We start from the raw sequence: 68489 nt of genomic DNA, 5'->3' as shown, positions 1-68489 counted from the left end.
CGGGGTGGTTTATATACAGAATAACAGATACCCGGGAATGAGTTACAGACTGGAATCTAATCGAGGGGTTCAGGATGGTTTATATATAGAAAAGCAGATACCCGGGAGTGAGTTACAGACAGGAATCTAATCGAGGGGTTCGGGGTGGTTTATATATAGAATAACAGATACCCGGGAGTGAGTTACAGACTGGAATCTAATCGAGGGGTTCGGGGTGGTTTATATATAGAATAACAGATACCCGGGAGTGAGTTACAGACTGGAATCTAATCGAGGGGTTCGGGGTGGTTTCTATATAGAATAACAGATACCCGGGAGTGAGTTACAGACTGGAATCTAATCGAGTGGCTCGGGGTGGTTTATATATAGAATAACAGATACCCGGGAGTGAATTACAGACTGGAATCTAATCGAGGGGTTTGGGGTGGTTTATATATAGAATAACAGACACCCGGGAGTGAGTTACAGACTGGAATCTAATCGAGGGGTTCAGGGTGGTTTATATATAGAATAACAGATACCCGGGAGTGAGTTACAGACTGGAATCTAATCGAGGGGTTCGGAGTGGTTTATATATAGAATAACAGATACCCGGGAGTGAGTTACAGACTGGAATCTAATCGAGGGGTTTGGGGTGGTTTATATATAGAATAACAGATACCCGGGAGTGAGTTACAGACTGGAATCTAATCGAGGGGTTCGGGGTGGTTTATATATAGAATAACAGATACCCGGGAGTGAGTTACAGACTGGAATCTAATCGAGGGGTTCAGGGTGGTTTATATATAGAATAACAGATACCCAGGAGTGAGTTACAGACTGGAATCTAATCGAGGGGTTCGGGGTGGTTTATATATAGAATAACAGATACCCGGGAGTGAGTTACAGACTGGAATCTAATCGAGGGGTTCGGGGTGGTTTATATACAGAATAACAGATACCTGGGAGTGAGTTACAGACTGGAATCTAATCGAGGGGTTCGGGGTGGTTTATATATAGAATAACAGATATCCCAGGAGTGAGTTATGGACGGGGATATGAGTAAAATTGTTAAAATGATACTTTTTTTGTACAGAGGAATACTTTACTCCCGTCTGCTGCTTCCTGCTGTTTAATATGATGGACTGGGCTGGCCGGAGTGTGACTGCTTTCTGTATGAGGGTGAGTTGTGAGTGTTTTTGTGCTGTCTCCCTGTGTTTTTCCCCTTCCCAGACTCTGTCCTCTGGGCAGTCTAACCGAGGCAGAGTGATGGACATCAGCCTGCGGCCTCGACTCCCAGTCCAGCCTGAGCCCAGGAAGCGAGCGTGGTTCAAATGTGACAGTGTGATAGTCACTCCGTTCACTGGACTCTGTGCTCACCCGCACTACCTCCCTGCGATAGACAGGGGGAGGTTATCAAACAGTACTGAAGGCAACACTTCCATTGTCAAATTCACCTCCTCCAGTTCCATCCCTCCTCACCCCCCCTCCCAATCTCTTACCACCAGCCCTACATCCCCTCCCTATCTCCGTAACCTCCTCCAGCCCCTAAACCCCCCTCCCTATCTCTGTAACCTCCTCCAGCCCCTACATCCCCTCCCTATCTCCGTAACCTCCTCCAGCCCCTAAACCCCCTCCCTATCTCTGTAATCTCCTCCAGCCCCCTACATCCCCTCCCTATCTCCGTAACCTCCTCCAGCCCCTACATCCCCTCCCTATCTCCGTAACCTCCTCCAACCCCTAAACCCCCCTCCCTATCTCTGTAATCTCCTCCAGCCCCCTACATCCCCTCCCTATCTCTGTAACCTCCTCCAGCCCCTACACCCCCTCCCTATCTCTGTAATCTCCTCCAGCCCCCTACACCCCCTCCCTATCTCTGTAACCTCCTCCAGCCCCTACACCCCCTCCCTATCTCTGTAACCTCCTCCAGCCCCCTACACCCCCTCCCTATCTCTGTAACTTCCTCCAGCCCCTACACCCCCTCCCTATCTCTGTAATCTCCTCCAGCCCCCTACACCCCCTCCCTATCTCTGTAATCTCCTCCAGTCCCTACACCCCTCTGAGATCTCTGTGCACCTCCAATCCCGGCCTCTCACATCCCCCGATTCCCATCGCTCTGCCATTGGCGGCCGTGCCTTCAGCTGCCTGGGGGGGCCCTAAACTCTGGAATTCCCTCCCTAAACTGCTCCACCTTTCTGTCTCTCTCACTGTTTGTCTATCTCTTTCTCCCTCCCTCTCTGTGTCTCCCTCTCTGTCCCTCCCTCTCTCTCTCCCCCTCTCTCTCTGCCTCGCTGTCCCCCTGTCTCTTTCTCTCTCTCTCTCTCTTTCTCTCTCTCTCTCACTGTCTTGTTCGACTGAGGTGTTGAGTCCCTGTCTCTGAAGGTGTGTTGATGTTTAATTCGATCTGATGAATCCGGAGTGAAGTTTATTTATCTGTTAGTGTTTGGGTGCTGTGTCTGTGTCTCTGTTACAGTGCTGTTGTAATGTGTCTGTGTCTCTGTTACAGTGCTGTTGTAATGTGTCTGTGTCTCTGTTACAGTGCTGTTGTAATGTGTCTGTGTCTCTGTTACAGTGCTGTTGTAATGTGTCTGTGTCTCTGTTACAGTGCTGTTGTAATGTGTCTGTGTCTCTGTTACAGTGCTGTTGTAATGTGTCTGTGTCTCTGTTACAGTGCTGTTGTAATGTGTCTGTGTCTCTGTTACAGTGCTGTTGTAATGTGTCTGTGTCTCTGTTACAGTGCTGTTGTAATGTGTGTCTCTGTTACAGTGCTGTTGTAATGTGTCTGTGTCTCTGTTACAGTGCTGTTGTAATGTGTCTGTGTCTCTGTTACAGTGCTGTTGTAATGTGTCTGTGTCTCTCCGCAGCCTCGGAAGGATAATGTCCTCCTGATCGCTGTCCTTGTGCGCCTGGTCTTCATCCCCATCTTCATGCTGTGCAATGTGAAGGATCGATATTCCTCCCGATTGTTTTCTCCCACGACGGATGGTTCATCCTCTTCATGTTTCTCTTTGCGTTCTCTAATGGTTACCTGGTGACGCTCTGCATGTGTTACGCACCCAAGTAAGTCTGTCGTACTGAGTATTGGCGCCTCTGCGTCAGCTGATAGGATGGGGGTGGAGCAGAGTTTATGGTTAAATGCCTCATGCACCCCCTGGCCCCCGCGTCACCCCCTGGGCCCCCGCATCACCCCCTGGGCCCCCGCGTCACTCTCTGTGGACCCGCGTCACTCTCTGTGGGCCCGCGTCACTCTCTGTGGGCCCGCGTCACCCTCTGCGGACCCGCGTCACTCTCTGCGGACCCGCGTCACTCTCTGCGGACCCGCGTCACCCTCTGCGGACCCGCGTCACTCTCTGCGCACCCGCGTCACCCTCTGCGGACCCGCGTCGCTCTCTGCGGACCCGCGTCGCTCTCTGCGGACCCGCGTCGCCCTCTGCGGACCCGTGTCGCCCTCTGCGGACCCGCGTCGCCCTCTGCGGACCCGCGTCGCCCTCTGCGGACCCGCGTCGCCCTCTGCGCACCCACGCCACTGTTGGCGCGTGCGCCTCTCTTGTCTGTGTCCTGTCCCCCCCGCCTCCTGCTGTGTGTGGGCCCCTGTCGATATGCAAATGCCCTTGGGTCCTTTTGCCTCTGTGACTGTGTGTGCACGTCCCCCTGTGGCTATGCGCTCTCCCCCCCATGGCTGTGTGCGCTCCTCCCCCACCCCTCCCTGTGGCTCTGCGCGCACTCCCCTGTCCCGTGGATTTAGTAACTCCCTCACCCCTGTAGAATCTGAACCCAGGTTCGAGTTCGGGTTGTTTTTCTCCTGTCTCCGTTTTTAGTTACTCCCAGCTCGGGCTAAACTCCTGCATTACTTGTTATTTTCCCCCAGGAAAGTGTCCCCGAGAGACGCAGAGACAGCTGGGGCTGTGATGGCCTTCTTCCTGGCCCTGGGCCTCGCTCTGGGAGCTTCCGTTTCCTTCCCCATCCGACTGATGTTGTGAGAGGGTGGCTGCCTGGCGGAAAAGGAGCCGGCATTCCGGGAGAGGAGTCCCTATTATATCCGGAATGTCGGAGCGGTTTAAGAGATTGTTCACACTGCCATTTCTCCTGTACTTTCAACTCTCTGTGTCCGTCCCTCTGTGTCCGTCCCCCTCTGTGTCTCTCTCTCTCTCTCTCTCTCTGTCCCCCTCTTCCTCAGGATTATAAATACTGTATTGGAAGCCGGGGTGACCCCTGTATCCCTCCCAGGACTGATCTTTGTATCCATCCCATCGGGGCAGACCCCTGTTACACCGCCCCCCTGAGACTGTTCCCTGTGTTTACCCCCGGGGGCAGACCCCTGTTCCTGCCCCCCCACCCCCGAGACGAACCCCTGTATTCTCCCCCCTCCCCCTTGGGGCAAACCCCTGTTCCCCACTTGCCCCTCCCCATAACTGACCCCTGTATCCTCCTCCCATCCCCCCTCCCCAGACTGACCCCTGTATCCTTCTCCCATCCCCCTCCCCAGACTGACCCCTGTATCCTTCTCCCATCCCCCCTCCCCAGACTGACCCCTGTATCCTTCTCCCATCCCCCTCCCCAGACTGACCCCTGTATCCTTCTCCCATCCCCCCTCCCCAGACTGACCCCTGTATCCTTCTCCCATCCCCCTCCCCAGACTGACCCCTGTATCCTTCTCCCATCCCCCCTCCCCAGACTGACCCCTGTATCCTTCTCCCATCCCCCTCCCCAGACTGACCCCTGTATCCTCCTCCCATCCCCCCTCCCCAGACTGACCCCTGTATCCTTCTCCCATCCCCCCTCCCCATAACTGACCCCTGTATCCTCCTCCCACCCCCCCTCCCCCTCCCCAGACTGACCCCTGTGTCCTCTTCCCCCATCAGAGAGTGACCTCTGTATCTTCCTCCTCTCCCCACTTCCCCCCCTCCTCCCCCAAACCTGGGTTGACCACTGTACACCCCACCCCCCCCCCCCCCCGGGTCTGACCCCTCTATCCACCCCTCCCTCTCGGGACTCATCCTTTCCCAGTTCTGAATCTGGAGAGTGCAGACGTTACGACCTCTCTCTCAGACCGCAAAGGTCCAGGGACTTTTAAACCGACTTTTAAATCTTTCCCGCCTCCATTTTAATATATATATTTAAAGTATATTGGCTGTTTTTCTGATACACTGGAAGTTTGTGCCTTGTCATTGTTAGCAGTGGGACTGACTGCTCACTTTGGACAGGCATGAGCAGGAGATTCTGGTCCACCCATCGCAACTGATCCTTGTTACTAACTGATATTTATGTTATTTGACAACGAGGCAGTTAAAGTGGCTCTTCACAGCGGGGCAGGGGCTCAGAACCGCACAGACACAGCGTTCTGAGATGTTTAAGTTATTCCAGCTGATACGTACACCCCCTGTTCTGACACCTGTTCCTTGGGCAAGGTACTGAAAATACACAGCAGGGCCAGGCAGCATCTGTGGACAGAAACAGAGACATGAGTTTCAAGTTACTTGTGAGTCAGAACCAGCTGCCAGAGCTGGGATAGCCCCTCTCTCAGTAACTGCCGCTCTCTGCATTCTCAGGTGTGGCTTGGGTTATTCTCTGTGTAAAGGTAAAGCTTTTATAAAATAAATTTTTTTTCTAACAAACAACAAGTTCGCTGTGTAGCTTCATTCTGTCCACATTGGATTGTTACAGATAAATGTGGAATATACCACAAGAAACAGATATTGGATCAACTGGAATCTAACCAAGGGTTTTGGGGTGGTTTATATATAGAATAACAGATACCCAGGAGTGAGTTACAGACTGGAATCTAATCGAGGGTTTCGGGGTGGTTTATATATAGAATAACAGATACCCGGGAGTGAGTTACAGACTGGAATCTAATCGAGGGTTTCGGGGTGGTTTATATATAGAATAACAGATACCCAGGAGTGAGTTACAGACCGGAATCTAATCGAGGGGTTCGGGCTGGTTTATACATAGAATAAAATACCCAGGAGTGAGTTACAGACTGGAATCTAATCAAGGGTTTTGGGGTGGTTTATATATAGAATAACAGATACCCGGGAGTGAGTTACAGACTGGAATCTAATTGAGGGGTTCAGGGTGGTTTATATATAGAATAACAGATACCCAGGAGTGAGTTACAGACTGGAATCTAATTGGGGTGGTTTATATATAGAATAACAGATACCTGGGAGTGAGTTACAGACTGGAATCTAATCGAGGGGTTCGGGGTGGTTTATATTTAGAATAACATACCTGGGAGTGAGTTACAGACTGGAATCTAATTGAGGGATTCGGGGTGGTTTATATATAGAATAACAGATACCCCGGAGTGAGTTACAGACTGGAATCTAATCGAGGGGTTCGGGGTGGTTTATATATAGAATAACAGATACCCGGGAGTGAGTTACAGACTGGAATCTAATCGAGGGGTTCGGGGTGGTTTATATATAGAATAACAGATACCTGGGAGTGAGTTACAGACTGGAATCTAATCGAGGGGTTCGGGGTGGTTTATATACAGAATAACAGATACCTGGGAGTGAGTTACAGACCGGAATCTAATCGAGGGACTTGGGGTGGTTTATATATAGAATAACAGATACCCAGGAGTGAGTTACAGACTGGGTTACCATGAATAACTCAGCAAAGTAAATTGGGGATGGTTTAAGTTAGATAAATGTCAAGAGCTGTTGGGGGTACAGAATGATCCAGACATCAGTGGGAGAGAGCATGGAGGGTCTGTAGTGATAGCCGGGAAGTTTGAGATGTCAATCATTGGAGATCCCTGCACGTGGTGGGGGACATTGGATGATGGGATCTGGGTGACAGGGGACACTGAGTGATGACGGGAATCTGGGTGATGGGGGACACTGGGGGGACTCTGGATGATGGTGGACTCAGGGCAGACACTGGGTAATGGGGGACACTGGGTGGATTCTGGGTGATGGGGGACACAGGGCGGACATTGGAGAATGGTGGACACTAGGTGACGGGGGACACTGGGTGATGAGGAACAGGATTCAAGTTGGGGCAGGTAGCAGAGTTGTGCTTTGCGGGGTGTAGACTGTGACCTGCCAGGAGGGAATTGGGGGTCACAGAGATGAGGGATTCCTCCGGGTGCTCCGGTTTCCTCCCACAGTCCAAAGATGTGTGGGTTAGATGATTGGCCATGCTAAATTGCCCCTCAGGCAAGTAAGAGGGACTAGCTAGGGCAAATATGTGGGGTTAGGTCCTGGGTGGTGTAGACTCGATGGGCTGAATGACCCTCTTCTGCACCATAGGGGTCCAATAATTCAAACTTAATACAAATGTAAATATGGGTGGCACAGTTGGTTAGCACTGCTGCCTCACAGCGCCAGGGACCCGGGTTCGATTCCCAGCTTGGGTCACTGTCTGTGCAGAGTCTGCACATTCTCCCCGTGTCTGCGTGGGTTTCCTCCCACAGTCCAAAAGATGTGTGGGTTAGCTGGATTGGCTGTGCCAGATTGCCCCTGAGTGTCAGGGGTATTTTGCAGGGTAAATAGGTGGGGTTACAGGAATAGGGCCTGAGTAGGATGGTGGTCGGTGCAGCCTTGATGGGCTGAATGGCCTCGTTCTGCACTGTGGGGATTCTATGAAATCCCAAAGGGATACAGAAGGTTATCCCCAACATGGACGTTTCAATGGTGCAGTTAGCCACACCGCCCACTAGGCAGTGATGTCCAGCTGTGGGATCTTTCTATGCTTTGCCATGTGGCTGAAAGGGAAAGCACAGTAAGAGGTCTCACCACACCAGGTTAAAGCCCAACAGGTTTATTTGGCAGCACGAGCTTTCGGAGTGCTGCTTCTTCATCAGGTGAGTGGGGAGTTCTGTTCACAAACAGGGCATAGAAAGACACAAACTCAATTACAAAATAATGGTTGGAATGCGAGTCTTTACAGTAATCAAGTCTTAAAGGTACAGGACAGTTGTGAGTGGAGAGAGGGTTAAGCACAGGTTAAAGAGATGTGTATTGTCTCCAGACAGGACAGTTAGTGAGATTTTACAAGCCAGGGTTACAGATAGTGCGACATGAACCCAAGATCCCGGTTGAGGCCGTCCTCATGTGTGCGGAACCTGGCTATCAGTCTCTGCTCAGCGACTCTGTGCTGACGTGCGTTGTGAAGGCCCGCCTTGGAGAACGCTTACCCGAAGATCAGAGGCTGAATAAGATGAAGGAGCAGTGCTCCAAAAGCTCGTGATTCCAAATAAACCTGTTGGGCTTTAACCTGGTGTTGTGAGACTTCTTACTGCGCCCCACCCCAGTCCAACGCCGGCATCTCCACACATGGCTGAAAGGGAAACAGAGTGAGCCTGACCCTGGGGAGAGGGGGGGAGGGGGGTGTAGATGGTTGAGAGAAACTCTGCTTGTTTGTGGGGGGAGGGTGGGGCTAGGACTAGGAGGCTTCATCTGAAATATATTCAGGTGAGAAGTAAAACCAGCCTCCCATCCATTGACTCTGTCTACACTTCCTGCTGCCTCAGGAAAAGCAGCCGGCATAATTAAGGACCCCACGCACCCCAGACATTCTCGCTTCCATCAGGAAAAAGATACAAAAGTCTGAGGTCACATACCAACCGACTCAAGAACAGCTTCTTCCCTGCTGCTGTCAGACTTTTGAATGGACCTACCTCGCATTGAGTTGATCTTTCTCTACACCCTAGCCATGACTGTAACTCTGCACTCTCCTTTCCTTCTCTATGAACAGTAATGCTTTGTGTGTACAGCGCGCAAGAAACAACACTTTTCACGGTATTCCAATACATGTGACAATAATAAATCAAATCATATCAATCAAAATTAAGATTGAGGAAAGGTGGTAGAGGTTTGGAACCCCCCCCTTCAGCAAGGGCAGCTGTTCATTTTAAATCTGATGTAAACAAAATATATTGGGGGGTTGTGGTATCGGGGGTGGGGGGAGAGGAGGAATTATTCAGCAACTCACTGACACTCCCACAGTGTCCCCATCACTAGGTGTCCTCCCCTCACTGTAGAATAGGGAGTGGGCATGGTGGTACAGGGCTAGCACTGCTACCTCACAGTGCTAGGGACCTGGGCTCAATTCCCGGCTTGGGTCACTGTCTGTGTGGAGTCTGCACGTTCTCCCCGTGTTGCCTGCGTGGGTCTCCTCCGTGTGCTCCGGTTCCCCCCCACAGCCTGAAAGATGCGCTGGTTAGGGTATATTGACCTGAACAGGTGCCAGAGTGTGGGCAACTAGGGGAATTTCACAGTAACTTCATTGCAGTGTTAATGTAAACCTTACTTGTGACCTTAATAAATAAACTTTTAAATAGCCTTTTGTCCCTTAGTCTGTGAATCCAATATATCTGGATTCTCTTAAAAAAGAAGTTAATCTACAACTGGTGCAGAAATATTCATCCCCACCCCGCCACCACTCCCTCCCCCCCCACCCCTGCCTCCCCCTTGCCTCAATCATAAACTGATTTGGAGGAAAACTTAAAAAGAATTGTGAACTTCATTGAATCCAAGAAACTTCCAGGGCAACTTTTCCAATGGCGATTACACTCCTTTGAAATACCAGTACAGGCCAGAAGGGCCGAATAGCCTGTTGTTGGTTGGCTGGGTGGGGCGGAGAAAGGGGGCTGAAATGACACGCAATTCACCCATCCCCCAAAAAAAGTCTCTCCTCTGTCAGATATAGTCACAATTGCAATAATCACAGCCCTCTGAAGGAGGCCATTCGGCCCCTCCTCTCTGTGCCAGCCCTCAGCGAGTGTCTGCCCTCTCCCCCCACACACACACACCCACCCCCTCCCTTGCCTATCCCCTCCCACCACCCCCCACCCACACACACACACACACACACACACACAAATCAATAACTTAATTCCCCCAATATCACCTCCAGTTTAAAATGTAGTAAAAAGGAGACATTTAAGTTTCATTTTAAATCTCTTTTATTTTGCAGGAAATAAGCACATCTTTTTAAAAAATGGATAAGGGAGAGACTAAAAGAAAAGGGGTACCGACGAGGATGGGATTCGAACCCACGCGTGCAGAGCACAATGGATTAGCAGTCCATCGCCTTAACCACTCGGCCACCTCGTCCGCCACGGAAAGACGCGGCCTCGGCTCGACATGAGTGCGGCGCCTGGTTACATTGTTGCCAAGGCGTCGGCTTGGATACAATTGTTGCTGCGTTCCCAATCCTTTGTCTCGACGTTCCATTCAAATGTGTCAACGTTCGATTCAATGTATCAATGTTTCGATTCAATGTGTCAACGTTCGATTCATGTATCAAGGTTCCATTCAATGTCTCCGCGTTCCATCTGCACTCACACACACGCAAAACTTATCTCCCCCCTCCGCCCCACACTCAGTCACACAGAAAGGTTCTGGATATTTAATCACTGACCCTTCCCGGATTTATTCAGGATTGATTCCCCCCTCTATTTTTACAGAATTATCTCCCTCCCCCCCCCCCCCCACTTCTCTCTCCTCTCCTGAGTTCTGTTGATGTGCTTTGATAGTTACAGCTAAAGAAAATGGGGGCGGGGAGGGAGGGGGGAGTTTGGGCGGCTATTCAGCCCTCTCCAGCTCCCCTCTCCCCTTCACAGAATTAACGTTTCTTTCATTAGGGTCACATGTAAGGCTCACATTGACATTGCAATGAAGTGGCTGTGAAAATCCCCCACACTTACAGTGTTGTTACTGTGTAGCAGAGGCCATTCGGCCCATCGAGTCTGTACCAGCTCTCCGAACCAGAATTCAGTGCTTCCTTGCCTTCTCCCCTCCCCCTCCCCAAACACACTGTTTCTCTTCAACTAGAAACAGGAGTAGCCATTCGGCCCTTCAGACCTGCTCCCCCATTCATTTTGTTCGAGGCTTTTTATTTATTAGTGTCACAAGTAAGGCTTACATTAACACCGCAATGAAGTTACTGTGAAAATTCCCTAGTCGCCATACTCCGGCGCCTGTTCGGGAGCATTTAACACGGCCAATACATCAGTACATCTTGGGAACCCCGATGCATTTTACCCTAGCTAGTCTCCCTGAAACTAAGGGGCAATTTACCATGGCCAATCCACCTAAGCTGCACATCTCACTAACCAGCCTCCCATCCACTGACTCTGTCTACACTTCCCGCTGCCTCGGGAAAAGCAGCCGGCATAATCAAGGACCCCCTCACGCACCCCGGACATTCTCTCTTCCGTCGGGAAAAAGATACAAAAGTCTGAGGTCCCGTACCGACCGACTCAAGAACAGCTTCTTCCCTGCTGCTGTCAGACTTTTGAATGGACCTACCTCGCATTAAGTTGATCTTTCTCTGCACCCTGGCTGTGACTGTAACACGACATTCTGCACTCTCTCCTTTCCTTCTCTATGAATGGTATGCTTTGTCTGTATAGCGCGCAAGAAACAATAATAAATCAAATTCAAATCTTTGGACTGTGGGGGGAAACCCACACAGACACGCAGAAAATGTGTAAATTCCACGCAGACAGTGACCCAAGTCAGGAATCAAACCCAATCCCTGCCACCCTTTGGCCCATTCCTGCACTGTAATTTTCTTTGTTCTTTGGGATATGGTCCCCGGAAGGGTAGGGGGTTTTAGTTCAGTCGGGGCAGCATGGTCGGTGCAGGAGGGGCCGAAGGGCCTGTTCCTGTGCTGGAATTTTCTTTGTTCTTTGTGTCTTCTGCATGGAGATTGAGGGATATGGTACATGGGGACTGAGGGATAGAGGTACATGGGGATTTAACAATCTGGGTACATGGGGATTGGGAGAAATGTGTACATGTGGAAAGGGAAAGGGAGAGAGTGAGAGTGGAAGGAGAGAGGAAGAAAGTGAGTGTGAAAGGAGAGAAAGAGAGAGTGAGTGTGGAGAGGGAGGGAGTGAGTGTGGAGAGGGAGAGAGTGAGTGTGGAGAGGGAGGGAGTGAGTGTGGAAGGGGAGAGGGAGGGAGTGAGTGTGGAAGGGGAGAGGGAGGGAGTGAGTGTGGAGAGGGAGAGAGTGAGTGTGGAAGGGGAGAGGGAGGGAGTGAGTGTGGAGAGGGAGGGAGTGAGTGTGGAGAGGGAGGGAGTGAGTGTGGAAGGGGAGAGGGAGGGAGTGAGTGTGGAGAGGGAGAGGGAGGGAGTGAGTGTGGAAGGGGAGAGAGGGAGAGAGTGAGTGTGGAGAGGGAGAGGGAGGGAGTGAGTGTGGAAGGGGAGAGAGGGAGAGAGTGAGTGTGAAGAGGGAGAGGGAGGGAGTGAGTGTGGAAGGGGAGAGGGAGGGAGTGAGTGTGGAGAGGGAGGGAGTGAGTGTGGAGAGGGGGAGAGTGAGTGTGGAAGGGGAGAGGCAGAGAGTGAGTGTGGAGAGGGAGGGAGTGAGTGTGGAAGGGGAGAGGGAGGGAGTGAGTGTGGAAGGGGAGAGGGAGGGAGTGAGTGTGGAAGGGGAGAGGGGGAGAGTGAGTGTGGAAGGGGAGAGGGAGGGAGTGAGTGTGGAAGGGGAGAGGGAGAGAGTGAGTGTGGAGAGGGAGGGAGTGAGTGTGGAGAGGGAGGGAGTGAGTGAGTGTGGAAGGGGAGAGGGAGGGAGTGAGTGTGGAAGGGGAGAGGGAGGGAGTGGGTGAGTGAGTGAGTGTGGAAGGGGAGAGGGAGAGAGTGGGTGTGGAGAGGGAGAGAGTGAGTGTGGAAGGGGAGAGAGGGAGGGAGTGAGTGTGGAAGGGGAGAGAGGGAGGGAGTGAGTGTGGAAGGGGAGAGGGAGGGAGTGAGTGTGGAAGGGGAGAGGGAGGGAGTGAGTGTGGAAGGGGAGAGGGAGGGAGTGAGTGTGGAAGGGGAGAGGGAGGGAGTGAGTGTGGAAGGGGTGAGTGAGTGAGTGGGTGAGTGAGTGAGTGGGTGGGTGAATGAGGGGCTGGGAGCCCCGGGTCTGGCTGGGCTGTTAAGCCGGCTCTGGCTGTGGGGCCTGGGGCTGAGGCAGTCCCCGGCTCTGGGTGAGTTGGAGCCGGCCAGGCCGATGCCGCTGCGGCCCCGCTCTGTGCTGGGCCCCCTGGCCGCCCTGCTGCTGCTGCTGGCGGCGGTGCAGCTGCTGTACCTGTGGCTGCTGCCGGGGCCGGGGCCGGGATCCAGGCACCGCGCCGGCCCCCGGAGGCTGCAGCAGCCGCTGGCCCGGGACAGCCACCTGGACCCCAGCGGCCGCTACCGGCTGTACCGGGACGTGGGCCGGAGCGGCCTGGGGCTGGAGCCGGGCCTGGAGCTGGGCTTGGCCACCCACACCTCGGTGCACAACCTGTACCAGCTGCCTGCCCTGCTGCGCCGCTGGCAGGGTCCCGCGGCGGTGGCACTCTTTGCCCCGGCCGACGAGGTGCCCCAGGCCCTGCTGGCACTGCGGGCGCTCCAGCAGCACTGCCCGGGGGTCCGCGACACCGTCACCTTCACCCTGGTCACCCCCAGCGGGGTCCGGCTGCCCGCCGTCCCCGCTTCCCACGGCGAGCAGGAGGAGCACCGCTGGGACCCCCGGCTGGAGTCGGACGCCGAGCCGGAGCCTCACCCCCCCTGCCGGAGGGCCCTGGCCCCCCTCCACCGGCTGCGGCTCCGCCGCCGGAACTACGCCCTGGGCAACGTCTCCTACCCCAACAACCTGCTGCGCAACGCCGCCCGCCAGGCCCTGGCCAGCCGCTACACCCTGGTCATCGACATGGACATGCTGCCCAGCGGGGGGCTGCACTCCCTCTTCCTGGAGTTCCTGCGGGCGGGGGGCGCCGGGCCCCCCCTGCCGCCGCCGCCTCCGGGGCCCCACTCCGCCACCGCCGACCGCACCCTCTTCGTCCTGCCCGCCCTGGAGATCCGGCACAGCCGCCGGGTGCCCTGGGACAAGGCGGAGCTCCAGCGCCTCTACCAGGTGGCCGAGGTGCGGCCCTTCTACGCCGAGCTCTGCCCCCGCTGCCAGGCCCCCACCAACTACAGCCACTGGATCAACCTGCCCGCCGGGGGGCCCGGCCTGCGGGTGGCCTACACCCGCCAGTGGACAGACCCCTGGGAGCCCTTCTACATCTCCCGCGCCTCCGTGCCGCCCTACGACGAGAGGTTCGAGCAGTATGGCTTCAACCGCATCAGCCAGGTGAGCTGATCGACCGTGGGAGGGGGGGCGAGGGAAGGGCTAAAGTCTTAAAGTTAATGTCTCTTTAGTTGTGTCACAAGTAAGGCTTACATTAACACCGTAATGAAGTTACTGTGAAAATCCCCTAGTCGCCCACACCCCGGCGCCTGTTCGGGTTACACTGAGGGAGAATTTAACACAGCCCGATACACCCTAACCAGCAACCGGAGCACCCGGAGGAAACCCACGCAGACTAGGGATGGTGGGGGGGAGGGGGGAGGGGGAGGGGAGGTGGGGGTGGGGATGGGGGATGGGGGGGGTGGTGGGGTGTTTTGTGTGTGTGCATGCGTCTGCATGCAGGTGCGCATGCGCGCGTGTGTGTGTATTTGTGTCAGTCAGTCACAGTGGGTTCGCGCTGCTGCCTCACAGCGCCAGGGACCCGGGTTCGATTCCCAGCTTGGGTCACTGTCTGTGTGGAGTCTGCACATTCTCCCCGTGTCTGTGTGGGTTTCCTCCAGGTGCTCCTGTTTCCTCCCATAGTCCAAAGATATGTAGGCTAGTGCATTGGCCATGGTAAATTGCCCCTTGGTGTCCAAGGATGTGTAGGTTAGGAGGATTGGCCATGCTAAATTGTTCCTTAGTATTAGGGGGATGTCACGCACCAGAAGGATGTGGAGGCTTTGGAGAGGGCACAGAAAAGATTTACCAGGATGTTGCCTGGTATGGAGGGCATTAGCGATGAGGAGAGGTTGGAGAAACTTGGTTTGTTCTCACTGGAGCGACAGAGGTTGAGGGGAGACCTGATAGAAGTCTACAAGATTATGAGAGGCACGGACAGAGTGGATAGTCAGAAGCTTTTTCCCAGGGTGGAAGAGTCAATTACTAAGGGGGGCACAGGTTTAAGGTAAAAAGGGAAAAGTTTAACGGAGATGTGAGAGGCAAGTTTTTTACATGGAACCAGAGAGGTTTCCAGGATGGAACCAGAGAGGTTTCCAGGATGGAACCAGACCCTTCAGCCCAACTCGTCCATACTGCCCTTTTTTTAAACCCCTAAGCTAGTCCCAATTGCCCACATTTAGCCCATATCCCTCTATACCCATCTTACCCATGTACATTTTTAAGACAAAATTGTACCCGCCTCTACTACTACCTCTGGCAGCTTGTTCCAGACACTCACCACCCTCTGTGTGAAAAAATTGCCCCTCTGAACCCTTTTGTATCTCTCCCCTCTCACCTTAAACCTATGCCGTCTAGTTTTAGACTCCCCTACCTTTGGGAAAAGATATCTAGATGATCTGTGCCCCTCATTATTTTATAAGGACACCAAAACTGCACACAGTATCCCAAGTGTGGCCTCACCAACGCCCTGTACAATTGCAGCAAAACATCCCTATTCCTATACTCAAATCCTCTCACTCTGAAGCCAACATACCATTTACTCTCTTGACTGCCCTCTGTACACGCGCAGAGGTTCACTGCCAGGGATCTGGGTTTGATTCCTGGCTTTGGGTGACTGTCTGTGTAGAGTCTACACATTCTCCCCGTGTCTGCGTGGGTTTCCTCTGGGTGCTCCCGTTTCCTCCCACACTCTGAAAGACAGGTGCCGGAGTGTGGGCGACTACGGGGATTTTCATAGTAACTTCACTGCAGTGTTAATATAAATCTTACTTGTGACACTAATAAATAAACTTTAAGAAACTTTATTGAAAGGGACATTTCAGAATAAACAGAATAGACACATTCCAGTGAGAAAGAAAAAAAATTGAAGGGGAGGTCCCATTATCAGAGCAGAAACCCAAAGTATGTTACAAAGCCCGATTGGACTCCAATTCTGTTTGTATTTGGACGTTAGTGTGAGGAGAAGATATTTCATTCCAAGTCTGATGCAACTGACGTACTAGGAAACTCTTATCAAAACAAATTCATCCATCAAGACAGTTTAAATATAACAAATGAATTAGCTTATCTGTTACCAATTGAAATACTTAACTGTGGAAAGATACAACTCTTAGCTGCCAACCTATCTCTTTTAGTTCCAATTCAAGCAATACTCCTCTTATAGACTTAAGCACCTCTTCGAAAGCAGTCAGCAAACTACACAGGCTTACGTGTTTGTACTTGTTAACAGTCCAAGATCTTTTGAATATCTCTGGAGAGAGATACTTGTCTTCTGACAGCTCCGGACAGCAGCCTCCACAGAGAGAGAGAGAGAAAGACATCTCTTTCTTTCAGAACCTGGTAGAAACTGACTGTTCAAAAATTAAAAACCAGAAAATGTGTGTTTTCCCTGCAAGCTTAGCTCACACATGGCTGTCTCTGTCTAATCTAAACCCTCCTCTGAAACCCAGCGGAAAACCCCAAATGAATAACGATGCATTAACTCAGATTAAAACAAGCACATTCCTAGCTAAAAATCAATCATTAGCCTGCATTCTCAGCATGAGAGCGGCCTAGTGCAGACAAATGGGCACCATATAAAACAGAGCTGAATTTTAAACATACCCCTTATGAGAAAGATGAGATAAATACATTTCTTAAAGGCACAATGTCACCATTATCTCCCCCTGTTTAAAATAAAAAATAACTGACAATATGGAAAAAATGGTTTCATTTTCCAAAACCTCCACTTTCACACTATTCCTACCCTATACTTACATTTTATTACATCTAAGCATGCAAATAATAGCATTTTCCAGTTCAATCTTTCCCTTCCAACATTGAATGTTCCTTCTTCTTTCATTAAACTTATGACAAAGCATCAGCAATCACATTCTCTCTTCCTGCCACAGAAACAATTTTCAAATTAAAATGCAGTAACAGTAAACTCCATCTAAACAGTGTTGTATTCTGATTGTTAAACTTCTCCAGAAACCTCAGTGGATTAGGGTCAGTGTCTGATGAATTAGATTTGATTTGATTTATTATTGTCATATGTATTAACATACAGTGAAAAGTATTGTTTCTGGCATGCTGTGCAGACAAAACTTACTGCTCATAGAGAAGGAAACGAGAGAGTACAGAATGTAGTGTTACAGTCACAGCGAGGGTGTAGAGAAAGATCAACTTAATGCGAGGTAGGTCCATTCAAAAGTCTGACAGCAGCAGGGAAGAAGCTGTTCTTGAGTCGGTCGGTACGTGACCTCAGACTTTTGTATCTTTTTCCTGACGGAAGAAGGTGGAAGAGAGAATGTCCGGGGTGTGAGGGGTCCTTAATTATGCTGGCTGCTTTTCCCCGAGGCAGCGGGAAGTGTAGACAGAGTCAATGGATGGGAGGCTGGTTTGTGTGATGGATTGGGCTACATTCATGATCTTTTGTAGTTCCTTGCAGTCTTGGGCAGAGCAGGAGCCCAGACCAAGCTGTGATACAACCAGAAAGAATGCTTTCTGTGGGGCATCTGTAAAAGTTGGTGAGAGTCATAGCGGACATGCCAAATTTCCTTAGTCTTCTGAGAAAGTAGAGGCGTTGGTGGGGCTTTCTTAACTATAGTGTCGGCATGGGGGGGACCAGGACAGGTTGTTGGTGATCTGGACTCCTAAAAAGAACAAAAGAACAACACACAACACAGCACGGGAAACAGGCCTTTCGGCCCAACGAGCCCACGCCGCCATTTTAACATTGTGAGCCCCCTCTTCCACCCATGACCTTTGTCTATGCTTATGGCACTCCGCATTGGAAACCAGATTGAGGGGAGACTAATTTAGGGACAATTTGTTACACCAATCAGCCTTAAAGCACATCTTTGGTATGTGGGAGGAAACCGGAGCACCCGGAGAAAACCCACGCAGACATGGGGAGAATGTGCAGACTCAGCACAGACAGTGACTTAAGCTGGGAATCAAACCCGGGTCCCTAGTGCTGTGAGGCAGCAGTGCTAATCACTGTGCCATCGCCAAGAGATTTCCACTGAGGATACCGGAAAGTTTATTTATTAGTCACAAGTAAAGCTAACATTAACACTGCAATGAAGTCATAGCGAATTTCCCCTAGTCGCCACAGTCCGGCACCTGTTCAGGTCAATCCACTCTAACCAGCACGTCTTTCAGATTGTGGGAGGAAACCGGAGCACCCGGAGGAAACCCACGCAGACACAGAGGTCCAGAAGCCTGGAATCCACAGACACAGGGTGTTGGTGAGGCCACACCTGGAGTATTGTGTGCTGGCACGGTGGGTTAGCACTGCTGCCTCGCAGCGCCAGGGATCCAGGTTCAATTCTCGGCTTGGGTCACTGTCTGTGTGGACTTTGCACATTCTCCCCGTGTCTGCATGGGTTTCCTCCAGGTGCTCTGATTTCCTCCCACAGTCTGAAAGACGTGCTGGTTAGGGTGGATTGACCATGATATATTCTCCCTCAGTGTACCCAAACAGGAATGTGGCGACTAGGGGATTTTTACAGTAACTCCATTACAGTGTTAATGTCAGCCTACTTGTGACACTAATAAATAAACTTCAATTTAGTTTCAGTCTCCTTTTCTGAGGAAGAATGTTTGATTTGATTTATTATTGCCACGTGTATTGGGATACAGTTTTTTTACATGCTACACAAAGCATACCGTTCACGGAGAAGGAAAGGAGAGAGTGCAGAATGTAGTGTTACAGTCACAGCGAGGGTGTAGAGAAAGATCAGCTTAATGTGAGGTAGGTCCATTCAAAAGTCTGACAGCAGCAGGGAAGAAGCTGTTCTTGAGTCAGTCGGTACGGGACCTCAGACTTTTGTATCTTTTTCCTGACGGAAGAAGGTGGAAGAGAGAATGTCTGGGGTGTGTGGGGTCCTTAATTATACCGGCTGCTTTTCCCCGAGGCAGCGGGAAGTGTAGACAGAGTCAATGGATGGGAGGCTCTCTTCTTTGGACACAGGTGAGGTCCCAGAGGACTGGAGGGTAGCAAACGTGGTACCGTTGTTTAAAAAGGGTAGGAGGGATAAACCTGGTAACTATAGGCCGGTGAGTTTGACGTCAGTGGTAGGCAAGTTGATGGAGAGGATTCTTAGGGATAGGATGTATGAGCACTTAGAGCGATGCGATCTGATTAAGGATACGCAGCATGGCTTTGTCAAGGGGAAGTCTTGCCTTACGAATCTGGTAGAATTTTTTGAGGAGGTGACAAAAACGGTCGACGAAGGACGAGCCGTTGCTGCCGTCTATATGGATTTCAGTAAGGCGTTTGACAAAGTCCCTCATGGTAGGTTGGTAGAAAAGATTAAGGCTCATGGGATACGAGGCCAGGTATCTAGATGGGTTGAGAACCGGCTTGCTAAGAGGAGACAGAGAGTAGTAGTGGAGGGGTCCTTTTCTAGCTGGAGGTCTGTCACTAGTGGTGTGCCGCAGGGCTCAGTACTGGGACCTCTTCTCTTTGTAGTGTATATAAATGACTTGGAAGAGGGGGTAAGCAGTGTGATCACCAACTTTGCAGATGACACTAAGGTGGCTGGATTGGCGGGCAGTGAGGAGCAGTGTCTGGCAATACAACGGGATATTGATAGGCTGGTATATTGGGCAGATACATGGCAAATGGAGTTTAATCCTGATAAATGTGAGGTGATGCATTTTGGCCGGAATAATGTAGGGGGGAGTTATATGATAAAGGGTAAGCCTATAAACAGTATAGAAACACAGCAGGACCTGGGGGTGCAAGTGCACAAGTCTTTGAAGGTGGCAGTACAAGTGGAGAAGGTTGTGAAGAAAGCTTTATGGTATGGTAGCCTTTATAGGAAGGGGTATAGAGTATAAGAGCTGGAGTCTAATGTTGCAGTTGTATAGAACATTGGTTAGGCCGCATTTGGAGTACTGCGTCCAGTTCTGATCGCCTTACTACCGGAAGGACGTGGAGATTCTGGAGAGAGTGCAGAGGAGGTTTACCAGGATGTTGCCTGGTATGGAAGGACTGGGTTATGAGGAAAGATTGGGTAAGCTGGGGCTGTTTTCCCTTGAAAGACGGCGACTGAGGGGGGATCTAATAGAGGTATATAAGATTATGAAGGGTATAGATAAACAGAGGTAAGCTATTTCCTATGTTAGAGATGGACAGTACGAGGGGCCACGGGCTTAGGGTGAGAGGTATAACACGGATATTAGAGGGAGGTTTTTCACACACAGGGTAGTGAGGGTATGGAATGCTCTGCCAAGTAAGGTGGTGGAGGCAGGCACGCTGGAGTTGTTTAAGAGTTACTTAGACAGGCACGTGAGTGGGTTGGAGATGGAGGGATATAGGAGATGGTTTTAAATAAGGTTCATTAGCATTGGGACGTCCCTGGTAATGTATAAGGATATGGATGATACTGATGTTTTTCTCTTTTAATTCACAGGTGCTTTGGTCCGCCTTGTTGTCCAACGAGGGGCATACACGCGATGGGTCGTACGAGGGCTGCTCTTGAATGTTCGAGAATAGCCTAGTGCTTCATGTCGTTAGTGTGCGCTTAAACTGGACCAGATGCTGGGCAACACGACAGCTCAGTGACTATCACTGTTTGCTGTGCAGACACATGGATTTGGGCCGGTGTCTGTGGGAGTTTGCGCATTCTCCCCGTGCTTGCGTGAGTTTTGTCCGGGTGCTCCGGTTTCCTCCCACACCCCAAAGATGTGCTATTAGGCTGATTGGTGTAATAAATTGTCCCTAAATTAGTTTTCCCTCAATGTGGAATGCCATATGCATGGATAAGGGTCATGGGTGGAGGGGGGGACTGGTAATGTTAAAATGGTGGCGCGGGCTCATTGGGCCCAAGGGCCTGTTTCGTTCTTTGAGGCTGGTTTGCGTGATGGATTGGGCTACATTTGTAGAGGCTTGGCTAACATGCCAAATTTCCTTAGTCTTCTGAGAAAGTAGAGACATTGGTGGGTTTTCTTAATTATAGTGTTGGCGTGGGGGGGAGGAGGAAACCAGGACATGCATGTCTTTTGGCCACAGTGCAGAGTTTGTACATTCTCCCCATAATTTTGGTCTCCTTATCTGAGGAAGGATTCCTTGCTTATAGAGGGAGGTTTACCAGGCTCATTTCTGGGATGGCATTTGGCCAGTACAGGGATTGAACCAGTGACCTTGGTGTTATTAGCACCATGGTCTAACCACCTTAGCTAACTGGCCCTCTGCTGGACAGTGGGGTATAAGAAGGGGGTTTGGTTTTGTCTGGACGCTAATGACAAGTTCTGGTTGAGTTGCCATTTTTCTGGCCATTTAGTGCAAAGGTCACTGCTTAACTCCTGCCCTAACTCCCAGCTTTGTATTCCCACCAGGCCTGCGAACTCCACATGGCAGGATATACCTTTGCTGTACTGGATAACGCGTTCCTCATCCACAAGGGCTTCAAGCTAGCCAGCGAGTTCCACCCACAGAAGGACGAGGAGAATCGACGCAACAGGATCCTCTTCCGCCAATTCAAACAGGAGCTGAAGATGAAATACCCTGACTCTCCCCGGCGCTGCTGAGGTCCCCATCACTCCATCCAGTCCCCCACAGACACTGCTGCTTTGCCCAGGGAAATCCTACAGCCCAGGTTGCCGTTGCACCTGTTGAGACTGCACCGTGAACTTTGTCTGGTGGGTCAGTAACTGTGGGGGTGGGGTGGAAAAGGAGACCACCTTGTCTTTAGACACCTGTCTATCCACTGGGTGATTCGGGAAAAGCTACTGGAATGAACCTTCAGCCCTGGGGAAGCAGAGGACAGGTTTCAGCTGATCCAGCACTTGTGAACAAAACCAGTTAAATTCTGTCAAAGCTGGACTACATCTGGAGATCAAGATATACAAAGATGGGTCTGTCACCATGTAACACTGGGGTAGTGTGCTGGTAGGAACTAGGTCTGACACTAACCCCAAAGGTAGCAATGATTAGCATTGCTGCCTCATGGGCCCTGGTGCTGATTCCTGGCTTGTTTCACTATCTGTACAAAATCTGTATGTTCTCATGTCTGTGGGTTTCTTCCAGTTTCCTCCCAGTCTGAAAGATGTGCTGGTTAGATACATGGCACTGGAGTGTAGCAACTAAGGGAATTTGACAGTAACTTAATTGCAGTGTTAATGTGAACCTTACCTTATGGCTAATGAAATTTACTACAGTGCTGGTGGGGACAGATATGTCCCTGTATAACATGGGTACAATACAGCTGACAACAGGTCTGTTCCAGAACTCTGCCTGTTGAAGTGGTGGAGGCTGCCTCGCTAAATATATTTAAGATGTGGTAGATAGATTGATAGGCAAGGGGATTAAGGGTTTTGGGGAGAAGGTGGGAAAGTGGAACTGAGCCATGACAGATCAGCCATCTTATTTAATGGCAGGGCAGGCTTGAAGGGCTAGATGGCCTACTCCTATTTATGTTCTTAACACTAGGGTACAGTACTGGCAGGGACAAGTCTGTCACTAACACTGGAGTACAGTACTAGTGGGGATGGGTCACTGTATAACACTGGGGTACAGTACTGATGGGGACAAGTCTGTCACTAATATTGGGGTAGTCAACAACAGTATTGAGTAGATCTGTCACTATAAGCTATGCTGATCACACCCAGTGTGTTGTGCAGACTTATCTCTCCATTTTACCCTCACATCCTGTGTTGCTGCCTGTCTTGTAGTCAAGACATGTTTTACCAGCACTGCATTGCACTAAGGTTGGAGAATAAAGGGAGTGTGTGTGTGGCATAGAGACAAATATCACCAATTGATGATGTTTGTGTATTTTGTAATCCAAATTTAAAATGGAAGCTTTAATAAAGACTGGATTCCAGCTGAGTGTGGCAGCCATTGTGACACTTCTGAAAGATGGAGCTGATGGACTGCCTGCAGCATCACTCTAATCACCGTGACACCAACATATTTCAAGTAGACTGACACCAGAGGATTTAAAAAACAGGACTTTATTGAATTGTTTATTTGGTACAGGAACTGGTTATGGAACAGGGCAGGTCTCACTGCACAGTTAAAAACTTGATCCTATGCTGCTAACTGATCCAATCACCTATAGGGAACAAGAGAAAACTGGTTACGACTATCACCATTCAGACCCCACCCCCGCCTGCAGCAGTCTATCAGCACTATGCTGTGAGGGGATTATTTGACCAGAAGACTGTCAGTCCAGAACCACCAATTAAAGATCACAGCATGAATCTGCCCTTTGGGAGACTGAACTACCCCACCCCAAACCCACCCTGGCCAGAATATTGTGGGTTTTATCTGAAATCCTTAGCCTGAGGCTGCAGATTGTGAGCACATTGATAGATCAGTCGAGGAGTCATCCTCACTCAGCCCTGTGTCCTGCTCCTGCAGCGTACAGGAAAACACCATTCACTGCAAACAATTCTGAAAGCACTGCTTCCACAACACCAGGGACCTGGGTTCAATTCCCAACTTGGGTCACTGTGAGGAGTCTACATGTTCTCCTTGTGTGGGTTTCCTCCCACATTCCAAAAATGTGGGGTTGGGTTGATTTAAGGAACATTTAGACAGTTACATGGATAAAATGGGTATATAGAGGGATATGGGCCAAATGTGGGCCATTGGGACAAACTTTGGGAGTTAAAGGGCAGCATTGACAAGTTGGGCCAAAAAAAGTCTGTTTCCATGTTGTAAACCTCCAGCCACACTAAATTGCCCCTCAGCACCAAGGGAATAGCAAGGTAAATTCATGGCCCTATCCCCACAAGTCCTAGGTTGGATTGTTGTTGGTAGAGGCTCAATGGGCCAAAAACAGCCTCTCTCTGCACCGTTGTGATTTTATGATTTGTGTCACGAACTCTGGGACCTCAGCCACATTCCCAAATACAAACATGTACTGAGATGCTGTACCAACTGTTAAATAAACAGGGGAAGAAGTGACAGCCTTGTGGTATTAACCCAGAACCTCACTAATGTTCTGGGGGACCTGGGTTTGAATACCAACACAGAAGATGGTGGAATTTGAATTCAGTAAAAAAATAATCTGGGATTAAGAATCTACTGATGACCCATTGTGGGAAAAACCCATCTGGTTCCTTTTAGGGAAGGAAATCTGCTGTCCTTACCCTGGTCTGGCCTACATGTCTCCAGAGCCACAGCAGTGGTTGACACAACTGCCCCTCCAAGGGGCAACTGGGATGGGCAATAAATGCTGACCCAGCTAGAGATGCCCATGTCCCAGGAATGAATAAAATAAGACAGCAGGTACATTACTTAGCTACCCACCACCAGCAACTCCCATCACTGAACAGTCAGCACAGCTGCTGGGACAAGTGCAGTGCCCAAGATACTGTAACTCCACTAGAACACTACAGCATTAGCTGCTCACTACACCCACATCCCACCTCACTGAGCAATCAGAGCATACCAATCATCTGAACATTCAGACTGGGGCGGTAATGCGGTCATCATCTTTGCCACTAACACAACAAGCAGCAAGTTTAACAGCTCACACTGAACTCACCGAGACAACCAGCAAAGGACCTCCTGCAGCAGAGTATCCCGTACCTGTAACACAGGAGATAGTCAATTAATAACACCTCCAACCCAGCATCCAGTGTAGAAGCAAGATTGAGTCAGAATTCCAGGACAATTCTGGGTCAAAAGACATTGTGCAGAGTCAGGGCTGCCTTCAGAGGTATCAATCAGTCACTTGAACATTCAGACTGGGGCGATACTGAGGTCATCAGATGGGCAGTAACACAGCAAGCAGCAGGGGGTGTACTCACAGTATAATGATTCAAACTAACCTGTTGGAGTGGCCCTCAGCATCTGAGTGTGTAACACTGCCAGTATTTCACACCCGCTGCTCCCGTCACCATCTGTAATAAAAGGATCTGGTCAGTCTTGCACTCCTGATGAAACCTACTCCTGTACAAGCACAGGGTCATACTGGTAGCCTTTACTTTAGCCTCTCAGACTACATGTCTGGAACTAACACTACACCATTCCCAAACACAACACATGTACCAGGAGCAGTAGTGAGCAACTCCAACAGCAGGAGGCAATGGTCTAGCGGTATTAATTGCTGGATTATTAACCCAGAAACTCAGCTCATGTCCTGGAGACCTGGATTTCTATCCCACCACAGCAGATGGTGGAATTTGAATTCAAGAAAAACCTGGGACTAAGAATCTACTGATTATCCATTGTCAACTGTCTGGAAAAAACCCATCTGGTTCACTGATGTCCTTTAGAGAAGGAAATCTGCTGTCCTTACCCTTCCTGGCCTGCTTTAGCATCACAGTAGTTAACACTACCTCACAGCACCATGGTCCCAGGTTTGACTCCAGCTGAGTCTGTATAGGTTCACTCCGCCCAAAGGTGTGCAGGTTAGGTGGATTTTCCATGCTAAACTGCCCCTTAGCACAGCAAATTCACCAGGGTCATGGACTAGAGCCTGGGTTGGAAGAGTGCTTGATGGGCCAGAAAACAAATCTTTTCCCTAGGGTGGAAGAGTCAGTTACTATGGGGCAGAGGTTTAATGTGCTGAGGGACGAGGTTAAGTTTTTTGTTAGAGGGTGATGGGTGGAAACGTAAATGATATGATACTGTCTAAGGGGCATCTGGACAAATACAATCAATAGGACAGGAAGAGGGATATGCCTGCAGACCACAGAACAGATACATTTACCTACCCCACTCCCCATCACCACTGAACAGTCAGACAACTGCTGGGACAAGTTCAGCTCCCAAGATACCACCACTGCATTAGAACACTACAGCATTAGCTGCTATCTACACCCTACCCTGCCTCCCTGCCCAAACAAGTCTCCCCTCACTCAGCAATCAGAGCATACCAATCATCTGAACATTCAGACTGGGGCGGTAATGCAGTCATCATCTTTGCCACTAACACAACAAGCAACAAGTTTAACACCTCACACTGAACTCACCGAGACAGCCAGCAGAGCGCCTCCTGCAGCAGAGAGTATCTTGTACCTGTAACACAGGGAGAGTCAGTTAATAACACTTCCAACCCAGCATCCAGTGTAGAAGCAAGGTTTAGTCAGAATCCCAGGACAATTCTGGGTCAAAAGGCATTGTGCAGAGTCAGGGCTGCCTTCAGAGGTATCAATCAGTCACCTGAACATTCAGACTGGGGCGATACTGAGGTCATCAGGGTAGGCAGTAACACAGCAAGCAGCAGTGAGTGTACTCACTATATAATGATTCAAACTAACCTGGAGGGTGGCCCTCGAGAAGGTGCAATGATCATCTTGCTACCCTCAACACCTCCAAGTGTAACGCTGCCAGTATTTCACATCCACTGCTCCCATCACCATCTGTAATAAAAAGGATCTGGTCAGTGTTGCACTCCTGATGAAACCTGCTCCTGTGCAAGCACAGGGTAATACTCGCAGCCTTTACTCTAGCCCGATGGACAACATATCTGGAACTAACTCTGGGACCTCAACCTACACCATTCCCAAACACTTGTACTGGGAGGAGCAGTGAGCCACTCCAACAGGGGGAGGCAATGGTCTAGTGGTATTAATTGATGGACTATGAACCCAGAAACTCAACTGATGTCCTGGAGACCTGGGTTCAAATCCTGCCACAGCAGATGGTGGAATTTGAATGCAATTAAAAACCTGGGACTAAGAATCTACTGATTATCCCAGAACAGAAGAGTCAGTTACTATGGGGCAGAGGTTCAAGGTGCTGAGGGACAAGATTAAGTTTTGTTAGAGGGTGGTGCGTGCCTGGAACACTGCCAGGGAAGCAGATACAATAGTGACTTAGGGGCACTTGGACAAACATCAATAGGACAGGAATAGAGGGATATGGTCCACAGAAGGATACAGGGTTTTTGTTCAGTTGGACAGCATGGTCAGTGCAGACTTGAGGGCCAAAGGAATTGTGCTGGAATGGTAATTTAATGACCTGTGTTGTAGGAATTTGTATTACCAACTCGAACCTCAGCCTCATCCCCAAATACAAACATATACTGGGAAAAGCAATGAGCAACTGTTAGATAAAAGTTTATTTGTTCCCTGTGGTTTGCAGATACATTACCTACCCCACTCCCTGCTGTCACTGAACAGTCAGCATAGCTGCTGGGACAAGTTCAGCTCCCAAGATACCACCACTACACTAGAACACTACAGCATTAGCTGCTAACTACACTTACACCCCACCTCACTGCCCAAACAAGTCTCCCCTCACTGAGCAATCAGAGCATACCAATCATCTGAACATTCAGACTGGGGCGGTAATGCAGTCATCATCTTTGCCACTAACACAACAAGCACCAAGTTTACCAGCTCCCATTGAACTCACCAAAGACAGCCAGCAGAGCATCTCCTGCAGCAGAGATTATCCTGTACCTGCAACACACGGAGAGTCAGTGTCCAGTGTAGAAGCAAGATTTAGTCAGAATCCCAGGACAATTCTGGGTCAAGACATTGTGCAGAGTCAGAGCTGCCTTCAGAGGTATCAATCAGTCACCTGAACATTCAGACGGGGGCTATACTTTCATCACAATGGGCAGTAGCACAGGAAGCAGCAGTGAGTGTACTCACTGTACAATGATTCAGACTAACCTGTTGGAGGGTGGCCCTTGAAGGTGCAGCGATTATCATCCAAGGGTAACATTGCCAGTATTATTTTACATCTGCTGCTCCCATCACCATCTGTAATAAAGGATTTGGTTAGTCTTCACACTATTCACAAATGCAACACATGTATTGGGAGGAGCAGTGAGCAACTCAAAAGATGTACCTGCTCCCTGTGGCCTCAGATACATTACCTACACTGAACAGTGACACTGAACAGTCACAACTGCTGGCACAGGTTCAGTTCCCAGGACATTAGCTGATCACAGCACCAACACCCTCGCCTGCCTAAACAAGTCTCCCCTCACTCAGCAAATCAGAGCATACCAATCATCTGAACATTCAGACTGGGGCAGTAATGCAGTCATCATCTTTGCCACTAACAAGCAGCAGTGAGCGTACTCACTGTACAATGATTCAGACTAACCTGTTGGAGGGTGGCCCTTGAGAAGGTGCACCGATTATCTTCCTGCTCTGAACACCAAGTGTAACGCTGCCAGTATTTCACATCCGCTGCTCCTGTCACCATCTGTAAAAAAAAAAGGATCTGGTCAGTGTTGCACTCCTGATGAAACCTGCTCCTGTGCAAGCACAGGGTCATACTGGCAGCCTTTACTAGCCTGATGGACAACAGATTAGGCACGAACTCTGGGACCTCAACCAATACCATTCCCAAATACATGAGGGCTGGGAGGAGCAGTGAGCAACTCCAACAGGGGGAGGCAATGGTCTAGTGGTATAATTGCTGGACTATTAACCCAGAAACTCAACTGATGTCCTGTAGACTGGGGTTCGAATCCCACCACAGTAGATGGTGGAATTTGAATTCAAATGAAAAACCTGGGACTAAGAATCTACTGATTATCCATTGTCAACAGTTTGACAAAACCATCTGATTCACTGATGTCCTTTAAAGGAAATCTGCTGTTCTTACCCTTCCTGGCTTACGTTAGCAGCACAGTGATTAACACTCTCCCTCACAGCACCAGGGTCCCAGGTTTCATTCCAGCCTCAGCTCACTGTCCGAGCCTGCATGGGTTTACCCCCATGTGCTCTAGTTTTCTCAGTCCAAAAGGTGTGCAGATTAGGTGGATTATCCATGCTAAATTACCCCTTAGCACAGCAAATGCACCACAATCATGGGATAGGGCCTGGGTGGGAGCTGTGCTTGACAGACCAAAAAATCTTTTCCCTAGGGTGGTGGAAGAGTCAATTACTATGGGGCAGAGGTTTAAGATGCTGAGGGACAAGGTTAAGTGTTTTTATTAGAGGGTGGTGGGTGCCTGGAACACTGCCAGGGGAGGTAGTGGAAGCAGAGATGATATACTGACTAAGCGGGCATCTGGACAAATACATCAATAGGACAGGAAGAGGGATATGGTGCACAGAAGGATACAGAGTTTTAGTTCAGTTGGACAGCATGGTTAGTGCAGACTTGAGGGCCAAAGGGCCTCTGCCTGTGATGTAATTGTAATTTAAATGACCTGTCTGCATTGTAGGAATCCTACAATTTGTGTCACTAACACTGGAACCTCAGCCTCATCCCCAAATACAAGCATGTACTGGGAAGAGCAGTGAGCAACTGTTAGACAAAAGTCTATTTGTTCCATGTGGTCTGCAGGTACATTACCCACCCCACTCCCTGCTGTCACTGAACAGTCAGCACAGCTGCTGGGACAAGTGCAGTTCCCAACATACTGTCACTGCACTAGAACACTACAGCATTAGCTGCTAGCTACACCCACACCCCACCTCGCTGCCCAAACAAGTCTCCCCTCACTCAGCAATCAGAGCATACCAATCATCTGAACATTCAGACTGGGGCGGTAATGCAGTCATCATCTTTGCCACTAACACAACAAGCACCAAGTTTAACAGCTCCCATTGAACTCACCAAGACAGCCAGCAGAGCGCCTCCTGCAGCAGAGAGTATCCTGTACCTGCAACACATGGAGAGTCAGTTAAGAACACCTCCAAGCCGGCGTCCAGTGTAGAAGCAAGATTTAGTCAGAATCCCAGGACAATTCCGGGTCAAGACATTGTGCAGAGTCAGAGCTGCCTTCAGAGGTATCAATCAGTCACCTGAACATTCAGACGGGGGCGATACTTTCATCACAATGGGCAGTAACACAGGAAGCAGCAGTGAATGCACTCACTGTATAATGATTCAGACTAACCTGTTGGAGGGTGGCCCTTGAAGGTGCAGCGATCATCATCCTTGTAACATTGCCAGTATTATTTCACATCTGCTGCTCCCATCACCATCTGTAATAAAGGATTTGGTTAGTCTTCACACTATTCACAAATGCAACAGATGTATTGGGAGGAGCAGTGAGCAACTCATAAGATGTATCTGCTCCCTGTGGCCTCAGATACATTACCTACCTTGGCCCCTGACACTGAACAGTCAACTGCTGGCACAGGATCAGTTCCCAGGACATTAGCTGATCACAGCACCAACACCCTCCCCTGCCTCACTGCCCAAACAAGCCTCCCCTCACTCAGCAATCAGAGCATACCAATCATCTGAACATTCAGACTGGGGCAGTAATGCAGTCATCATCTTTGCCATGAATAAGCAGGAGTGTACACACTGTACAATGATTCAGACTAACCTGTTGGAGGGTGGCCCTTGAGAAGGTGCAGCAATCATCTTCCTGCTCTGAACACCTCCGAGTGTAATGGTGCCAGTATTTCACATCCGCTGCTCCCATCAACATCTGTAATAAAATAACTGGTTAGTCTTCACACCATTCACAAATACATGTACTGGGAATACCAGTGAGCAACTCAAAAGATGTACCCACTCCCTGTGGCCTCAGATACATTACTTACCCTGGCCCCTGACACTGAACAGTCACACCTGCTGGCACAGGTTCAGTTCCCAGGACATTAGCTGATCACAGCACCAACACCCTCCCCTGCCTCACTGCCCAAACAAGCCTCCCCTCACTGAGCAATCAGAGCATACCAATCATCTGAACATTCAGACTGGGGCGGTAATGCAGTCATCATCTTTGCCACTAACACAAGCAGCAGTGAGTATATGCACTGTACAATGAGTCAGACTAACCTGTTGGAGGGTGGCCCTTAAGGTGCACTGATTATCTTCCTGCTCTGAACACCTCCGAGTGTAACACTGCTAGTATTTCACTTCTGCTGCTCCTGTCACCATTTGTAAAAAAAAACACAATCTGGTCAGTGTTGCACTCCTGATGAAACGTGCTCCTGTGCAAGCACAGGGTCATACTGGCAGCCTTCACTAGCCCGATGGACAACAGATCTGGCACTAACTGTGACCTCAGCTTATACCTTTCCCAAATACAACACATGTACCAGGAAGAGCAATGAGCAACTCCAACAGGGGAGGAAATGGTCTAGTGGTATTAATTGCCAGACTATTTTCCCAGAAACTCAGCTGTGTTGGATACCAGGGTTCAAATCCTCCCGCAGCAGATCATGGAAACTAAATTCAGTAAAAAAATTTGAATGAAGAATCTGATTATCCATTATTGACTGTCTGGAAAACCCATCTGGTTCACTTTTAGGGAAGGAGATCTGTGACCAACGTAGGCCAAAGGGTAAAGACAGCAGAGTGGTTAACACTCCACCTCAGCACCAGAATTGCAGGTTTGGGTCACAGTGCAGACACAGCACATTCTCCCTGTCTGTGTGGGTTCACCCCCAAGGTGTTCTAGTTTCCTCAGTCCAAAGATGTGCAGATTAGGTGGATTATCCATGTTAAATTGCCCCTTAGCACAGCAAATTCACTAGGGTCACAGGACAGGACCTGCATTAGAAGATTGCTTGATGGGCCAGAAAAAAATTCTATATTCCAGAGTCGAAGAGTCAGTTACTATGGGGCAGAGGTTCAAGGTGTGAGGGACAAGATTAAGTTTTTTGTTAGAGAGTGGTGTTTTGCCTGGAACACTGCCAGGCAAGCAGATGATAGTGACTAAGGGGCACCTGGACAAACACCAATAGGACAGGAATAGAGGGATATGGTGCAGAGGATACAGGGTTGTTGTTGGACAGCACGGTCAGTGCTGGCTTGAGGGCCAAAGGGCATCTACCTGTGCTGGAATTGTCATTTAAATGACCTGTCTGCATTGTAGGAATTCTACAATTTGTGTCACTAACACTGGAACCTCAGCCTCACCCCTGAATACAAACATGTACCAGGAGGAGCAGTGAGCAACTGTTAGATAAGTCTATTTGTTCCCATGGCCTGCAGGTACATTACCCACCCCACTCCTTGTAGTCAGGGAAACAGTCAGCACAGCTGCTGGGACAAGCTGAGTTCCCAAGATACTGTCACTGCATGTGAACACTACAGCATTAGCTGCTATCTACACCCACACCCTGCCTCACTGCCCAAACAAGCCTCCCCTCACTGAGCAATCAGAGCATACCAATCATCTGAACATTCAGACTGGGGCAGTAATGCAGTCATCATCTTTGCCACTAACACAACAAGCACCAAGTTCAACAGCTCACACTGAACTCACCAAGACAGCCAGCAAAACACCTCCTGCAGCAGAGAGAGTATCCTGTACCTGTAACACAGGAGATAGTCAATTAATAACACTTCCAACCCAGCATCCAGTGTAAAGCAAGATTTAGTCAGAATGCCATTGTCGACTGTCTGAAACAACCCATCTGGTTCACTGATGTCCTTACCCTTCCTGGCCTACTTTAGGCAGCACACTGGTTAACACTACCTCACAGCACCAGGGTCCCAGGTTTGATTCCAGCCTCAGTTCACTGTCCGAGTCCGCATTCTCCCTGTCTGTGTGGGTTTATCCCCATGTGCTCTAGTTTCCTCAGTCCATAGGTGTGCAGATTAGGTGGATTATCCATGCTAAATTGCCCCCTTAACACAGCAAATTCACCACAATCATGGGATAGGGCCTGGGTGGGAGCTGTGCTTGATGGGCCAGAAAATTCTTTTCCCTAGAGTGGTGGAAGAGTCAATTACTATGGGGCAGAGGTTTAAGATGCTGAGGGATGAAGCTAAGTTGTTTGTTAGAGAGTGGTGGGTGCCTGGAACACTGCCAGGGGAGGTAGTGGAAGCAGATATGAGATAAGGGGCAGCGGGACAAATAGGACAGGAATAGAGGGATATGGTCCACAGAAAGATACAGGGTTTTCGTTCAGTTGGACAGCATGGTCAGTGCAGGCTTGAGGGCCATAGGGCCTGGATCTGTGCTGAAATTCTCATTTAAATAACCTGTCTGCACTGTAGGGATCCTAGTGTCATTGATACCAGAACCTCAGCCTCATCCCCAAATACAAACATGTACTGGGAAGAGCAGTGAGTAACTGAGATAAACATGTACCTGCAGACCACAGGGAACAGATACATTACTTACTCTGCTCCCCATCACCACTGAACGGACAGCTGCTGGGACAAGTTCAGCTCCCAAGACACTGCCACTCCACTGGAACACTACAGCATTAGCTGCTAACTACACCTACACTCAACCTCCCTGCCCAAACAAGTCCCCCTCACTCAGCAATCAGAGCATACCAATCATCTGAACATTCAGACTGGGGCAGTAATGCAGTCATCATCTTTGTCACTAACACAACAAGCACCAAGTTTACCAGCTAACTTGAACTCACCAAGACTAGCCTGTTGCAGGGTGGCCCTTGAAAGAGTGCAGTGATTATCTTCCTGCCCTCAGCACCTCCGAGTGTAACGCTACCAGTATTTCACATCCACTGCTCCCATCAACATCTGTAATAAAGTAACTGGTTAGTCTTCACACCATTCACAAACACATCATGTACTGGGAGTAGCAATGAGCAACTCATGATATATCTGCTCCCTGTGGCCTCATACATTACCTACCCTGGCCCCTGACTCAGTCAACACAGCTACTGGCACAGGTTCACTTCCCAGGACATTAGCTGGTAACATCAACACCCTCCCCTGCCTCACTGAGCAAATCAGAGCATACCAATCATCTGAACATTCAGACTGGGGCAGTAATGCAGTCATCATCTTTGCCACTAACAACAAGCACCAAGTTTACCAGCTTTTCATTGCATGACCTGACTGCACTGTAGGAATCCTACAATTTGTCATTAACACTGGTACCTCAGCCGCAGTACTGGGAAGAGCACTGGGCAACTGTTAGATACAAGTCTCTGTTCCCTATGGTCTGCAGGTACGTTACGACTGCACTCCCTCCTGTCACTGAGCAGTCAGCACAACTGCTGGGACAAGCTCAGTTCCCAATATACTGTCACTGCACTAGAACACTACAGCATTAGCTGCTAACTACACCCACACCCTACCTCCCTGCCCAAACAAGGCTCACCTCACTCAGCAATCAGAGCATACCAAACATCTGAACATTCAGACTGGGGCAGTAATGCAGTCATCATCTTTGTCACTAACACAACAAGCACCAAGTTTACCAGCTAACTTGAACTCACCAAGACTAACTTGTTGCAGGGTGGCCCTTGAAAGAGTGCAGTGATCATCTTCCTGCCCTCAGCACCTCCAAGTGTAACACTGCCAATGTTTCACATCTGCTGCTCCCATCAACATCTGCAATAAAATAACTGGTTAGTCTTCACACCATTCACAAATACATCATGTACTGGGAATACCAGCAAGCAACTCAAAAGATGTACCCACTCCCTGTGGCCTCAGATACATTACTTATCCTGGCCCCTGACACTGAACAGTCACACCTGCTGACACAAGTTCAGTTCCCAGGACATTAGCTGATCACAGCACCAACACCCTACCCTGCCTCACTGCCCAAACAAGCCTCCCCTCACTGAGCAATCAGAGCATACCAATCATCTGAACATTCAGACTGGGGCGGTAATGCAGTCATCATCTTTGCCACTAACACAAGCAGCAGAGTGTACGCACTGTATAATGATTCAGACTAACCTGTTGGAGGGTTGCCCTTGAGAAGGTGCACTGATTATCTTCCTGCTCTGAACACCTCCAAGTGTAACGCTGCCAGTATTTCACATCCGCTGCTCCTGTCACCATCTGTAAAAAAAAACACAATCTGGTCAGTGTTGCACTCCTGATGAAACGTGCTCCTGTGCAAGCACAGGGTCATACTGGCAGCCTTCACTAGCCTGATGGACAACAGATCTGGCACTAACTGTGACCTCAGCTTATACCTTTCCCAAATACAACACATGTACCAGGAGGAGTAGTGAGCAACTCCAACAGGGGGAGGCAATGGCCTAGTGGTATTAATTGCTGGACTATTAACCCAGAAACTCAGCTAATGTCCTGTAGACTGGGGTTCAAATCCCACCACAGCAGATGGCGTAATTTGAATTCAAATGAAAAACCTGGGACTAAGAATCTACTGATTATTTATTGTCAACAGTTTGACAAAACCATCTGGTTCACTGATGTCCTTTAGAGAAGGAAATCTGCTGTTCTTACCCTTCCTGGCCTACTTCAGCAGCAGTGGTTAACACTACCTCACAGCATCAGGGTCCCAGGGTTGATTCCAGCCTCAGCTGGGGTAGTGGAAGCAGATGTGATATAAGGTGCACCTGGTCACACACCAATAGGACGGGGGGGGGGGGGGGGGGGGGATGTGGTCCACAGAAGGATACAGAGTTGTAGTTCAAATGGACAGCGTGGTCAGTGCAGGCTCGAGGGCCAAATGGCCTGTACTTGTGCTGGAATTTTCATTGAATGACCTGTCTGCACTGTAGGGACCCTACAATTTGTGTCACTAACACTGGAACCTCAGCCTCATCCCCAAATACAAACATGTACTGGGAAAAGCAGTGAGCAACTGTTAAATAAACATGTACCTGCAGACCACAGGGAACAGATACATTACCTCCCCTGCTCCCTGTCACCACTGAACAGACAGCTGCTGGGACAAGTTCAGCTCCCAAGACACTGCCACTCCACTAGAACTTTACAGCATTAGCTACTAACTACACCCACACCCCACCTCCCTGCCCAAACAAGTCTCACCTCACTGAGCAATCAGAGCATACCAATCATCTGAACATTCAGACTGGGGCAGTAATGCAGTCATCATCTTTGCCACTAACACAACAAGCACCAAGTTTACCAGCTCACGCTGAACTCACCAAGACTAACCTGTTGGAGGGTGGCCTCTGAGAAGGTGCAGTGATTCTCTTCCTGCCCTCAGCACCTCAGTGTAACGCTGCCAGTATCATGCATCCGCTGCTCCCATCAACATCTGTAATCAAAGAACTGGTTAGTCTTCACACATTCACAAATACATCATCATGTACTGGGAGGAGCAGTGAGCAACTCAAAGATGCATCTGCAGGCCACAGGGTGCAGATACACTACCTACCCAGGCCCCTGATACTCAACAGCCAACACAGCCGCTGGCAAAGGTTCACTTACCAGGACGAGCTGCTAATACCAACTCCCTCCCCCACCTCACTGCCCAAACAAGTCTCCCCTTGCTGAGCAAATCAGAGCATACCAATCATCTGAACATTCAGACTGGGGCAATAACGCAGTCATCATCTTTGCCATTAACACAAGTTTACCAGCTCACATTGAACTCACCGAGACAGCCAGCAGAGCACCTCCCGCAGCAGAGAGTATCCTGTACCTGCAACACACAGGAGAGTCAATTAATAACACTTGCAACCTAGTGTCCAGTGTAGAAGCAAGATTTAGTCAGAATCCCAGGACAATTCCAACATCTGCCACTAACTCTGGGACCTTGGCCTATGCCTTTCCCAAATACAACACATGTACTGGGAGGAGCGGTGAGCAACTCCAGCAGGGGGAGGCAATGGTCTAGTAGTATTAATTGATGGACTATTAACCCAGAAACTCAGCTGATGTCTTGGGTTCAAATCCCACCACAGCAGATAGTGGAATTTAAATTCAATGAAAAACCTGGGACTAAGTATCTACTGATTATCCATTGTCAACTGTCTGAAAAAAAAAACCCATCTGGTTCACTCATGTCCTTTAGGGAAGGAAATTTGCTGTCCTTACCCTTCCTGGCCTACTTTGGCTGCAGAGTAGTTAACAGTCTGCCTCTCAGCAGCAGGATCCCAGGTTTTGCTCCAGCCTCAGCTCACTGTGCTGAGTCTGCATTCTTCCCATGTCTGTGTGGGTTTACCCCTGGGGGCTCTAGTTTCCTCAGTCCAAAAGATGTGGTTAGGTGGATTATCCACGCTAAATTGCCTCTTAGCACAGCAAATTCACTAGGGTCATGGGACAGGGCCTGGGTTAGAACAGCACTTGATGGGCCAGAAAAAAAATCTATATTCCAGAGTGGAAGAGTCAGTTACTATGGGGCAGAGGTTCAAGGTGTTGAGGGACAAGATGAAGTTTTTTGTTAGAGGGTGGTGCGTGCCTGGAACACTGCCAGGTAAGCAGATACAGTAGTGACTAAGGGGCACCTGGACAAACCCATAGGACAGGAATAGAGGGATATAGTGCACAGAATACAGGATTTTAGTTCAGTTGGAACAGCATGGTCAGTGCTGGCTTGAGGGCCAAAGGGCCTCTACCTGTGCTGGAATTGTCATTTAAATGACCTGTCTGCATTGTAGGAATCCTACAATTTGTGTCACTAACACTGGAACTTCAGCCTCATCCCCAAACATGTACTGGGAAGAGCAGGGTGCAACTGTTAGAAAGAAGTCTATCTGTTCCCTGTGGTCTGCAGGTACATTACCTACCCCACTCCCTGCTGTCACTGAACAGTCAGCACAGCTGCTGGGACAAGTGCAGTTCAAGATACTGTCACTGCACTAGAACACTACAGCATTAGCTGCTAACTACACCCACATCCCACCTCCCTGCCCAAACAAGTCTCCCCTCACTCAGCAATCAGAGCATACCAATCATCTGAACATTCAGACTGGGGCAGTAATGCAGTCATCATCTTTGCCACTAACACAACAAGCAGCAGTGAGTGTACTCACCAGACAATGATTCAGACTAACCTGTTGGAGGCTGGCCCTGGAGAAGGTGCAGTGATTATCTTCCTGCCCTGAAGAACTCCAAGTGTAACGCTGCCAGTATTTCACATCTGCTGCTCCTGTCACCATCTGCAATAAAAGATCTGGTCAGTCTTGCACCCTGTGTCTGTGTGGGTTTACCCCCAGGTGCTCTAGTTTCCTCAGATCCAAAAATGTGCAATTAGGTGAATTATCCATGCTAGATTGCCCCCTTAGCACAGCAAATTCACCAGGGTCATGGGATAGGACCTGGGTTGCAACAGTGCTTGATGGGCCAGAAAAAAAACTTTTCCTCAGGATAGTGGAAAACTCAATTACTATGGGGCAGAGGTTTAAAAGGTGTGAGGGACAAGGTTAAGTGTTTTTGTTAGAGGGTGGTAGCTGCCAAGGGAGGCAGTGGAAGCAGATATAATAGTGAGTTAAGGGGCATCTGGACAATTACATCAACAGGAGTACCTAGGCACTCCCTGCTGTCACTGAGCAGTCAGCGCAGCTGCTGGGACAAGTTCAGCTCTCAAGCTGCTAACTACACCCACACCCTGCCTCCCTGCCCAAACAAGTCTCCCCTCACTGAGCAATCAGAGCATACCAATCATCTGAACATTCAGACTGGGGCGGTAATGCAGTCATCATCTTTGCCACTAACACGACAAGCACCAAGTTTAACAGCTCACACTGAACTCACCAAGACAGCCAGCAGAGCGCCTCCTGCAGCAGAGAGAGTATCCTGTACCTGTAACACAGGAGATAGGCAGTTAATAACACTTCCAACCCAGCATCCAGTGTAGAAGCAAGATTTAGTCAGAATGCCATTGTCGACTGTCTGAAACAACCCATCTGGTTCACTGATGTCCTTACCCTTCCTGGCCTACTTTAGGCAGCACACTGGTTAACACTACCTCACAGCACGAAGGTCCCAGGTTTGATTCCAGCCTCAGCTCACTGTCCGAGTCTGCATTCTCCCTGTCTGTGTGGGTTTATCCCCATGTGCTCTAGTTTCCTCAGTCCATAGTTGTGCAGATTAGGTGGATTATCCATGCTAAATTGCCCCTTAGCACAGCAAATTCACCACGGTCATGGGATAGGGCCTGGGTGGGAGCTGTGCTTGATGGGCCAGAAAAAAATCTTTTCCCTAGGGTGGTGGAAGAGTCAATTACTATGGGGCAGAGATTTTAAAAAAGGTGCTGAGGGACAAGGTTAAGTTTTTTGTTAGAGGGTGGTGGGTGCCTGGAACACTACTAGGAGGTAGTGGAAGCAGATATGATGTAAGGGGCTCCTGGACAAATACATCAATTAGGACAGGAATAGACGTATATGGTCCATAGAAGGATACAGGGTTTTAGTTAGTTGGACAGCATGGTCAGTGCAGGCTTGGGGGCCAAGGGCCTGGATCTGTTTGAATTGTCATTTAAATGACCTGTCTGCACCGTAGGGATCCTACAATTTATGTCATTAATACCAGAACATCAGCCTCATCCTCAATACAACCATGTACTGGGAAGAGCAGTGAGCAACTGTTAGATAAACATGTACCTGCAGACCACAGGGAACAGACATTATTTACTCTGCTCCCCATCACCACTGAACAGACAGCTGCTGGGACAAGTTCAGCTCCCAAGATACTGTCACTCCACTAGAACACTACAGCATTAGCTACTAACTACACCCACACTCCACCTCCCTGCCCAAACAAGTCCCCCCTCACTCAGCAATCAGAGCATACCAATCATCTGAACATTCAGACTGGGGCAGTAATGCAGTCATCATCTTTGCCACTAACACAAGCAAGTTTACCAGCTCACACTGAACTCAGAGACTAACCTGTTGCAGGGTGGCTCTTGAGAAGGTGCAGTGATTATCTTCCTGCCCTCAGCACCTCCAAGTGTAACGCTGCCAGTATTTCACATCCACTGCTCCCATCAACACCTGTAATAAAGTAACTGGTTAGTCTTCACACCATTCACAAACACATCATGTACTGGGAGTAGCAATGAGCAACTCATGAGATATATGCTCCCTGTGGCCTCAGATACATTACCTACCCTGGCCCCTGACACTGAACAGTCAACACAGCTACTGGCACAGGTTCACTTCCCAGGACATTAGTTGGTAACATCAACACCCTCCCCTGCCTCCCTGCCCAAACAAGTCTCCCCTCACTGAGCAAATCAGAGCATACCAATCATCTGAACATTCAGACTGGGGCAGTAATGCAGTCATCATCTTTGCTGCTAAAAGCAGCAACAAGCTTAACACCTCACACTGAACTCACCAAGACAGCCAGCAGAGCACCTCCTGCAGCAGAGAGTATCCTGTACCTGTAACACAGGAGAGTCAGTTAATAACACTTCCAAGCCTGCTCCTGTGCAAACACAGGGTCATACTGGCAGCCTTTACTCTAGCCCAATGGACAACATATCTGGCACTAACTCTGGGACCTTGTACTATACCATTCCCTAATACAACATGTACTGGGAGTAACAGCGAAGAACTCATATCTGCTTCCTGTGGCCTGCAGATACAGTACCTACCCCAACCCCTGTCACTGAACAGTCAGCACAGCTGCTGGGACAGGTTCAGTTCCCAGGCCATTAGCTGCTAACTACACTCACTCTGCCTCACTGCCCAAAACAAGTCACCCCTGAGCAATCAGAGCATACCAATCATCTGAACATTCAGACTGGGGCGGTAATGCAGTCATCATCTTTGCCACTAACACAACAAGCACCAAGTTTACCAGCTCACACTGAACTCTGAGACAGCCAGCAGAGCACCTCCTGCAGTAGGGCATATCCTGTACCTGTAACACACAGGCAGTCAATTAATAACACTATCACCCAGCATCAAATCATAGAATCCCTATAGTGCAGGAGGAAGCCATGTGGCCCATCGAGCCTGCACCAACCACAATCTCACCCAGGCTGTACTCTCGTAACCACATTTACCATTCGCCTCTCCCCTCCCCCACCCCCAGCCACATTTAGGCCACACTGGGTTAAGGACAGCACCTCTCCTTCCCTAAAGGGATGGCAATGAATCACCCAGAACTAGCTTTATAACTTCCATTTTAATTTAAATTCCATTAGCTGCCAGAATGGGATTTGAACCAGAATTTCCCCAGCACTTCAACCTGGGCTCCTGGATTACCAGCCCAGTGACATTAGTCACAGTAAATGTGGCGTTACAGGGATAAGGCCAGAGTAAAAACACTTGCGTCAAACTTAGCCCAAAGATATGGTTACAATGCCCCATCTTCCCATAACAAAAACAGCAAGATTCAAAAGAATTGAATTTCTGGTGGGAAAACAGTCCAAACATGCTAAGCCTGGCTTACTCATGCAATGATGGGATAAGCCTGGGTACAGCACACATGCTTATGAGGACCAAAATCATTGTCAACTACAATGGAGGGGGGAGGCAGCCAGAGAACTGAAGATGGGGGAAATAAAAAGGTTATTCTGAACCAAGATACCCACCTGATGTTACAGTCAAAGATCACACTCTGCGGCACCTGCCCTAGAGGGAGATGAGAGAATCAGAACAGTTTTTCTAGACATTGCCCCCACCTCTCCTCCAGCAACCCAGCTAATGCTGCATCAGTTTTATCAAAGCATCACAGCTGTTCAGCAGAACGAAATTCCACTAATAAAAGCAACCATCATGTTACAGCAGCATTAACAAAGTTGCTTATTGCTACAATACCTGATTCTCAAAGCCCCAACACTGAGAACTGTCCCTTTGCGAAGTGGGGCATAGTCACTAGCACTGCCACCCCACAGCACCAGGGGCCTGGGTTCGATTCCTGGTTTGGGTCACTGTGTGGAGTTTGCACATTATCCTCATGTGGGTTTCCTCCCACAGTCCAAAAGAAGTGGTAGTTAGGTGGATTGGCCATGCTAAATTGACCCTTTGTCAGGAGGAATAGCTAGGATAAATGTTTGGTTACAGGAATTGGGCCTGGATGAATTTCTGGTGGGAAAACAGTCCAAACATGCTAAGCCTGGCTTACTCATGCAATGATGGGATAAGCCTGGGTACAGCACACATGCTAATATGAGGACCAAAATCACTGTCAACTACAATGGGGGGGGGGAGGCAGCCAGAGAACTGAAGATGGGGGAAATAAAAAAAACAGTTATTCTGAACCAAGATACCCACCTGATGTTACAGTCAAAGATCACACTCTGCAGCACCTGCCCTAGAGGGAGATGAGAGAATCAGAACAGTTTTTCCAGACATTGCCCCCACCTCTCCTCCAGCAACCCAGCTAATGCTGCATCAGTTTTATCAATAGCATCATAGATGTTCAGCAGAACGAAATTCCACTAATAAAAGCAACCATCATGTTACAGCAGCATTAACAAAGTTGCTTATTGCTACAACACCTGATTCTCAAAGCCCCAAGATTTTGAGAACTGCCCCTTTGCGAAGTGGGGCATAGTCACTAGCACTGCCACCCCACAGCACCAGGGGCCTGGGTTCGATTCCTGGTTTGGGTCACTGTGTGGAGTTTGCACATTATCCTCATGTGGGTTTCCTCCCACAGTCCAAAGGAAGTGGTAGTTACGTGGATTGGCTATGCTAAATCGACCCTTAGTGTCAGGAGGAATAGCTAGGATAATGCTTGGTTACAGGAATTGGGCCTGGGTGAGAGTGTGGTCAGTGTGAACTAGATGGCCTCCTTCTGCACTGTAGGAATTCTATGTTAAACCTGGATTTGATGTGGAGAACCAGATTGTCCAGTATCACTGAAGTTAACCAACCGGCTCAGTGCCAGGAGGAACTAGCTATGCTAAGTGTGTGGTGTTACAGGGAAAGGGGCTGGGTGGGATTGTGGCAGGTCAATCTCGATAGGCTGAATAGCCTCCTTCTGCAGTGTAGGAAGGTATGCTAAAGGGCACAGAAATGATTGTATGTTGTAAAAATATAGTTGCTATTTATACAGCAGGGAACATGAACAATCCAACCAAGACCTGTTTAATCTTATTCTGACTGATAGTGTTGGAAATATTGACCCCCTGCCCCTCTAGGATGTTAAATACAGGGGAGCAGTCCCCACAACATTTACTCCCATCCCCCCAGTTTTGCACTGTAGTCAACCCATACCCAATCTGGAAACACCAACACTTACCAAGCCAATGGGACAGAGTCTTGATCAACACCCAGGCTGAAAGAGAATTAACAAAAGTGAGCAAGTGGACACCAGCTGAATGCAGGGAATCTGATGTAGATTGAAGTCACTCAGGATGTTCAAACTCTTTTCACACAGACTCAAAGTGAGCTAAGGATCATCATCACTGGACAGGTCACTATAAGGAGCAGCGTCACCTTTGAGTACAGACTCTGACAGCAGACTCTGGATTCACTCCACTTGGGAGAGCAAGGCAGCAGGGACAAATTGGGCCAAAGGGCTGTGAACCTCCATCAGACCCTCATTGAGGAGGGTCTGCAATTGTCTCCAATCAGGAGCTGTCCCACTGATTACTGAGTGGTGTAGGATCAGGAACCCAGGCAAAGCACCCACAGGCCACAAATCAACTTGCACCAGTGCACTGTGCACAAATCCAAAACAAGTTTATGGGGAAGGGGCAGAACTTCAGAATCCCCAGTGCAAAGGCCATTTAGCCCACTGAGTCTGCAGTGACCACAATCCCACCCTGGGTGGGTCTCCATAACCACATACATTTACCTTAATAATCCCCCGACAGTAAGATAATTTAATACAGCCAATCCACTTAACCTGCACAACTTTGGACACCAAGGGGCAACTTAGCACAGCCAATCCACCCAAACCCACACATCTGTGGGAGGAAGCCAGAAACCCAGAGGAAACACAGGCAGAACATGCAGACTCCACAGAGACCCAACTCAGGAACTGAACCCATATCCCTGGCACAGAGAGCAGAGCTAACCACCATACTACTGGTACAGAGCAGGCCAGCCCAAACTATCTGCTGTCAGCTCACACAGGTGACGCTGCCCATTAAGTTAGAGAAGATGCTCACCTGGTTTGAGCCCGTAACACCGATCCATCTTCGGTCACCTTAAAGAGACAAGCAAACAGCATTGGAAAGGAGTTCTCTCCTGCCTGATCACTGCCTCTCTCCCCATGGTCCCATCAGACTGTTCACAGAACAAGCTGTCCTCATCTCTCACAACAAGAGACAGTGGGTTCACCTTTGCAGGTTCTGCCTCATCGCAGTGAGTAAGACAGGAATGGAATCATCACAAGGACATACTGGGGGGAACGTGGAAAGCAATTCTCAGGCCTGAGACTATGATCTGAAATATATGGCCTAGAGCTCAGGAAAGTTATTTGTCACAAGTAAGGTTTACACTAATACTGCAATGAAGTTGCTGTGAAAATCCCCTAGTCGCCACACTATTCAGGTACACTGGAGGAAGAATTTATTATAACTAATACACCCTAATCAGCACATCTTTTCAGCATCCAGAGGAAATCCACACACACACAGAGAACATGCAAACTCCAGTGACCCAAACTGAGAATTGAACTGTGGTGCTGAGGGGCAGCAGTGCCAACCATTGTGCAGCCCCAGCCAGGGGTGTGGACTCCCTGTCTGAGCCAGCAGAGAAATAGGCCAGACAAACTTCTCTTGTTTAGCAGAGCCTTTGGTTCAGCTTCATGCTGTGTTAGTGAGCAGCCAGCCCAGTCAGTCAGCACTGCTTCAGGGGGTATGCAGTGACTGAGATGCATTACCCCCTCCAAGCAAGATGTACAACTGGCACATTAAAAACACAGCCAACAAAGCAAGATCTTCACCAGCCTGAATACCATCCCAATGGCTATCCTCGAGATACAGTTCCACTTACCTGGCATCACTGCTTGTGTGCTGTCAGAGCCATACCTGGAATGCAAGGAGAGGGTGTGTGAATGGGCATAAGGGAGGCAGGAGTGTCACAGAGCACTGGCTGGTTTGATCAGGGCTTTGGTGACTAGTGCATCATTCGGCAAGATCTGTCGTCCACTTACAGGCTAACGCCAGTTATCATCCTTTCAAACCACCAGTGAGTACCCACCCCACCCAAACTGCTCAACCCAAGGACACGCCAACTGCCAGCCAGCCCCACCACCAAAAACACTCAGCTCCACCCCATGAACCCAACACCCACATCCAGCCCTACTTCCCTCCAGCTGACAACACCAAACCCCCCCCCACTCCTATTAATGATATCAAAACGCCACCATCTCAAATAACCCCCCAACTAGCAATGACAGCCTCACGACCCCAGCTCCCCCCAAAATGCATGGATTAGAACCTGCATCCCTAGAGGAGCCTTTCTCAATTCCAGAGCTCAGTAAGAAGTCTCAACACCAGGTTAAAATCCAATAGGTTTATTTGGTATCACAAGCTTTCAGGAGGACTGCTCCTTCCTCAGGTGAGTGCTGAAGGCAGTAAAAAGTCTGACAACACCAGGTTTAAGTCCAACTGATTTATTTGATAGTAAACTCACTAGCTTTTGAGGTTTCCCTCTTCTTCAGGTGAATGGAGAGTTCTGACCTTAAGAAGAGGGAAACTTCGAAAGCTAGTGAGTTTACTATCAAATAAATCGTTTGGACTTAAATCTGATGTTGTCAGACTTTCTACTGTGTTTACCCCAGTCCAACGCCAGCATATCCACATCATGAGTGCTGAAGGAGCAGCACTCAGCTTGTAAATCCAAATAAACCAATTGGGGCTTTAACCTGGTGTTGAGACTTCTTACTGTGCCCACCCCAGTCCAATGCCAGCCCCTTCACATTAACAGCTCTCTACTTACCCATTGCTCATGCCCCAGGTCACTTGCAGCTGATCTGAAAGGGAGAGACAGACAAGAGGTGAGATTCTGAACACATCCCCTTACAGCCAGGACCCAGCCTGAGCAGCTGCACCATCAGAGTTGCACCGCAATTCAGCATTAGCTTTCAGACGAACAAGACTCAATTTACAACATCATTTGGTGCGAGACACCCCCCAGTGTATCACTGCCTCCTTCAGTGCATGGTCAGAGTGGGCACATGCCAGGCCCCTGAATTAATCCAGCACACAGTTTAAGGCACTAATCCATCTAGACAGATCAAGGATGCTTTAAAAAGGAACTCTGTAGACATTACCCACTGATGGAACTAGGAGCACTGTTCTTAGCACTGCTGCTTCAGTGCCAGGGACCTGGGTTTGATTCCCATCTTGGGTCACTGTCTGTGCAGTCTACACATTCTCTCCATGTCTGCATGAGTTTGCTCTGGGTGCTCCAGTTTCCCCCCCACACTCTAAACATGTGCTGGTTAGGTAGATTCACCCAAGCAGGTACCAGAGTGTGGCAACTACAGGAAATTTCATAGTAACTTCATTTCAGTGAAAACACAAGCCTTACTTGTGACTGACAAAATAAACTTCCAGAAAGTGACTGGTCAGTGAAGATGTGATGGGCCAAGTTTTTCTGCACTGCAGGGATTTGAAGAACCACCTGGGAGCAATTAGGGTAAATAGGTGCCCAAGGTGCAATCTCAGTTGGGGAGTACAGGGTAGATGATACAGACAGCCTGTCATGTTGTAGATGGAAAGCTAGAATACTTCACCATGGGACAAAAGGATAGAAACTGGGTCACTGCCACTCAGTGTGCAGACATACTTTGCATTACTGAACATACAGATCTCCCACATACTACTGAGTTACTACCTGTGTAGTAGTAAGGGTGTGGAATGCCCTGCCTGCAGTTGTGGACTTGCCAACTTTCAAGGGCGTTCAAATGGTCAGTGGATAGGCATATGGATAACACTGGAATAGTTTAGGTTAGAGGGTCATTAGTTTTGTTCCACCAGTCAGTGCAACACTGAGGCCGAAGGACCTGTACTGCGCTGTAATGTTCTATGTTTACATTATGTGGCACACTGGTTAGCAATGCTGCCCTGCCCCTCAGCCCCAGGAACTCAAGTTCAATTCCTAGCTCAGGTTACTGTTAGTGTGGAGTCTGCATATTCTCCGTGTCTGCATGGGTTTCCTCCAGGGGCTCTAGTTTCCTTCCACTGTCCAAAGATGTGCATGTTAGGAGGCATGACCATGCTAAGTTACCCCCTTGGCATCCAAAGATCCTTAGAGGGGTTAGCAGGGCAAATACATGGGGCTACATGGATAGAACAGTCAGTGCAGACTCAATGGGCCAAAGGGCCTCCCCTTCTGCACTGTAGGGACTCTATGAAAACATATCAACACCAGCAGGAAGACAACCCCTCCAGTCACTCTGCAGAGCCCCTGCTTCTCCCCAAAACAGCTACCTCAGATGGTTAGTGAGAATCCTCCGTTCTTGCTGCGTGGTCACAGAGAGGTCCTGGTCCTGCTGTGGGAGGAAAAGATGTTATCACTGGGGTATCTGACCATTGGGGAGGAGAGAGGTCAAATGGCCTCTGCTGTGCTCAGAACACATTCACTTCAACTTTAATTCAGATATATGCTTGACAATTAGTGATCATCATTTGAACAGCAGCTTTCAGTTACTGAACCCCACCTCCCAGCAGGCTGGGTGCAATCTGATCTGACTGGGTGGCAGATTCATAGCACTCCATCCTACATTTTAAATGAACTAAGCAATGGAACTGAACCTGGAGCATAGATTCCCTACAGTGCAGGAGGCAGCCATTCAGTCCACCAAGTCTGCATGGACCACAATCTCACACAGGCCCTATATTCCCATAGCCCCACATATTTACCCTGCTAATCCCCCTGACACATGGGTTGATTTAGTATGGCCAATCAACCTAACCAGCACATCTTTGGAGTGTGGGAGGAAACTTGAGCACCTGAGGAAACTCACAAAGGCACATGGAGAATATGCAAACTCCACAGACAGTGACCCAAGAGCAGAATTGAACGCAGGTTACAGGTGCTGTGAGGCAGCAGTGCTAACCATACTGCCACCCTAAAAATGAGGAAGGATCTTGTAGAAACAAGATTATGAAGTGAATAGATAAGACGGAAGCATGGAAGTTGTTTCCACTGGTGGGTGAAACTAGAACCAAGGGGCATGGCCTCAAAAAAGGGGGAGCAGATTTAGGACTGAGTCGAGGAGGAACTTCTTCCCACATAAGGTTGTGAATCTGTGGAATTCCCTACCCAGTTGAGGCTACCTCATTGAATGTTTTTAAGGCAAGGACAGATAGATTTTTGAACAGTAAAGGAATTAAGGGTTATCATGAGCAGGCAGGTAAGTGGAGCTGAGTCCACAAAAAGACCAGCTACAATCTTACTGAATGGTACAGCAGGCTCAAGGGACCAAGTGGTCAACTCCTAGCTCTTAAGAACAGAAGAGCAGGACCTGGCCATTAAGCCTAACCCATATCATGGCTGACAATCTATGCGAACCCATACTCACCAAACCCTCCCACAGCCCTTTCTTACTAGTCCAGAAATCCACATCCACCATAAACATTGTGAAAGAATATTAAACTAGAAAGGGCACTGGGGAAAAGTTACAGAACTGGAGACCAAGGGGTACACATTCATGCTCCTTGAAAGTGGAGTCACATGTGGACGGTGTGGTGAAGGCAGCATTCAGCATGCTTGGTTTCATCAGCCAGAACATTGAATACAGGAGTTGGGATGTCTTGAAGTTGTACAAGACATTAATAAGGCCACACTTGGAATACTGTGTGCAATTCTGGTCACTATTATAGAAAGGATATTTTTAAACCAGAAAGCGTGCAGAAAAGATTGACTAGGATGCTACCAGGACTTGATGGTTTGAGTTATAAGGAGAGGCTGGATAGACTGGGATTTTCTCCTGGAGCACTGGCCCGAAGGGCTATGCTGTACCTCCACTACCACCTTCTGCCCCAAATGCCAGATCTTGTATCTTGAGCCTGTGACCCTTTGTTATAGACACTGCAGCCAGAGGAAACATCCAGTTTGTCCAGCTCAAACGAGTTTTGGATATCTCAGTGAGATTCCCTTTCAGTTCCAGTGAATACAGACCCAGTCAACCAAACTCTCCCCTGTGGAATCTAGCACTACGACGCAGGATCATTATTACTGACTGCTTTACACTCGGAACACCCCAGCCCCACAAGGCAAAAAGCTCTACACAGCAGGGACACTACAATACAAAGGAGAAAGGAGACACTCACCTCAAGACAGCAAGCTGGCCAGAACCAAGGAAGAACCTGTAAAGAAAAGGAATATCTCACTTCAACCATGTAGCACCAAAGGTTGAGATTCCTACACCAACAGAGTTCACTTTGCCGTCTCAGAAACCAAACCCCTCCCAGGTGAAAATACAAATAGGTATAGTATCTGCCAGAACAGATCAGGACCAGGTTTGACAAAGACTTTGCTGCTGTTGCTTTACTTGGTGCCCAGCACCTTTCAGTGACTGATCAGATTTAGGGTAGGGTGGGAGAGCAGTACAATTCCACTGCTACTCAGTCATCATAAATTTCTACAGGAATATACAGTAAGAGAGAATTCATAGAAAACATCATAGTAGCCTGGTGCTCAGTCACTGCTCCCAGTCTAAAATGCACTTCAATTAACATATGTACCAGAAAAATCACTGGAATATTACCTGTACAGACAACACCATCCTGTCCACATCTGAAATGCAAAATTCAGATTTAATCACTTAATTAATCGACTCCAACCCATATGAAGATCATAAACTCAGCAGTGCCACAAATGGTTGCAAAGTCAAGACAGTCACTACATGCAGCAGGCGACGGTGCAGAGGGACCTCGGGGTCCTTGTGCATGAGTCGCAAAAACCCAGCCTGCAGGTGCAGCAGGTGGTCAGGAAGGCGAATGGGATGCTGGCCTTCATAGCGAGGGGGATTGAATATAAAAGTAGGGAGGTCTTGCTGCAGCTGTATAGGGCATTGGTGAGGCCGCAGCTGGAGTACTGTGTGCAGTTTTGGGCGCCGCACCTGCGCAAGGATATTTTGGCCTTGGAGGGAGTGCAGAGGAGGTTTACTAGGCTGATACCGGAGTTGAGGGGGTTGAGCTATGAGGAGAGGCTGAATAAACTAGGCTTGTACTCGTTAGAGTTTAGAAGAATGAGGGGAGATCTCATTGAGACGTACAAGATGATGAATGGGATGGATAGGATAGAGGTGGAAAGACTCTTCCCGCTCAAAAAAGACAGTAGGACTAGGGGGCACAGCCTCAAGATAAAGGGGGGGCAGTTCAGAACGGAGTTGAGGAGGAACTTCTTCACTCAAAGGGTGGTGAATCTCTGGAATTCTCTGCCCGTTGAAGTGGTGGAGGCTGCCTCGCTAAATATTTTTAAGAAGCGGGTTGATGGGTTTTTGATAAGAGAGGGGATTAAGGGTTATGGGGAGAGGGCGGGAAAGTGGAACTGAGCCACGACAGATCAGCCATGATCTTATTGAATGGCGGGGCAGGCTCGAAGGGCCAGATGGCCTACTCCTGCTCCTATTTCTTATGTTCTTATGTTCTTATGTACATCGTTACAGAGCAACAGGTAATCCATGTCTGCACCAGCTCCCTCCAGACAATCAGGGAGTCCCAGAGGGTACAACAGGCCACTTAACACAGGAAGCCTGCATCAAACCACCGCACCCCCCACCACCCCACAATAGAGCACTCAGGCCTGTTTCCCATCTCTGCAATTTCCTACAGTCACCATGGCCAATCCCCCTAACCTTCACATCTTTGGACACCAAGGGACAATGTAACATGGTGATTCCACACATGGGAAGAATGTGCAAACTCCAGTCACCCAAGGCCAAAAACCTGGGTCCCTGCTGCTTTGAAGCAACAGTGCTAACCACATCAATTCGTGCATTTTGCCCCACCCCTTGTCTCTACTTCAGGACCTCTAGAAGCAGGGAATCGCACCTCCCGCCCCCACCCCCTGCCCAGAAGTGTCCAGAACACTGTCTTTAAGACAGGGCTAAAATTCTTAATTTAACTGGGGGAATGAAAGGTTATCAGGGCTCAGCAGCATTTTGAGCTGTGGTTACAATCAGAACAGCCACAATCTCACCAAATGGGAGAGCAGGCTCAAGTGGTCTAATCTTAACCAGTCTGTTCAGAACTCTGAAAAACCAGGATTCCTACTCAGTGAATTAATTGCAAAATGGTGGCTTAAAAAAAATGACATGCAGAACATGTATTTGCAAGAGGGTCACTAACACAAGACAGATACAAGACAAAGCAGGAACATTGCAACCCTGCTTTAAAAATACACCCAAGTATATTTTGCAAGATGAGGAATTAGGGAGTTAAAAAACAGATGGAGGGAAGGAATAGAGATAAAAAAACTATGATACCCAGCCTGCAAACGTTTGGAGATCTGGGCACAGGGTGGGAAAGGGAGATAATTTTATCACTAATTCTCCCAATTTCAAAGCAAAACTGAATGTTTCAACCCTGTTAAGGAAAAATACCACTTTAACATAGTGAGCACGCCAAGGATTTAGGGAATGACAGCACATGGAAGCAGGGGAGGAAATGGAGGTTGAAAAAGACTTAGTAATGCAAGGATTAATCCAGCCTTCAGATATTTAGGGAAATGGGAGGTTAAAAAAGTACTTTATAATACAAGGATTGACCCAGCCTGCAGATATTTGGGGAAATGGAGATTAAAAAACATTTTATAATACAAGGATTAATCCAATCTGCAAATATTTGCAGAGGAAAGAGAGCAAGAATTTTATCATTAACTCTTCCAATCTCAAGAGAAAGTTAAACAGAGTTGAAATATTCCAGTTTTTAAGACAAGTGCATCTTAATATAGTTAGTATGGTAAGGAATTGGAAAGTTTAAACACACGGAGACTAAGAGAGTTTCCAATGCAAGAGTTAATCCAGCCTGCTGATCTCAGCAGATCTGGTGCAGGGGAAAGTGAATTGGAACATCAGCTGCTCGCCCGCTCTCAGAATGCAAGAAAAAGTCTAATCACAGTTTGGATTCATTACAGGTCTGTGATAGAAGCTCTCATCACGGAGAGGGGAGCGCCATCGAGGGGAAATAATCACACGAGGTGGAAGCTGAGGGGCAGCACTAGCTGATGGGGGACGAATGGAGAGGATTGGGGAGGCGGGTGAGGTCGGATGGCGATGGATTACCCAGGCCCCCAACTTCTCCTTTCACTCACCTTCAGAGGCAGCGACAAAATGGCCGAGCAACCACGGGTCACGTGTTTTATAGCCGGTCCCCCGGGGCATTCTGGGTGCAGGGTACCTCAGCCAAACTAAACATCACTTTTTAAACCCGAAAACCCCACATCCATCCACCAATTCCTCGGAAAATCGACTCTAATCACAATTAAAATATATTTTCCAGCTAAAAGTTAAAGGGAGGGTCAACTTTGACGTCTCCACTTCCGGGTGAAAGGGCAGACCTTGCTTTTAGCGCCAAACGTCTTGGCCATTTTCCCGCCTCCTGGAGATTTCCAGCTCCATAGCCTTCACTCATTAGATTTCTTTCACACAAATAAACACTTTACAAAGCCTATATTGTAATGCAAACATTAAATAGCACAATACCCTGCTCCCTCACTCTGATTTACTATGGTCCCCTGTATTAGCATGCAGTGAAAAGTGTTGTTTCACGCGCGCTATGCAGACAGAGCATACCCTTCATAGAGAAGGAAAGGGTGCAAGAATGTAGTGTTACAATCACAGCTAGGGGGTAAAGAATTACCTGCAGCACAGAAGGAGGCCATTCAGCCCATTGAGTATGCACTGACCACAATCCCATCCGGACCCTATCCCCGTAACCCCATGCATTTATACCGAGCTAGTCCCCCTGACACTAAGGGGCAATTTACCCTGGCCAATCCACCTAATCTGCACATCTTTGGACACTAAGGGACAATTTAGCATGGCCAATCCACCTAATCTGCACATCTTTGGACACTAAGGGACAATTTAGCATGGCCAATCCACCTAACCTACACATCTTTGGACACTAAGGGACAATTTAGCATGGCCAATCCACCTAACCTACACATTTCTGTGCCCATTGGGCACCGCAGAGGCTGTGGTACATTATAGACCCTGATAATCACATTATGATTTGATATTTCAAGTTTTCTATTACTTCTGTTCGGGCTGTTCCCCTCCTTTTGGGGAGCTGTCCCTTTTACTCTATCCCTGAGTTAATTTGAGTTGCTTTATTTGGTTGGCCCTTCAAGAGGCTTAACCCACATATCTTTGGACTGTGGGAGTAAAGATCAACATAACATGAGGTCTGTTTATTACTTTGAAAGAATTATCCAATTAGTCCCGGTTAAAGTTAAAAGTTACAGCACGGAATGAGACCATTCAGCCCATCTTGTCTTTGCGAGCCCAGGGACACCCAGGTTATAGAGTTTTACAGCATGGAAACAGGCCCTTCAGCCCAACTTGTCCAGGCCACCCTATATGTTTTTAAACCCCTAAACTAATCCCAATTGCCTGCATTTCATCCATATCAGTCTATACCCATCGTACCCATATAACTGTCTAAATGCTTTTTAAAAGACAAAATTGTACCCGCCTCTACTACTACGTCTGGCAGCTTGTTCCAGACACTCACCACCCTCTGTGTGAAAAAATTGCCCCCTCTGGACCCTTTTGTATCTCTCCCCTCTCACCTTAAACCTATGCCCTCTAGTTTTAGACTCCCCTACCTTTGGGAAAAGATATTGACTATCTAGCTGATCTGTGCCCCTCATTATTTTGTAGACCTCTATAAGATCACCCCTCAGCCTCCTACAGTCCAGGGAAAAAACTCCCGGTCTATCCAGCCTCTCCTTATAACTCAAACTATAAAGTCCCGGTAGCATCCTAGTAAATCTTTTCTGCACTCTTTCTAGTTTAATAATATCCTTTCTATAATAGGGTGGCCAGAACTGTACACAGTGTTCCAAGGTGCTGTTTCTTATCCCACCTGTATGGAGTAAATCCCATTTGTATTTTCAAAATGGATTTTTAAAACGAATCTCCTAGCAACACTACATTCTGCACTCTCTCCTTTCCTTCTCTATGAACGGTATACTTTGTCTGTATAGCGCGCAAGAAACAATACTTTCCACCATATGTTAATACGTGTGACAATAGTAAATCGAATGAAATCGAATCACACAGCGCCTCAGTATGAATCTCATTAAAAATCGGTGGACAGGGCCTATTCTCGCTGGAGAGGCCAGCAGCAGGTGCCGACGGCCTTGTAGTGCCGCACCCCCGACTGCTGGCCTCCCGCACGTGTCCGGGCCGGCCTCAACTCCACCCCCCCAACCCTTGCTGCTCCCTCAATCTCCAGATCCCCCCACCCTCCCTCCCACAGCCCTGACCCGTCCCCTGCAGTCCCCCCCGACCGGCCGACCGCCCCCTCCCGATGTCCAAGCCCCGATCACTGGCTTCCCTCCCTCTGTCACCAACCCCGAGTGCGGAGTGGCAGCGGGACCCAGCCACTCCCCGACCGATCGACCCTGGAGGCCCCCACCTCCTATAGGCCCACCTCTTTGGCACAGCCCAGTGGGCAGTGCCAAGGTGTTCCCTGGGCAGTGCCAGGGGGCCAGGCTGGCAGTGCCAGGGTGGGGGTTTGCGGGGAAGGCTAGCGGGCCTATAGACTTCAGTCCCTGACCCACTAATCAGATGCAAAATTGGATGTAATGGATTTATCCAGCTGATTTCTGGCAGAGATGCAAGGGGACCCTGGCGCCCAGCGAGAAGCCCGCCTCACAGCCCACGCTTGAGTCTTGTGGCCTGCTGCACTGCTAATGCAGCACTGCAAGCTGGGAGAACCACCCCCTACATCCTGCACGCTAACATTTCCCTTTTCTCCTAAGCACTCTATGAATGGTATGTTTTTTTCTGTAGAACGCGCTAGAAACAATACTTTTCACTGTATCCCCATCAGACATAGGACCAGAATGAGGCCACTCGGCCCATCGAGTCTGCTCCACCATTCAATCATGGCTGATATTTTTCTCATCCCCATTCTCCTGCCTTTTCCCCATAACCCCTGATCCCCTTATTAATCAAGAGCCTATCTATCTCTGTCTTAAAGACACTCAATGACCTGGCCTCCACAGCCTTCTGCGGCAAAGAGTTCCACAGATTCCCCACTCTCTGACTGAAGAAATTCCTCCTCATCTCTGTTTTAAAGGATCGTCCCTTTACCCTGAGGTTGTGCTCTCTGGTTCTAGTTTTTCCTACTAGTGGAAACACCCTCTCCATGTCCACTCTATCCGGGCCTCACAGTATCCTGTAAGTTTCAATAAGATCCCCCCTCATCCTTCTAAACTCCAACGAGTACAGACCAGAGTCCTCAACCGTTCCTCATAGGAGAAACTCTTCATTCCTGGGATCATTCTTGTGAACCTCTTCTGGACCCTTTCCAAGGCCAGCACATCCCCAACCTATCCACTCTCTCCACACCCTGGCAATACTCTTGTAAACCTCCTCTGTACTCTCTCCAGGACAATTACTCCCTTCCTGTAATATGGTGACCAGGACTGCACGCGATACTCCAGTTGTGGCCCTGCGGATTCCCCCTCCCCACTTCTCATCTAATCTTTATTAAGTTCCCTCCAGAAGTGGGAAGTTGCGATAAGGTGGTGGAGATGGCAGGCTTTGGAAGTACTGAAGGAAACCGGCAGAGTGGCACAAATGTCTTTCTTCCAATGGACACAGGCACTCCATTATTTCAATCTGTGTCTCAACAACATATTGGGAGCAGGAGTAGACTACTTCCCCCTGCCCACCCACCCCCCCCTCAAAACACGCCCCCCCACCCATTCAACCCCCCAACACCATCCCGACCCTGCCCACAGGCCACAATCAGTAAGGATCGGCAACAACACCTCCTCCACCATCATCCTCAACACCGGTGCCCCCACAAGGCAGTGTCCTCAGCCCCTTACTCTACTCCTTATACACCAATAACTGTGCAGCCAAATTCCCCTCCAGCTCCATTTTTAAATTTGCTGATGACACCACTGTGGATCTCAAACAATGATGCGACGGAGAACAGGAATGAGATCAAGAATCTGGTGAACTGGTACGGCGACAATAATCTCTCCCTCAATGTCAACAAAACAAAGGAGATTGTCATCTGTGAGAAACGCAGCTCACAGTCAAACAATTTAGTCAAGTCAAGTTCTGAAGGAGCAAGATATTTTGTTTAACGTTCTTGCAAGACCGGGTGTCCAATAAAATAGGCACACCTTACATAAATTTGCAGCACATTTTATACTTTTTTACAAGCATTGTAATGGCTTTGCAATGTGTTGTTCTCCCCTAATTGGTGGTCCCTGTCCCATCTATGTGTTGTCATTCCCCTATTGGCTCGAGGTGCCCCAAGTTCCCATCCCCTCTACTCCCCATCTAACAATGTCTCCTGTTATCACAAGAGTGCATTAGCAAACTCATCCATCTTATCCAACACTGTTACATGTCCAGTTCAGATTGGCGGTAATCAATCCTTTGCCAACTTAATCACTGCTGTCCCGACTATCTCAGTGACCCCTTCCCCCTTTTATGCTTAGTTGTAGAAACAACACATCTTGCAGACCATTTGCTTTTTGTAACTTGGGCCCCTTATATTCCTTCAGGATATGGTGTATGCTTCACTGCACATCACACCTCTGGTGTTATCGCCACACCACAGGCAGTCTTTTTATTATCCCTAACTATTGCTGTGTTAGCAGCATCGAACCTTATGTCCTATGTTTCTGACTAAACTCACAGTTGTTTCCATAATGTGGGTTATCAATGTGCCTGACTATATCCAGTCTACCTGACTTTAAGCTATTTCTCTATGCTGTACAGATATGTGTGTTAACAGCATCTTTACCTATTGCTCACATCATCAGCTTCAGGAAGTGTAAAGGAGAACATGCCTCTGTCTACATCAATGGGGCTGGAGTGGAAATGGTCAAGGGCTTCAAGATTTTAGCTGTCCAGATCACCAACAACCTGTCCTGGTCCCCCCCATGCCGACACTATAGTTAAGAAAGCCCCACCAACACCTCTACTTTCTCAGAAGACTAAGGAAATTTGGCATGTCAGCAACGACTCTCACCAACTTTTACAGATGCCCCATAGAAAGCATTCTTTCTGGTTGTATCACAGCTTGGTCTGGGCTCCTGCTCTGCCCAAGACCGCAAGGAACTACAAAAGGTCGTGAATGTAGCCCAATCCATCACACAAACCAGCCTCCCATCCATTGACTCTGTCTACACTTCCCGCTGCCTCGGGAAAAGCAGCCGGCATAATTAAGGACCCCACACACCCCGGACATTCTCTCTTCCACCTTCTTCCATCGGGAACAAGGTACAAAAGTCTGAGGTCCCGTACCGACCGACTCAAGAACAGCTTCTTCCCTGCTGCTGTCAGACTTTTGAATGGACCTACCTCGCGTTAATTTGATCTTTCTCTACACCCTCGCTGTGACTGTAACACTACATTCTGTACTCTCTCCTTTCCTTCTCTATGAACGGTATGCTTTATCTATATAGCACACAAGAAACAATACTTTTCACTGTATCCCAATACATGTGACCACAATAAATCAAATCAAAAGGTCACAACTGATCTGATGGTGACCTCATCTCCACTTTCCTGCCTGTCCCCCTGCCCATAGAACAGTTCGAAAGTCTGTCTAACTCAGCTCTGAATATATTCAATGATCCAGCCTCCGCTGTTCACTTGAAGCAGAAAATGGGCAGCAGAATTATACCGTGGTTAGCACCGCTGCCTCACAGTGCCAGGGACCAGGGTTCAATTCCCAGCTTGGGTCACTCCCTGGGTTGAGTCTTCATGTTTCCTCCCACAGTCCAAAAGACATGTTGATTAGGGTGCATTGGCCGTGCTAAATTCTCCTTCAGTGTACCCCAACAGGCGCTGGAGTGCGGCGACTGAGGGACTTTCACAGTAACTTCATTGCAGTGTTAATGTAAGAATACTTGTGAACTAATAAATAAACTTTTAAAAGAAAACTTTTAAAACAATGTCCAGAGGTTAGTGACCCACTTGAGAGAAGAAATTCCTCCTCATCTCTGTACTGTGTACAGTTCTGGTCACCCTATTATAGAAAGGATATTATTAAACTAGAAAGAGTGCAGAAAAGATTTACTAGGATGCTACCGGGACTTGATGGTTTGAGTTATAAGGAGAAGCTGGATAGACTGGGACTTTTTTCTCTGGAGTGTAGGAGGCTGAGGGGTGATCTTATAGAAATCTATAAAATAATGAGGGGCACAGATCAGCTAGATAGTCAATATCTCTTCCCAAAGGTAGGGGAGTCTAAAACTAGAGAGTATAGGTTTAAGGTGAGAGGGGAGAGATACAAAAGGGTCCAGAGGGGGTAATTTTTTCACACAGAGGGTGGTGAGTGTCTGGAACGAGCTGCCAGAGGTTGTAACAGAGGCGGGTACAATTTTGTCTTTTAAACAATTACATGGGTAAGATGGGTGTAGAGGGATATGGGCCATATGCGGGGAATTGGGATGAGATTTGGGGTTTTAAAAAGGGACAGCATGGACAAGATGGGTCAAAGGGCCTGTTTCCATGCTGTAAACATCTGTGACTCTATCTCCCTCTTGAATGGGCGAACCTTTCCCTCCCCTCTCATTTTGAAAATGTGCACACTTGTTCGAGATTGTCCCTAGGAGAGGAGGGGGGAACACCCTCTCAGCTCCCATCCTCTCAAGCCACAACTTACATGTCTTGACGAGAGTTTTATAAAAAAGAAGCAGACAAGAATCGAAGTCAGTAATCTGGCTTCATGTTTTTTTGTGAATACACCCCTCACATCTTGAAATTCCAAAAGGATGAACACAGCGTGACTTGTGTCTTTCTGTATGTCCGCTGTCTGGGAACCAGGCAATGATTCCACCCAATCAGCAGTGACCTAAAGTAAGTCCATAAATATTTCCAAATGTTAGCCGTGGGTTTTGGCAAGAGATGCTAATACTTTCCTTCAGACTCACAAGGCTACACGTGAACATAGCATCACCGCATGAATGGGCAGTTTCATAAAGGCAATTTTGTTTTTATAAATAGCAAGCACCGGGCTTACTTTTCAAAAGGAATTAGAATTGAAAAACAGGACAGTGTCGCGGAGTTGAGTTATAGAGTCAGAGAGGTTTACAGCATGGAAACAGGCCCTTCGGCCCAATTTGTCCATGCCGTCCTTTTTTGTTAAACCCTTAACCTCATCCCAATTTCCCGCATTTGGCCCATATCTCTCTCTATACCCATCGAACCCATCTAACTGTCTAAACGCTTTTTAAAAGACAAAATTGTACCCGCCTCTACTACTACCTCTGGCAGCTCGTTCCAGACACTCACCACCCTCTGTGTGAAAAAATTGCCCCTTTTGTATCTCTCCCCTCTCACCTTAAACCTATGCCCTCTAGTTTTAGACTCCCCTACCTTTGAGAAAAGATATTGACTATCTAGCTGATCTGTGCCCCTCATTATTTTATAGACCTCTATAAGATCACCCCTCAGCCTCCTACACTCCACAGAAAAAAGTCCCAGTCTATCCAGCCTCTCCTTATAACTCAATCCATCAAGTCCCGGTAGCATCCTAGTAAATCTTTTCTGCACTCTTTCTAGTTTAATAATATCCTTTCTATAATAGGGTGACCAGAACTGTACACAGTATTCCAAGTGTGTCCTTACCAATGTCTTGTACAACTTCAACAAGATGTCCCAACTCCTGTAATCAATGTTCTGACCAATGAAACTAAGTTTGTGAATTTGAAATTGGATGTTGGTAAAGATGTAAAAAAATTGTTAAAAAAAACTGCTAGAGGGGAAAGGAAAACACTACGCGATCCTTTAAGAGCTGGTTTGGTTTCAGTGTTTGGACATTAAAGTATAAAGTACCTCCAGAGTCCCAGCTGAAACATATATATCAAAAAGTCAAGCAGTAGGCATGACCAAAGACTACCTGTTTTTGTTCATATTTAGCCCAATCAATTTAAGGCAGCCTCTCAGCTACCAAAAACCTATAAGATTTGAATCTGACGATGTTGAAACATCAGATAGGTCATCACAGATATAAAAGAGGGTGCTGGGGGCTGGGGGGTAGGAAATAGGAGAACAAGTGCTGTTTGTAATATATATAAATGACTTGGAAGAAAATGGGCGGCACAGTAGCACAGCGGTTAGCACTGCTGATTCACAGCTCCAGGGACCTGGGTTCGATTCCCGGCTTGGGTCACTGCCTGTGCGGAGTCTGCACGTTCTCCCCGTGCCTGTGTGGGTTTCCTCCTGGTGCCCCAGTTTCCTCCCACAGTCCAAAGACGTGCAGGTTAGATGGATTGGCCATGCTAAAATTGCCCCTGAGATGCTTAGGTGAGAGGGATTAGTGAGTAAAGTGTGTAGGGATGTGGGGCTGGGGCCTGGGTGGGATTGTGTTCGGTGCAGACTCAGTGGGATGAATGGCCTCTTTCTGTGCTGTGGGGATTCTATGAAGACTTGGCTGGTCTGATTGGCAGGTTTGCGGATGATACTAAGATTGGCGGAGTTGCGGATAGTGATGAAGATTGGCGGAGAATACAGCAGGATAGAGAGAGGCTGGAAAATTGGGCAGAGAAATGGCAGATGGAATTTAATTTGGACAAACGCGAGGTGATGCATTTTGGTAGATCTAATTCAGATGGGAGCTACAAAATAAACGGCAGAACCATCAGGAACACGGACACACAGAGAGAGATCTGGGAGTACAGGTCCACAGATCCTTAGAGGTGGCAGCGTGGGTGGAAAAGGTGGTGAAGAAGGCATGGGGCATGTTTGTCTTCATCGGACTGGGCATCGAGTATAAAAGCTGGCAAATTATGTTACAGGTGTATAAAATGTTGGTTAGGCCTCACTTGGGATCCTGTGTCCAATTCTGGTCACCACACTCCCAGAAGGACGTGGGGGCTTTGGAGAGAGTACAGACAAGGTTTACCAGGACGTTGCTGGTATGGGGGGTATTAGTTCTGCGGAAAGATTGAATAAACTGGGATTGTTCTATCTGGAAAGACAGAGACTGAGGGGCGACTTTATAGCAGTTTATAAAATTATGAGGGGTATAGATAGGGTGAACGGTTGGAAGCTTTTTTCCCAGGGTGGAAATGACAATTACAAGGGGGCACAGGTTCAAGATCAGGGGGGAAAGGTTCAGTGTGGGGGAAGTTTTTTTACACAGAGTGTGGTGGGAGCCTGGAATGCCCTGCCAAGTGAGGTGGTTGAGGCAGATACTTTAGCCACATTTAAGACTGATCTTGACAGGCATATGAACAAACGGGGAATGGAGGGATATGTGCAATTGATCTACGTAGGACAACATGATCGACTCAGGCTTGGAGGGCCAAAGGGCCTGTTCTTATTCCGTACTGCTCTTTGTTCTTTATTCTTTTGTTCAACAGGCGAACTGCCACCTCTCAAGCCTCAAGAGGGCAGGAGAGTAGCTCTTAACTCTGACAGATGCAGATAGAGGAAGCACCATGTAACTAGTGAAAGGTGCCAAAGCAGAATGAACTTACAAACAGAGGAATCGAGAGAAGAACTCCAAAAGCTACAGAACCGGGCTGTACTTTTTGAGAGTGTCTGGCTTTGATTATTATATTTTTAAACAAATGAATGAACATTGTATTTATTTGAACAGCATTCCAGTAGAATCTTACTTTATTCAATGCATTACTTGTTCAGTTAAAGTTCTCTGTTACTTGTATTTATTTGAACAGATGTACTTCTGAGGTTGTACAAGGCTCCAGTCAGACCCCATCTGGAGTACTCTGAGCAGTTCTGGGTCCCCTGTATCTGCCGGCCTTGGAAAGGGTCCAGAGGAGATTCACAAGAATGATCCCTGGAATGAAGAGCTTGTCGTATGAGGAACGGTTGAGGACTCTGGGTCTGTACTTGTTGGGAGTTTAGAAGGATGAGGGGGGGATCTTATTGAAACTTACAGGATACTGCGAGGCCTGGGTAGAGTGGATGTGGAGAGGATGTTTCCACTAGTAGGAAAAACTAGAACCAGAGGGCACAACCTCAGGCTAAAGGGACGATCCTTTAAAACAGAGATGAGGAGGAATTTCTTCAGCTAGATAGTGGGGAATCTGTGGAACTCTTTGCCACAGAAGGCTGTGGAGGCCGGGTCATTGAGTGTCTTTAAGACAGAGATAGATAGGTTCTTGATTAATAAGGGGATCAGGGGTTATGGAGAAAAGGCAGGAGAATGGGGATGAGAAAAATATCAGCCATGATTGAATGGTGGAGCAGACTCGATGGGCCGAGTGGCCTCATTCTGCTCCTGTATCTTATGGTTTTATGGTCTTATTGGAATCTTATTTTATTTGGTGTGTTACTTGTTTCGTTAACGTTCTCAGTTAGTTAAATAAATAGGTTGTTAAGTGTTGATGTTAAAGTGTGTGTCAGGTATTTCTGTTAGTTACCCGCTGAACATTACTGAAGGGCAGTTCACACCTTCCCACACACTTTTAACAGATTACAAAGGGAGGGATTCCTCTTTGGGGGATTCAGCGTTGCTTCTCAAAAGTGGGACGACCTCCGCACCGTAACAACAGTCACCATAAATTTGTACAGAAGACTTAAAACATGCACATCACTGCTGATACAACGTCAGTGTGAATGGAAGACAGACTCCACCGACTCAGAATTTCCTAGGAGAGTAAAGTTCTCCTCGTCTCCTTGTTAAATAAAGAACAAAGAAAATTCCAGCACAGGAACAGGCCCTTCGGCCCCTCCTGCACTGACCATGCTGCCCCGACTGAACTAAAACCCCCTACCCTTCCGGGGACCGTATCCCTCTATTCCCATCCTATTCATGGATTTGTCCAGATGCCCCTTAAAACTCACTATCGTGTCCGCTTCCACTCCCTCCCCCGGCAGCGAGTTCCAGGCACCTACCACCCTCTGTGTAAAAAATCTGCCTCGTACATCTCCTTTAAACCTTGCCCCTCGCACCTTAAACCTGTGCCCCCCCCCTAGTAATTGACTCTTCCACCCTGGGAAAAAGCTTCTGACTATCCACTCTGTCCGTGCCTCTCATGGGATATCTCTTATTTTTAAAACTAGTTCTAGTCTCAGGAATCAGTCAAGTCAACCTTCTCTGAATTACATTTTTTCAAAATGACTCATGAGGTGTGGTTGTCGCCGGCTGAGCCAGCATCTATTGTCCACGAGTGGGCGGCCTTGTGGCACGGTGGTTAGCACTGCTGCCTCGCAGTGCCGGTTTGGTTCCCGGTTTGGGTGACTGTCTGTGTGGAATTTGCACATTCTCCCCATGTCTGTGTGGGTTTCCTCTGGGTGCTCCGGTCTCTTCCCACAGTGCAAAGATGGAATCGTAGAGGTTTACAGCATGAAAACAGGCCCTTCGGCCCAACTTGTCCATGTTGGCCTTCTTTTAAACCCCCTAAGCTAATCCCAATTGCCCGCATTTGGCCCATATCCCTCTATACCCATCTTACCCATGTAACTGTTTAAATTCTTTTTTAAAAGACAAAATTGTACCCGCCTCTACTACTACCTCTAGCAGCTTGTTCCAGACACTCTCCACCCTCTGTGTGAAAAAATTGCCCCTCTGGACCCTTTTGTATCTCTCCCCTCTCACCTTAAACCTATGCCCTCTAGTTTTAGACTCCCCTACCTTTGGGAAAAGATATTGACTATCTAGCTGATCTGTGCCCCTCATTATTTTATAGACCTCTATAAGATCACCCCTCTACGCTCCAGAGAGAAAAGTCCCAGTCTATCCAGCCTCGCCTTATAACTCAATCCATCAAGTCCCGGTAGCATCCTAGTAAATCTTTTCTGTACTCTTTCTAGTTTAGATGTGCAGGTTAGGTAGATTTGCCATGCTAAATTGCCCTTAGTGTCAGAGGGATGAGCTCGGGTAAATGCATAGGATTATGGGGATAGGGCCTGGATGGAATAATGGCTGGTGCAGAATTGATGGGCTGAATGGCCTCCTTCCACACTGTTGGATTCCATAATTCTATTCCTAATCACCCTCAAACTGAGTGGTTTGCTAGGCCATTGCAGAGGGATACTTAAGAGTCAACCACATTGCTGTATGAGTCTGGAGTCACATGTAGGCCAGATCGGGTAAAGACGGCAGATTTCCTTCCCTGGAGGACATTAATGGAGGCTGATCCCTGGGATGGCAGGTCTGTCATACGAGGAGAGACTAAGTCGGTTAGGATTATGTTCACTGGAGTTCAGAAGAGTGAGGCGGGGGTCTCAGAGAAACACATAAACAGGGTTAGACAGGGTAGATTCAGAAAGAATGTTCCCAATGGTGGGGGGAGTCCAGAACTAGGGGGTGATAGTTCGAAGATAAGGGGTAAATCTTTTAGAACTGAGGTGAGGAGAAATGTCTTCACCCAGAGAGCGGTGGAATTCATTCCCACAGAAAGTAGTTGAGGCCAAAACATGGTGTGATTTTCACAGCAACTTCATTGCAGTGTTAATGTAAGCCTTACTTATGACTGATAAATAAACTTGATTTCAGGAAGAAATTCAATATAGCGAAAAAAAACAAAGAACATCCCAGCACGGGAAACAGGCCCTTCGGCCCAACGAGCCCACGCCGCCGCATCCTCCTACACCTACCCCGCCCTGTGTGTACGTGAGTGGAACCCCTAATGTAGCCAGATTCAGGGGAGAATAGTGTCAATCTGGTACACCAATCAGCCTAAGAGCACATCTTTGGGGTGTGGGAGGAAACCAGAGCGCCCGGAGGAAACCCACGCAACCTCCCACAGAGAGGAGAATGCGCAAACTCCCACAGACACCGGCTCAAATCCATGTATCTGCACAGCTCGCAGGGATAGTCACCGAGCTGTCGCGGTGCCCTTGGGGCTAAAGGGATCGAGGGGGGAAGAGGGGATCGGAATATTGAATTGGATGATCAGCCATGAGCAAAATGGATGGTGGAGCAGGCTCAAAGGGCCGAATGGCCTCCTCCTGCTTCTAGTTTCTCGGGGTTTTTCCGACAATCGAAAATGGCTTGGTGCTCTTCACCAGATACTTAATTCCAGATTGTTACTGAATTCACATTGTCCCATCTGGTGTTGTGGGATTCGAACCCGGGTCCCCAGAACATTCCCATGGAAATGTAGAGTACCGACTGTCACCTTGGACATGCTGGAAGAAGTTTCTTCTTATGAAATACAGAGAATCCTTTTAAAAGTTGCCATCACGCCTTTTTTTAAACAATGCCCATTCACGACAAGTCTTGTGTGTGTTCCGCATCACGAGTTTTTATGGCCATTTCATAACTTTGGCAACAGCAGTAGAGAGGTAGTGGCTAATTTATAATTAACAGGAGTGTTAGTAAAAACAGAAAGGTCGAAATAGTTCTCACTAACATATTTACTCTTCAGGCATTTAGCGGACACCTTTAAGGCCACTTCATAGAATCCCCACAGTGCAGAAGGAGGCCACTCGGCCCATCGAGTCTGTATCGACAACAATCCCATCCAGAGGATGTTTCCACCAGTAGGAAAAACTAGACCCAGAGGGCACAGCCTCAGGCTAAAGGGACGATCCTTTAAAACAGAGATGAGGAGGAATTTCTTCAGCCGGAGAGTGGGGAATCTGTGCAACTCTTTGCTGCAGAAGGCTGTGGAGGCCGGGTCATTGAGTGTCTTTAAGACAGAGATAGATAGGTTCTTGATTAATAAGGGGATCAGGGGTTATGGGGAAAAGGCAGGAGAATGGGGATGAGAAAAATATCAGCCATGATTGAATGGCGGAGCAGACTCGATGGGCTGAGTGGCCTCATTCTGCTCCTCTGTCTTTTGGTCTTATAACACGAGGTTTCTGCAGCAAGATGACATGATTATACCGTATCTCTGGAGCGTGCTGACGTGCAGCTTAACACTAGAACATTTGATGCCTTGCTCTGTCTGTCTGGAGTTTGCACATTCTCCTCGTGTCTGCGTGGGTTTCCTCCCACAGTCCGAAAGAGGTGCGGGTTAGGTTGATTGGCCAGGCTAAAATTGCCCCTTAGTGTCCTGAGACGTAAGTTAGAGGGATTAGCGGCTAAATGTGCAGAGATATGGGGGGTAGGGAACGGGTGGGATTGTGGTCGGTGCAGACTCGATGGGCCAAATGGCCTCTATGATTCTTTGTATTTTCTCTGTCTCACTCAACTAGGTTGAGGTTGAACATCCTTCCTTACATCCTGTACTCGGGAGCTGGTGGCACCCAGTTCACTTCACAACAGCTAAATGCTTGAATTTCGCGAGGACTTAAACAGAAATCATCTGGATCTCGGAGTTGATTGGACGTCAGTTATTAATAATGACAGGAAGGGTGGACTGAGTCAGATTTTACTGTTGCCTTTGAGCCTGTGGATGGGATGACTGGTTCAGACATGAAGAATGAATGCTCTAAGCCTACATTTCACGAGCCTGTCTGGGGCTTTATGCTTATGCTCAGATGCAGTACACTTCAATTGCTCCGTTAGGCATGGCCTTGTGCTGGTAATTTGCACTTATACTCACAGAATCTCATACAGTGCAAAAGGAGGCCATTCAGCCCATTGAGTCTGCACCGACACTCAGACAGAGCATCTTAACCAGGCCCTACTCCTGTAACCCTAAGCATTTAACTTGTTAATCCCCCTAATATACACATCTTTGGACACTAAGGGGCAATTTAGCATGGCCAATCCATCTAACCCGCACATCTTTGGACACTAAGGGACAATTTAGCATGGCCAATCCACCCAACCTGCACATCTTTGGACACTAAGGGACAATTTAGCATGGCCAATCCACCCAACCTGCACATCTTTGGACACTAAGGGACAATTTAGCATGGCCAATCCATCTAACCTGCACATCTTTGGACACTAAGGGGCAATTTAGCATGGCCAATCCACCCTAACCTGCACATCTTTGGACACTAAGGGACAATTTAGCATGGCCAATCCACCTAACCTGCACATCTTTGGACACTAAGGGGCAATTTAGCATGGCCAATCCACCCAACCTGCACATCTTTGGACACTAAGGGGCAATTTAGCATGGCCAATCCACCCAACCTGCACATCTTTGGACACTAAGGGACAATTTAGCATGGCCAATCCACCTAACCTGCACATCTTTGGACATTCAGTGGTCGGCATGGTGGCTCAGTGGTTGGCACTGCTGCCTCACAGCACCAGGGACCCTGGCGGAAGGACACAGAGGAAACCATGCAGACACAGGGAGAACATGTAGACTCCACACAGACAGTGACCCAAGCCAGGAATCAAACCTGGCTCCCTGGCATGGTGAGGCAGCAGTGCTAACCCACTGTGCCACCCTGAATAAGTTTTACTATTTACTCGGACAAATATATAAATTAGGAACAGGAAGAGGCCACTCGGCCCCTCAGCCTGCTCCGCCAGTCAATTAGATCATGGCGGATTCTCTTTCATCCCCTTGTTCAGAGAATCACAGAATCCCTACAGTCCAGAAGGGGCCATTCGGCCCATCAAATCTGCACTGACAGAGGTATCTTACCTAGGCCCTCTCCCCCACCCTATCCCTGTAACCCCACACATTACCATAGCTAATCCAGCTAACCTAGACATCTTTGGACACTAAGGTAATCCATAATCTAGTGCTGCCTTATCTACAGTGGCACAGTGGTTAGCACTGCTGCCTCATAGTGCCAGGGACCCGTGGTTCGATTCCCAGCTTGGGTCACTGTCTGTGTGGAGTCTGCACGTTCTCCCCATGTCTGCATGGGTTTCCTCCGGATACTCCGGTTTCCTGAAAGACGTGCTGGCTAGGGTGCATTGATCCGAACAGGCGCCGGAGTGTGGCGACGAGGGGAATTTCGCTATAACGTCATTGCAGTGTTAATGTAAGCCTTACTTGTGACTTAAAAATAAATAAGTAAACTTTAACAAATATTCAAAAACTCTGCTTGCATTGCCTCCAGGGGCCCAGGACTCTCTGAGAGAAAGAAATTCTCCCCAACTCTGTCTTAAACCAGTGACACTTAGTTTTAAACTCTGTACTGTACCCCATTTCTATCCAACACACATCAACAGGAAGAATAAAAGGTTTTTGAAGATGGGTTTCTGGGTACTTTTCCAGGGATATTTGCTGGGGGGGCACGGTACCAAATCTGGGAATGGACTGCTGAATACAGGGATATTTGGGTCACCCTATCATCATGGTTTTCAGGAATGTCTTGAAGGAGAGAGATAGAAAGAGAGAGAGAGAGAAAATGAATTCCAGAGCTCCAAGCCCCAAGCCTTTGAAGAAATAATTAAAACTGGGGAGGCCCAAGAGTAAAAAGTCTGACAACACCAGGTTTAAGTCCAACCGATTTATTAGATAGGCTTAAATCTGTCAGACTTAAATCTGGTGTTGTCAGACTTTTCACTGTGTTTACCCCAATCCAACATCGGCATCTCCACATCATGAGGCCCAAGAGGCCAGACTTGGAGGTTTGGCATTGAATAAAACTTGGAATCCATGTAAAAAAAACCTCTGCTACTCTCTCTTTCCATCTCTCTCCCTTTCCCTCTCTCTCTCTCTCTCTCTCCCTCTCTGTCTATCTATCTCTGTCTGACTCCATCTTTCTCTATCTCTTTTTCTCGCTGTCTCTCTTGCTCTGTCTCTTTTTCTCGCTGTCTCTCTTGCTCTGTCTCTCTCTTTCACTGCCTGTCTCTCTGTCCACCTTTCTCTCTACCCGTCTATCTCCCTCTCTCTGCCCTCTCTTTGTCTGACTCCATCTTTGTCTGTCTCTATCTTGCTCTGTCTCTCTTTCTGTTTCTTTCTCTCTCTGACTACCTCTCTATCTGTCTCTCTCTCTCTTCCTGTTCCTCTCTCTCTCTCTCTCCATCTCTCACTTTCTCTCCCTCTCTGACTGTCTGTCTCCCTCTATCTCTCTGGCACGGTGGCACAATGGTTAGCACTGCTGCCTCACAGTGCCAGGGAGCCAGCTTCGATTCCTGGCTTGGGTCACTGTCTGTGTGGAGTCTGTATGTTCTCCCCGTGTGTGCGTGGCTTTCCAGGCAGACACGGAGAGAGGGCGGGAAAGTGGAACTGAGCCACGACAGATC

The 68489-nt window shown here is 48.5% G+C and overlaps 3 protein-coding genes, 1 long non-coding RNA gene, 17 other non-coding genes and 5 pseudogenes across 31 annotated transcripts in view; 2 read left to right on the top strand and 24 right to left on the bottom strand.

The window, feature by feature from the left end:
* Positions 1–4332, top strand: part of LOC145337964 (equilibrative nucleoside transporter 2-like) — a 15109-nt gene extending 10777 nt beyond the window's left edge. The window contains 4 exon segments of the mRNA XM_080182742.1: positions 1076–1161; positions 2844–2933; positions 2936–3039; positions 3848–4332. Coding sequence (XP_080038868.1) covers positions 1076–1161; positions 2844–2933; positions 2936–3039; positions 3848–3959 — 392 coding nt within the window. The 3' untranslated portion in view covers positions 3960–4332.
* A 5635-nt stretch (positions 4333–9967) lies between these two features.
* trnas-gcu (transfer RNA serine (anticodon GCU)) lies at positions 9968–10049 on the bottom strand. The gene has a single exon. It is a non-coding gene; the product is annotated as a tRNA-Ser (tRNA).
* Positions 10050–12806: 2757 nt separating this feature from the next.
* Positions 12807–22132, top strand: b4gat1 (beta-1,4-glucuronyltransferase 1). The gene is made up of 2 exons (XM_080182761.1): positions 12807–14034; positions 21241–22132. Exons 1-2 carry the CDS (start codon positions 12931–12933, stop codon positions 21430–21432), a joined length of 1296 nt encoding a protein of 431 aa, XP_080038887.1. The 5' UTR covers positions 12807–12930; the 3' UTR covers positions 21433–22132.
* A 718-nt stretch (positions 22133–22850) lies between these two features.
* Positions 22851–44434, bottom strand: LOC145337965 (uncharacterized). Of its 10 annotated transcripts, XR_013885412.1 has the most exons (16): positions 44293–44427; positions 43464–43501; positions 42590–42625; positions 40935–40974; positions 39731–39776; positions 37444–37548; positions 34406–34510; positions 30108–30212; positions 29387–29432; positions 27920–28021; positions 27481–27570; positions 27218–27264; positions 25831–26220; positions 24685–24756; positions 24399–24442; positions 22851–22958 (listed from the first exon to the last, which is right to left on the bottom strand). XR_013885412.1 is itself a non-coding variant. In XM_080182743.1 (11 exons), the coding sequence occupies exons 2-10, from the start codon at positions 43489–43491 to the stop codon at positions 27954–27956; spliced, it is 579 nt and encodes a 192-aa protein (XP_080038869.1). In that variant the 5' UTR covers positions 43492–43501; positions 44293–44430; the 3' UTR covers positions 26143–26220; positions 27920–27953. The 10 variants fall into 10 exon arrangements, 1 of the variants encoding a protein (XP_080038869.1); XR_013885410.1 differs by lacking the exon at positions 29387–29432 and having other exon boundaries at positions 44293–44423; XR_013885413.1 differs by lacking the exons at positions 27920–28021; positions 29387–29432 and adding an exon at positions 29670–29757 and having other exon boundaries at positions 44293–44411.
* On the bottom strand, positions 24286–24354 carry LOC145337991 (small nucleolar RNA SNORD31). Its single transcript, XR_013885427.1, has one exon. It is a non-coding gene; the product is annotated as a small nucleolar RNA SNORD31 (small nucleolar RNA).
* Positions 24561–24632, bottom strand: LOC145337995 (small nucleolar RNA SNORD31). Its single transcript, XR_013885429.1, has one exon. It is a non-coding gene; the product is annotated as a small nucleolar RNA SNORD31 (small nucleolar RNA).
* Positions 25718–25786, bottom strand: LOC145338004 (small nucleolar RNA SNORD31). The gene has a single exon (XR_013885436.1). It is a non-coding gene; the product is annotated as a small nucleolar RNA SNORD31 (small nucleolar RNA).
* On the bottom strand, positions 25994–26066 carry LOC145337989 (small nucleolar RNA SNORD31). The gene has a single exon (XR_013885426.1). It is a non-coding gene; the product is annotated as a small nucleolar RNA SNORD31 (small nucleolar RNA).
* On the bottom strand, positions 27105–27173 carry LOC145337985 (small nucleolar RNA SNORD31). Its single transcript, XR_013885422.1, has one exon. It is a non-coding gene; the product is annotated as a small nucleolar RNA SNORD31 (small nucleolar RNA).
* Positions 27803–27870, bottom strand: LOC145337993 (small nucleolar RNA SNORD31; annotated as a pseudogene).
* On the bottom strand, positions 29274–29342 carry LOC145338003 (small nucleolar RNA SNORD31). Its single transcript, XR_013885435.1, has one exon. It is a non-coding gene; the product is annotated as a small nucleolar RNA SNORD31 (small nucleolar RNA).
* LOC145337997 (small nucleolar RNA SNORD31) lies at positions 29995–30063 on the bottom strand. The gene has a single exon (XR_013885431.1). It is a non-coding gene; the product is annotated as a small nucleolar RNA SNORD31 (small nucleolar RNA).
* Positions 30447–30515, bottom strand: LOC145337988 (small nucleolar RNA SNORD31). Its single transcript, XR_013885425.1, has one exon. It is a non-coding gene; the product is annotated as a small nucleolar RNA SNORD31 (small nucleolar RNA).
* On the bottom strand, positions 31888–31956 carry LOC145337999 (small nucleolar RNA SNORD31). The gene has a single exon (XR_013885433.1). It is a non-coding gene; the product is annotated as a small nucleolar RNA SNORD31 (small nucleolar RNA).
* LOC145338000 (small nucleolar RNA SNORD31) lies at positions 33007–33073 on the bottom strand (annotated as a pseudogene).
* On the bottom strand, positions 33439–33506 carry LOC145337992 (small nucleolar RNA SNORD31; annotated as a pseudogene).
* On the bottom strand, positions 34289–34357 carry LOC145337987 (small nucleolar RNA SNORD31). Its single transcript, XR_013885424.1, has one exon. It is a non-coding gene; the product is annotated as a small nucleolar RNA SNORD31 (small nucleolar RNA).
* On the bottom strand, positions 35477–35545 carry LOC145337998 (small nucleolar RNA SNORD31). The gene has a single exon (XR_013885432.1). It is a non-coding gene; the product is annotated as a small nucleolar RNA SNORD31 (small nucleolar RNA).
* Positions 35941–36008, bottom strand: LOC145338001 (small nucleolar RNA SNORD31; annotated as a pseudogene).
* Positions 37322–37390, bottom strand: LOC145337996 (small nucleolar RNA SNORD31). Its single transcript, XR_013885430.1, has one exon. It is a non-coding gene; the product is annotated as a small nucleolar RNA SNORD31 (small nucleolar RNA).
* Positions 38031–38099, bottom strand: LOC145337984 (small nucleolar RNA SNORD31). Its single transcript, XR_013885421.1, has one exon. It is a non-coding gene; the product is annotated as a small nucleolar RNA SNORD31 (small nucleolar RNA).
* Positions 39165–39233, bottom strand: LOC145337994 (small nucleolar RNA SNORD31). The gene has a single exon (XR_013885428.1). It is a non-coding gene; the product is annotated as a small nucleolar RNA SNORD31 (small nucleolar RNA).
* Positions 39621–39688, bottom strand: LOC145338005 (small nucleolar RNA SNORD31; annotated as a pseudogene).
* On the bottom strand, positions 40102–40170 carry LOC145337986 (small nucleolar RNA SNORD31). Its single transcript, XR_013885423.1, has one exon. It is a non-coding gene; the product is annotated as a small nucleolar RNA SNORD31 (small nucleolar RNA).
* On the bottom strand, positions 43572–43692 carry LOC145338002 (small nucleolar RNA SNORD22). The gene has a single exon (XR_013885434.1). It is a non-coding gene; the product is annotated as a small nucleolar RNA SNORD22 (small nucleolar RNA).
* Positions 44435–45105: 671 nt separating the features above from the next.
* Positions 45106–49049, bottom strand: LOC145337979 (uncharacterized). 2 transcript variants are annotated; one of them, XR_013885418.1, is made up of 4 exons: positions 49019–49049; positions 48582–48617; positions 46737–46798; positions 45106–45274 (listed from the first exon to the last, which is right to left on the bottom strand). It is a non-coding gene; the product is annotated as an uncharacterized LOC145337979 (long non-coding RNA). The 2 variants fall into 2 exon arrangements; XR_013885419.1 differs by having other exon boundaries at positions 46737–46795.
* Between the last annotated feature and the right edge of the window lie 19440 nt (positions 49050–68489).

The sequence above is a fragment of the Carcharhinus amblyrhynchos genome, unplaced genomic scaffold (assembly GCF_965287045.1).
Source record: "Carcharhinus amblyrhynchos unplaced genomic scaffold, sCarAmb.v2.hapA scaffold_87, whole genome shotgun sequence".
NCBI classification, from domain to species: domain Eukaryota; kingdom Metazoa; phylum Chordata; class Chondrichthyes; order Carcharhiniformes; family Carcharhinidae; genus Carcharhinus; species Carcharhinus amblyrhynchos.
Note: the sequence above shows the minus strand (reverse complement) of the source record. Positions and strands in the feature narration are given on the sequence as shown.

What these genes read in the sequence shown, in the direction of transcription:
- b4gat1 (XM_080182761.1), top strand. Translation starts at nt 12,931, where the DNA reads ATGCCGCTGCGGCCCCGCTCTGTGCTGGGCCCCCTGGCCGCCCTGCTG. An exon ending in GCTTCAACCGCATCAGCCAG is followed by an intron (nt 14,035 to 21,240) that starts GTGAGCTGATCG and finishes TATTCCCACCAG; the next exon opens with GCCTGCGAACTCCACATGGC.
- LOC145337965 (XM_080182743.1), bottom strand. Translation starts at nt 43,491, where the DNA reads ATGGATCGGTGTTACGGGCTCAAACCAG. An exon ending in CAAGGGCCACCCTCCAACAG is followed by an intron (nt 29,433 to 30,107) that starts GTTAGTCTGAAT and finishes CATGTGTTGCAG; the next exon opens with GTACAGGATACTCTCTGCTG. An exon ending in GCGCTCTGCTGGCTGTCTTG is followed by an intron (nt 28,022 to 29,386) that starts GTGAGTTCAATG and finishes TTTTTTTTACAG; the next exon opens with ATGGTGACAGGAGCAGCGGA.